Here is a 65,352-nt window from a genome sequence, read left to right on the forward strand (position 1 = left end):
AATTGATCAAGCGGCAAACTGTGAAATGTTAAGTCTAATGGATTGTTTCTTAGGATATCATCAGGTGTGGATTCGGCGAGCAGACAAAGGCAAAACTAGTTTCACTACACCCTTCAGTATATTTTTCTTCATTTGGATGCCCGAGGGGCTTAGGAATGCAGGCCCAACTTTCAACAGAATGATGAAAGTAATCCTCATAACACAATTGCACAGGAATGCTTCGGCATATGTAGATGGCGTTGTAATCATGAGCCTCAAGGACATTGACCATATTACTGACCTTCAAGAGACGTTCTTGAATATGAGAAAGTATGGGTTAAAATTCAACCTAGAAAAATGCATCTTCGGAGTACGAAAGGGAAAACTGTTAAGGTGTATGTTCTCCAAGCGAGGCATTCACGCAAACCCAGAAAAAATCAAAGCAATTCGGTCCAGGAAAGAAGTCCAAAAACTGACAGGCCGGATAGCATCGCTCAACAGATTCATCTCAAAAGTAGTAGAACGAAGCCTACCGTTTATAAGGGTCCTCAAAATAAATAGCTGTTTTACACAGAAATGAAGAAAATGGCCTACATGGTGGTTATGGCTAAGCATAAGCTTTGGCACTATTTTTAGAGTCACAATATAATAGTGCCAACCTCATACCCTCTTCGGGACATGCTTGAGAACAAAGAGTCAACATGAAGAATGGGGAAGTGGGCTGCAGAGCTAGCAGAACATGTCATCAACTTCGTTCCAAGGAGTGCAATAAAATTGCAAGTATTGGCCGACTTCATCACAGATTGTACGCCAGCATCGTCACAGAGCAAAGGCACAATCACCAAACTAGTGTGGGAGGTCTAGTGTGATGGAGCCTACTGTCATGTAGGAACAGCGGTTTTGGCAGTTTTAAAGTCACCATCGGGCATCAAGCTAGGATATGCATTGAGATTGAATTGTGACAATTGCACCGACAATGTAACAGAGTACAAAGGGTTGTTGTTAGCCCTACGGAAGGTGAGGGCAGTAGGCGCATGAAGGGTTGTGATCCTAATAGACTCAGAGTTGATATCGAGTCATGTGGACAATTCTTACAAAGCAAAAAATCCAGATATGGCGCAGTATCTCAAAGCTATTCGAAGCATGGAAAAATATTTCCTCGGATTCACAGTGAAGAGTTTGCCGAGGGCTATAACAAAGAGGCTGACATCATTGCAAAAGCAGCGGCAGCGAAAGACCCGTTACCTCCGGATGTGTTCTATGAGGCTTCGTCACACAAGTCAATAAACACAGACAAACCACCTGTCAAGTTCATGAATGCTATACATAGTGAAGACTGGAGAGCGCCCATCATCACATTCCTAACTAATACTATGAACCGGAGGATGAAAAGAGTGGAAGAAGATTGGCACTTCGGGCATGAAATTATTGCATGAGGGGGGAGAACTTATATAGAAAGGGAGTGTGCGCTCTATTGTTAAAATGTATTGCCATTGATGAAGGTAAAGAGTTGTTACAAAAAATACATAGTGGAATGTGTTCACATCACATTGGCACTAGGGCACTAATAGCAAAGCTTTCAGGCAGGATTTCTATTGGCCTTCGGCAGTAGCAGATGCACATGAAGTAGTTTAAAATTGCAATGACTGCTAGAGGCATGCCCCGTTAGCAAGTTGTAGCAAATGAGATACAGCTGATACCTCTAATCTAGCCCTTGGCATGATGGGGCATCGACATAGAGGGACCATTACCTACCACACAAGGAAATTTATCCTATGGCATTGTACCAGTAGAATACTTCTCCAAGTGGATAGAGGTAAAGCCAGTGCAGAACATCACCTCCGGAACTATTCAAAAATTCTTTTGGTAGAACATCGTCTGCCACTTTGGACTGCCTTATGAAGTAATAGTCGACAATGGGAAACAGTTCGATAGTTTTGATTTCAAAGAATTCTGCTACCGGTTGGGTACGAAGTTCTGTTTCACATTAGTATGTCATCCACAGTCAAATGGAGCAGTGGAAAGAGCAAATGGGATCATTTTTGCAGGCATCAAGAAGAATATAACAAATCTGCCAAAGGGAAAATGGGTAGATGAACTACCGAGGGTCATCTGGTCGCACAATACGAAGGACTCAACAACAACACAGTTCTCACCATTCAAACTACTATACGGAGAGGAAGCAATGACTCCTGAAGAAGTGAAGTTGGGCTGCTGGAGGACAGAACAAGAACAAAAGCATAAAGACTTCGAAGTGTCAGTGGACAACATCACTGACAACATTAAAGAAGTTAGAATGTAGGCATCAGAAAACCTCAAGCATTACCAGGAAGAAACGAAGAGATGGCGAAACAAGAAGATAAAATGCAGGGATATCAGATCAGGAGACATGGTCCTCCAAAGGGTACCAAAAGGGAAAATGAAAGGCAAAATGAGCTGCAAGTGGGAAGGACCGTTCATGGCAACACAAACACAGAGGCCTTCGGCATTCAGATTGAGAAGCCTAAGCGGTAGGGAAGACCCATATACATGGAATGAAGACATGCTCCAGAAGTACTACTTCTGAGAATAGACAAAGAGTAGTAGTTGTATATTAGGAGTTTTACTTCTCTTAATTTCTTTTTCCTTACAATTTATGCTCCTCTCCGTTATGTAATTCCGAAGGGACCATACTCTTTTCCTCACGGGAGAAGCCCTCAAAGATCACATTGATACGAGGGGGTATGAGGTTTTTAATGAGGCCGACACTCATGTAAACCCCTTGTGGGATATAAACAAGGTGCCCCCAAAAACAAGAACGCCACCGAAGCAATCAACCCCTTCGTGAGATGAAGCGGTGTTGTCTTCAGTGCAAAGGTCCACCACGACCAATCTAAGTAAAAAAATGATCCCCCCTATACGCGAGGGGTTGCGATGGGACATCTTTTACTCAGTCGCAAATGTGAAAGAGAACAGAAACGCAAAAGGTCTAGAGAAAGGCATCGATGTACTCGCACAAAGCAAGCCAAGATACCCGATGGGCCTAGAGAAAGGCATTGGAAAACGAACAGAAGCCACAAAGGGCTATAAGAACATTTGTTGCATGTTCACTCCCTGGCGCCAAACACCTAGGGGGGAGTTCCGAAGCATAAAGCGAAGGTATTTGATAAAATATGTTTTGCATAAAACAATGATAAAGAAAACAAATGTAATTACATCACTGACAAAAAGATACATCACTCACAAAAAAGATACATCATATTTATTACATTAATTCAGTCCTCATTTATTAAAAGTTCACAGGCCCCAGCCAACACATAAAGCACAACATCAACAATACTTTCGTCCATAGCTCGTAACACTTCATCGGAAGGCATGCGCCCTGCACCCGAAGGGGAAAAAGGAAGCATCAGAGTTCTATTCAAATGAAGCGTATGTTTAATTCTCCACTTGTATATTATCTACATCATCTCGACACGAAGGCTTTTTATAAATATATTCAAGGAGGCCTATGACCCCCTCATCCAAGGGTTCAGGCTTCAAATCCAGCAGACTGGTATTAACAGCACTATAGGGATCCGAGGTTATCCTCTTTATGCGCTGCATGGCGCATGTCGTAGAACGAAAATGAAGTTTGTTAAAACGCCTAACGAGAGCACTAGAAAATCGAGAGAGAAAAGATTTGGCCTCGTAATTATGTTCCTTGTATTTGCGAATCTTGTAAGACCAGAAGTCATCAAAGGAAGCACCGAGATGTCGAGCGTGGAATTTTTCCCAAATGCTGGAGGACACGAAGTAGTTATCATAATGTAGCATGATGGGAACCACACCTTCAGTAACCTACGCAAGATCCGACGAGGGGACCTGCGCAGAACCAGCTTAAGTTAGTTACATCACTTTACACATAAATTGTTCAGAAGGCACTCTCAGCTCTCAAAAGGCATTGCACCTTCGGATGGGGCTCAATAGTAGCAGAAGCACCACCTGAAGTAGTGGCGGCTGCAGCAGCGGACGAAGGATCAATATCAACAGGCTTTAGAGAGTCCTCAATAGGGGCAATTGGCATTGTGGGGGAGCTGAGGGAGTCACATTAGGATCCACAACATCGGATGATGGGGCTTTAGTGACCTTAGGAACTTCTTGTTCGTCGCGTGATGAAGGCCTAATAGTTACAAGCACATCAGTGGATGGGGGTGCAGGCAACGTGGTCGCATTTTCAGGTTCTCGAAGCTTCTGAATCCAGTTATCTTCAAGTCCCTCGGAGGTCAAGGCACCAGCACGTTCAACACATTTCACTTGAAGGCGGGCAGAAAGATCTGCCTGGAGACGAGGCTGCAGCTACACAAAACATGAAATATAAGAATTTAAGAATACGAAGGACAATAGAGAAATCTAGTTAACAACATGACGAAGCAAACCTAATCAGAAAGATGCTCAATTTCTTCGCAAGTCAACTGGCCACCCCTTCTATTGAAGAAATTCATCATAAGTTCTTGGAGATATTTTTTGGAAGAGCGGGCAAGTGATTGGTAGAAAGCTCCATGTCCGAAGGCCACACATGGGACGCTTTACCAAGAACATGGACATCATTCTTGCTCAGCGACTTTTCTAATGAAGGAGCATCTGTAGGAAACAATGAGCACACAGAATGTGCAAGGGCTCGGACACCGTCGACAGCACCAAGCTCATCGTACATATTCCTATTTTTGCATAGCGGTTCCACACAGACGCTAACCCAATCATAGAATTGAAGAATGGAGCAAAATTAAAGAGGAGGGAGTCAAATTAAAGAATTCAAGGGCTCGAATTATGTCATCGCGCAAGCCCTTGGCACCCTTGACGTGACAAGCGTGGTACTTAGAATTTCTCTAAAGGTCTCCAGTTCTCTCCGCTAAGTCTTTCGCCAGCACCTTAAGGTTCTTCTTCATGACATCACAAGACAAAAAAGCATGGTTAATCTCCTCGCCCAGAGTTTTGATCCCATCTTGAGCCTTGGCAATTTCTTCGTTAACTTTATTAGCTGACAGCTACTCGTTGAGATCTTCTCTGAAGCCAAATGGGTTTCCAATTCAGCAACGTGATGCTCGGTGCACGGCAACCTCAGCAGATGGGATGGAATTTTCCTTTTCTTTGGCAATCTTGCAAGAGATACATCGAGCAGCAATGAAACTCTTTAGGCAAAGGTCCCCACAAGCACCAACCATTGTTTCCAAATCCAAATTACCAAATATGTCTTCCTTATGAGGGAAGCAAAAACTATCTCCGACCTCGACAAGAAACTACCGTTCGTGACCACCAATCCGAAGGGACAAGAAATCAATCATTTTACCACCAATAAGCTCAGCATCCTTGAGCGCGCTAATACAAAGAGCGACCTCTTTCGGGTCTTCCCGGGTGACCAAGAAACCACTGCTATCATTCTCCACTTCATCTTCAAAATCATTGCTGCCTGAGACAACCGCCGAAGGAGTAGCCGAATAATGAGTCCCTGAGGAAGATGACGAGGCAGACGACTCTGAGGTAGTAGAAGAATCTTTCTCTGCGCCACAAGGGCTAAGATCAACAGATTTGGATGGAGCGCGTTCAACTGTAGAGGAATCAATATTCACTTCTTCCTCATCGCTCTCTGGCTGGAGGGGGCTCAACAGAATGAGGAGAGACTCTGTGGGAAAGGATGCCCTAGCATCAGCCGGCGGAGTAGAAGGATGAACTTGATGGGGCTAGGCAAGAATAGCACCATTGCCAGGATGAGGAGGACTTGAATGCCCAACTTCTTCACCACTACTCCGCTCGAGCACATGCTCGTCAGTACAAGCTTTCTTCGGTGCACGAGATGGTTTCGAGCTGGGGTGGCGACCCTTCTTCGTACGCTTAAGGTGCTTTGTAATTCTAGGTTTCTCTTGGACCACGGGTGGGGGGAGGGGGGTTGGGTTTGAAGCCTTGGCACCCTTAGCTGCCTTCTTCTGAGCTTTCTGCTCCAAATGCAAAATATTCTTCTTCGCTACCTCGCGGACAGGAGCATTAATCTTAAAGAAGGAAAAAATACGATTCCCCCAAAATCCACCAAGCTTTTCCTGCACTTCCTTGCATTCCGAAGGGGACTCCGCCCCAAGAATGAAATCACCTCATTCCTCGGCCTTTACGGCATTTACCTATGCAAGAATAATGAATAGATAAGCAACAAAGCATCACAAAAAAAATTGGAACCCAAGTTTAAACAAAGGGAACTCAATGTCTTGGGTGAATCTGAAGAATTTAGTCCAGTCAAGACAATGGTTAGGGCCATCAACTTTGGCCCAATCAGACTCAGGGATCTCCCAACCGCCTTGGACAAGCCACACACCAACAATACGATACTCTTCAACAATGTCACGAGTGTTATACTTGCGAGCAAACAGATGAAGCATAGAGATAAATTGATCCCCTTCAAAGCATGGAAGAAGATCGACTTTGTACTCTTTGTGCAGGGCAGGAATTGTCTTGGTAATAAGATGATGAGGCTTGCCGTTATCTTGTGCTTCCACTTCATGATATAGCAAGTGCTAGTGCTAATCATTAGGCCACTTGAGGCCACTTGTTACGATAGGCGGCTACAGGGGACACTACACCAATGCGATAAACGAAGTTGAGACATCCAAACTGAGCCTCCTTTTCAATAACAACGCCATCTCTGTCCTCTAAAAGATACTTGGTGGTGGACCTTGTAGGCAACAGCAAACCCCTCAGCCAAAGCCTTGATCTTGGTAGTCCTAGATATCTAGATATAAGTCGACGGGCGAACAAGTGCATTCGGTGTCAACTGATGGAGGTAGATATCAAACAAACGAAGTATGTCCACAAAAATGGGATCCAATTCGAAGCGGAGGCCAGCAAAAAGAAGATCCCAAAAAATAACAACCTCATTGTCCTCATGTTTAGGAATAGCCTCAGAACTAGGAGCCCTAGCAGAAATAACCATCCTCTTGTCTTTCAGCATAACAATGCTTTCGGGAGTCAATTGGCTCTAACTGAAGACGATGGTCTTATGTGTTACATTGTCTTCCTCTTCATCACCCGAAGGATGCTTACGCTTTGGAGCCATAAGGAGCACTAAGCGAAGTGGTTTCTAGACGAAGACCTAAAGAAATTACCAAAACAATGTACAAAGGGGATTCGGACCTTCGGCTATGAGAGAGACAGCAGTAAAAGTAAACGACTTGAGCCCGCAGTGTTGTGTTTATAGGCGTGGCGGAAGAGCAACAGTAACAACGGTAAAAAGTTGTAAAAACCGTGGGCAAAATATAATATTAAATGCTTCCGTATAAGAAAAAAATAAGAAGGCAAAGGGAAAGGAAGTAAACCACTACATGGGTCAATTTTGTGGAGTTCCGAAGGCTGGCTGCACCATTACTTTTTAGGGTCGTAAGTTCGGCCCATCAAAGGAGAGGATGGCCCTCGCTGACGAGGGGCTACTGTTGGGGAAACCAACTTCGGAACACCCTTCGAAGGAAGAAGTGCCTTGAGAATTAACCTTAACGGCTTGTTTTCTGCACTTAACAGATTCTAGGTGCAGGAAAGAGGAAGATGATGACGAAGGTCCTTGAGCGTACGAGGTGCCCTTTGGATCACAACGACGAAGAGCCTACCCTCAGGACTCTAGTGAGGGGCGTCGCGCATCTCAATTACGCCTCGGTCTATCCCTGAAATGAAGAACAGGGGTGCCTGACGAAGAGCACCTCGACCTCCAATGGACCGTATGCGCTGAGGACCACGCTGTTTGCCCCATGGAGTGGCGAGGCCGTACGAGGAGCCATTTGGAGGAGTTCATACGAAGGCCGTATTTACCGTTGTACCCTGGAATATTCTTGGAATCTAGCCGTTGGGTGACGGTAAAGTGTAATTGAACTTTGTGGCGGTTGATCTCCCTATAAATAGACGCGTCACTGTAACTGATGGGACGACTGGTCCGAAGTTAATGAGAACTACGTGCATTTACTATTTCACATTTATTATTCTCTCAGCATTCAACTTCGAGTCCAAGGAAGGAGTTAGAATAGATACAAAACCGATTCGGCTTCGTTTGAAGAGGACTACCGAACTACCACCCCTTCGGAGAGAAACATCTTGACTGTTGTTGACATGTTCATTCTGGGGCCATCCTCCACCAACAATAGAGAAAAGAAACGAGAGGACGTAAAAACTTATCAACTTATAGTCTTATAGTAATAGGATGCTAAGAACAACTTCAATAAATTATCCATTTTTAACTCTATTTGACGCTGTAGCCAAGTTAGCAAAAAGATTACTCTCCATATTGAGTTGTCATCACAACAGACCATCCATTTCCCACTCTTCAAATCTTAGTAATTAGATTTCTCACTAAAAATCTATACTCTCCATTTACTCCAACAGCCTCTCTATTTCACACTACAATAGACTATCTACTTTATGCTCTCCATTTTATGTGCGGGACCCACATTTGGTAAGCTAAATTTGCTTGCCAAGTTTGAAGAGTATGGGAAAGTATTCGACAAGTTGGATGGGATAACAAGTCGCATGACAACTCTAACTTTTTTTAGCAGACTTGCTAAATTTTATCTTGGAGAGTGAGATAGCGACTCTATTGGAGATTCTCTGACAAAAATAGTTTAGTCGTTGACCGGCAGAATGATTCCTGTGGTCGACTGTTGTATTATTAGTTCGCGGTTGGTTTTTTGATATTGCTGTTCTTCCCTGATCCTTCTTCCGCCAAACTACTGTTCTTGCATTTCATCGAACACTTCAGACACCCTGGGCTCTCTGCTCCGAAACACACCACTCTCCTTGGCCACCACGGCCACCGCCCGATGGAACGCCGCCATCCGGCGTCGCCTCGATTCCGGCCTCCCCACGGAGGCCGTCTCCGCCTTCGCCGCCATGCTGCGGACCGGCGCCCGCCCCGACCCCTTCACGCTCCCGCTGCTCAACCGTGCTGCGGCGTCGCTCCCCCGCTTCGTCGGCGCCGCCCACTGCTTCGGCATCCGGACCGGCTTCTGCGGAAACATATACTTCTGCAACACGCTGCTGGAGGCCTACACGCGGTACGGGTTGGTGGCGCCCGCACGCCAGGTGTTCGACGAAATGCTCGAGCGGGACGTAGTTTCTTGGACCACGCTGGCGTCCGCATATGCTGGCGCCGGGGAGCCGCGGGAGGTATCCCAGCTGGTGACGGCGATGAGGACCAGCGGTGGCTGCGAGCCCAGTGCAGTCACGCTTTCTGTGGTGCTCCGGGTATGCACGGCCCTAAGGGACACTGCCGGCGGTAGGCAGCTGCACTGCTACGCCGTGAAGAGCGCGTGGGCAGGTGATTTCCTAGTTTTCAACTCAATGTTGACGCACTATAGCCGGACTGCCAGCTTGGAGGACGCAGCTATGCTGTTCGAGCAGTCCCAGAGAAGAGACATGGTTTCGTGGAACATTATAATCTCAGTGTATTCTTCAGAGGGGAATGTTTCTAAAGTCGCTGATATGTATGAAAGGATGAGGGCAGAGGAAGTGTATCCAAGCTGTGAGACATTAACTTCCGTTGTTGCTGCATTCACCAAGCACAGGTTTCTTCTGCAAGGCAAGAAGCTGCATTCCTTTGCAGTTAGAAGTGGGCTCATGGACACAATCTTGGTAGCATCGTTTGTGGACTTCTATGCGAAATGTGGTGAGTTACTGTCATCAGTTCAGTTGTTTGAGGAATTCAGGGGGGCAAGCAGCTGCCTATGGTCAGCCATGCTCTGGGCCTTTATCCACCATGGAATGTTCATAGACGCAATCCGTCTGTTTGAGAGAATGATGGACTATTTCTGCGTTCCCAGTGCTGATATGCTGCGAGGACTCATAATCTGTTGCACTGAAATAGGTGCTTTAAAGTGCGGTAAAGCAACTCATGGATACGTCATAAGAAACAACTATGCTGCAGAATCTAAGAGTAGTTCCTTGGAGACATCCATTGTTATGCTCTATGCTAAATGTGGGTGCATTCTTCTGGCAGAAAGGTGCTTCAGCAGAATCCTTTATAAAGATCTAGTCTCATGGAGTTCAATGATTGAAGCATTCACAATCCATGGTCATAGTAAGGAAGCTCTCACAATGTTTAATCGGATGCTGGAAGAAGGAATAAAGCCAAATGGAGTGACCTTCCTGAGCTTGCTGTCAGCTTGTAGTCATTCAGGTCTTGTAACTGAAGCTCGCGAATTGTTCGATTGCATGACAAAAACCTTCAGACTTGCACCCGATCTAGGACACTATACCTCTATGGTAGATGTTCTTGGCCGCTCAGGTAATCTAGAGGAGGCTCTACAAGTGATCAGTGACATGAAAGTTAATCCGGATGGAAGAATATGGGGTGCTCTCCTTGCATCATGCAGGATGCACTCAAACTCTAAGCTTGCATGTTTTGCTGCTCAGAAACTTGTGGAATTGGAACCGGATAATGTTGGCTATCATGTGGTGTTCAGTAATGTCCATGCTGGAGGTGGTAGATGGGCTGAAGTGGAGGACATTAGAAGCTCCATGATAGGAATGAACATGGAGAAATCCCCTGCTTGGAGCTGTCTTTCTAGCATTGGTGTTCCTTGATACATAATTTTCAGCACTGCATCAATGGTATTTCTCTTGAAAAATCCATGCCGTTTTGGCGAAAGGAGGACCAAACATTTATTCAATTCAGCATTGCATGGATGTTTTGCTCACAGGCTGGACAAGCAACAGGCTGTAACATATTAGCAGTGTGTTGATGTCTTAATTTCTTGGAATGTGAGATACTTCTTATGCATTGCAAGATGATAGATTCATCATCAGAATTCAGAAGGGATTAAGTGTGCATATCTTATCAAGAGATTAAGGTATCTAAGCATTCTTCTGTACACTTGTATAGGACTGGTAAGCTTTCTGTTCATCATTTTGTAATGTCCAGTGCAAAGAAACTTCACTTTGCAACCATAGTATTATAAAGTGATACTTTTGTGTCAATTCACCTGTTTAGAAGGGCAGGATTTGCATGATACTAGTAGAACTTTCGATTGTATGAAAATGAAGTAAACTCTCGACATTGGAATCCAATGTTTTCTGTAACTTCCAAGATTTATTGATGAGCAAATATAAGTTTTCTAATAATGTACATGTTACAGGTAGCATAATTAAGCTTTCTATTTTCTGTATGCAATCTCAATTTACTAATTTTGCCGATTCTTGTCCTTCAATATGCCCATAAATTTATTTTTGTTATGTCAAACTGTACAATTATTTTGCATCATGAATGGAGAAATTTAACTTTTCAGTCGCATTTACTTGCTGCAATTGCATATAGTATAACTACATTGTCAGATATTTACATTTACTTGTTTGAATACATGTTTAAGTGTGGTTCATGAACAAAATGATTGCAATGAATAAGTACCAGATTCAATTTTTCCTGTGCACACACTATTGACTGTGGAAAATACATTATCATTTTAGAGTTATTGTTTTTGTATTTGTTCGATATGACGTTGTGAATGTGAGAGGTACTGTTCAGAGTCCAGTTAGTGTTAAACTGTTAATCTTAGAAGCATTGGAAGTTTTATGAAGGTTATAATATATGCTCCCTCCATTTCTAAATATATGGCATTTAGGAAAAATTAATTAGTTCAAAAAATGAACTAATTAGCTTGTCCGAAGTGGTCATATATTTGAAAATAGAGGCAATATTTCTACAGGCACAGCAGGTGCCACCATTATGAACACTCATTGTGCAATTTTAGTGTAAGAAAGCTATGAATTTATTACAATTTACAGCTGAATGATACTTCTCTTGGGGAAAAGAGTATTGGAAACTCTGCTCTTCAAAGATCAATTTACGAAATTATCTGAGCACTGTTGCGGTACTTTTGGGATATACATTTAAGTATACACAATTGGGATGTCATACATTTTGAAGCAAAGTCTCAAACAATGCTTCACACTTGAGTGCACATCTCACGATTTTATTTATCTTTCTTAGCGACTATAGTGCACTTCCAATGGAATATTTGGTCATGATATGTAGAAAATCACACATTGGATGGATGGATAAGTATTGATGATTTTCAGAGTACAACATCCTTCATTTAGCTATGAGGAAAACATCCTTCTCATTTGGAGATAAGAAAGGTAATATCCTTCATATTTCCCTCTGATACAATCTGGGCTCATGTCCCAAAATAATGTATTGTCTTTTCTGTATAAACTACAGGTTATACTGTTTGTTTTCCAGAGGTCTAAATGCTAAACAGGCAGAAAAACAATCAAGTTCTAAAAGACAAACTCTACAATATTCCAACTCAAGTAGTCGATAATTAGCATACGGAGGTACAGTTGTATGAAGCACCTGTCACCAATGAAACAATCTTCTCAGAGGTATGGCTGTCAGAGTAGTAAATCAGGGTCAGGGTGATGAACCAACCAGCCTTGCTGGTGCTCAATGAGTTAGGCCATGGTACAGGCTTCCATGCAAAATCAAAAGGCAGAGTCTAGTAGGATCAATGGCCATCAGTGTAACCATCCAAAAGCACAGCAACCATGCAAGATCAAATGAGGGATTGACAACCATGGAATGGCATGTTAATATGTTTGTGAGAAAGGCAGTGGAACTGGGAGATGTAATAGTCTGAAAAGATTTGAATCAGTGGAATTTTCAAGTCAATGAAGAGTGGTCAGTTCAAAAATGTCTGTTTACTTGAGAAGTCATTCTCTTGGTTAACATGGGAACTAAAATGTTGGTTATCATTGGATGGCTGTGTTTAGTAACAGGAATTATCGGATGGTTAAAAATATTGATCACGTGGCTCAACCATTCGTCTTCCATTGTCTTCAATAATATAGAGCAGATTGATGTGGTCTTCTGATTTTTTTTTCCAGACAAATTGATCAGAACGACAGAAGAGAAGCCAGAGCAGAGAGGAGATCCCAATTCCAATGCATTTGCATGCTTCGGTGCATTATTTTGTGCACACTGCAGTACGCCCTAGTCTGTGAAAGCAAGTGAACACTTAGGCTTTCAACTCCAAATTTTAGAGGTTGAACTAATACTGTGAATTGTAACTGTCAAATTTGGGAAAATCTACTCAAACTATCATCTTTGTTATTAATGTTACTAATATTAATTGCAAAGAGGTCATACTTTCTTTTGTTTTTAATGAAAAATCTCATGGGAATACCTAAATTGTTATCCATGCAACATGGCCTACGGAGCGGACACGCTGCAGAAAGAATTTCCGGGTGGTGGCTGATGAGTGGCCCTTGGTAAAGCTGCTTTCCTCATTGGTCGTTAGGTCTGGGGCGTGGAAGAGGATTCATAGGGGCTCGACAAGGCTATTAGGAAAATAGGAATGCAACTCAATCTATTCTATGGTACAAGGGTAAGATGTATATATGTATTAGTGTAGAACTCCTCCAACTACAGGGAAAATACATGTAAGTATACACAGCTAAGGCATATATCTAACACTCCCCTTCAAACTCATGGGTGTCCACAACACTGCACTACACTGAGTTTGGAGAGGAAATAGATGTGTTGGGCCCTTGTATGTGTCTTTGTGAAGAAGTTAGGAAGCCAACTGATACTTGGAAGGGACATATATAGTAATGAAGGCTACAATCTGATCATGCACTTGCGATCTCATGTAAGAAGGAAGCATCAACACAGATGTGTTTTGTGAGTTCATGCTTCACGAGATCTTGAGCAATACTGAGCCCACTAATGCTGTTAGAGGAGAGAGGAGTTGGTGTAGAAGGCATCACACCAAAATCCTCAAGTAGCCACTGAAGCCATGTGATCTCAGTTGCGACAGCCGCCATAGCCGTCAACTCAGCCTTAGCACTCAAACGAGAAACTGTTGCCTGCTTCTTGATTTTCCATGCTATCAAGGAGAACCCAAAGAAAATAAGACGAAAGACAGAGATGATTAGAGTGATCAGTAGTCCATCTGACATCAGGGTATGCCTGCAGCTGGAGGGAACTAGAGTGAGGGAAGAATAAGTGACGTAAGATGGTGCCACGAAGGTATCGGAGAACACAAAAAAGGTGAGCATAGTTGAGCTGTGTGGGAGCAGAGACAAACTAACTTAGAATATGAATAGCATGAGAGATGTTAGGATAAGTGGTCCAAAAGGTAAACAAGGCTCCCAACAAGATGATGATAGCTAGTGAGATTATAAAGGGGCTCACCACCAATAGACTGTAGGTGAACACTTAGCTCCATAGGTGTATCCGTAGTGTGCTGAATGGTGAGAGCAGCACGAGAAAGAAGATCCTCAATGTACCTCTCCTTGGAGAGGTAGATGACATCACGTGTGAAAGAGACCTCAAGACCAAGGAAGTAACGAAGAGGACCTGCAGATCAAACATCAAGAACTTATTACTAAGGTGCTTCTTCACAAAGTCAATGAACTAATAATCATCAGCAGTAATGATCATGTCAACATCATAGAGAAGAAGAAGCGTGCAACCACGAGGGGAAGTGTGAACAGAGAGAGTAGGGTTGTGGTTGCTGGTATTAAAACCGGCATAGCGCCAACAGAGGAGAATTGCTCAACCTATGCCCGGAGAGCCTACTTGAGGCTGTAAAGGGAGCGACACAGCCAACAAACCATGCCATCCAAAACAGAGTATCACGTGGCTTCATGTAGACCTCCTCACATAGCTCACCACTAAGAAAGGCATTTTTGACATCGAGTGGTCGAACATAAGCAACAGTGAGAAGAGTATGGGATGTGGTCATGTGAGGAACTTGAGCAAAGATCTCATCATAATCGCGACCTTCCTCCTGCTGAAAGCCATGTGCCATAAGACGAGCCTTGTAGCACTCAAGGGAGCCATCAAATCGAGTCTTGATCTTATAGACCCACTTGCAAGTAAAAGGAGTCATCTGAGGTGGCAAATGGACAGGATCCCATGTACCATCTCAGCCATGGCGTGTTGCTAGTCTAGGTGGACGATGGCCTCTTCGTAAGTGGGTGGCTCAGCAAGAGCAGCAGCTGTTAAGCTATAGTGATTCGAAGGATGGAGAGCACTACGGTCATGAAGAGCATACTGAGACAATGGCTCTGGAGGAGGTCCAAAAAGCGATGGAGGGTACACAAGTGGAGGGGGAGGCTATTGAATTTACTCCTGGATGGGTATGTAACAGCTCCAATCAGCAGTGACTGCATGTATTCATTTGCGTGTCTTCTTAGTGGTGGTGAGTGGTGAGTGCAGGTAGCACTTGCATGCATGAGTGTGTGCATTTCTATTACTTGTAATAATGATCATGGGTCAGTTAGTGACCCTATGAACTCCTCTGTGCGTTCTATATAAAGAGAAGCCAAAACCTGTATGAAAGCAGCACGCATATTTGAGAGTTCAAATAAAGAAGCATGATCTACCTATTCGTTGTCTTGTTCAGATATTTGGGTATGCATTCCCAGGTGTTTTCCAACATTTGGTAATCAGAGCACAGTTTGTGCATTCTCAGGTATCCACGTTTCAACGTCATGTCGCTCGTCACTCAAGGACAGTCGTCGCAGAAGAGCGGCGGTGGGCTGTTCCAGTATCCACAATTGATGCTAACAAATTACACCAGTTGGGTGATTCGTGTCCAGGCCATGATGGAGTGAGAAGTGAAGAGGGGCTGCAGTCGTTGAAGAGTGACTTCTCTGCCTTGTGCATGCAAGAGGGGGAGACCCTGGACCAGTACGCCGGCAAGCTTACCGGCATGTCTGCCAGGTATAGCAACCTTGGTGGAACTCTGAATGATGCTGCCCTCGTGAAGAAATTGTTCGACACTGTGCCTGATCGCTTTCTTAGCATGATTGCTGGCATCGAGCAGTTCTACGACATCAACACCATGCTTTTCGAGGAGGCCGTGGGGCAGCTGAAGGCATACGAAGAGCGCACGTGTCCACGTGCATCTAGCGGTGGACGCATTGCCGATGGGCAAGTGCTCCTCACTCAGGCTGAGTGGGAAGCATGTTCTAAGAAGGATGGCAGGGACTCATCATCTGGCTACAAAAACAAGCCCTCCATGGACTGTCGGGCATACATCCCCAGGCCCACGAGTAGGCCTTGTACGGACCACTCAGGGACGTACTCGGACGTGATCAGGACATGGGAGGCTACACCGCAGGGTAACGTAGCCTGCACAGACTCCTGAATACTAGTTGGAATACACAAGGAAACTACTCTACCAATTAAGAGTAGAACTCTGTAACCATGTTCGACTAGGACTCCACCCTGTAACCCTGCCCCCCCCGACTATATAAGGGCGGGCAGGGACCCCCTCAAAACAAGGGCTAGGGTGGAAATCGTGGCTGGGGTGGCTGCGGACGTAGCAGAGGTTGTGGCCGCAGCGGTCGTGGAAATTCACCACACAAAGATGGGGCAGGCAGCTTTGGCGGCAGCGGTCGTCACAAGAGTCATATTCATTGTTTTAACTGCGATGAGATAGGCCACTATCAATCTCAGTGCAAAGCTCTCAAGAAGCAAGAGGCGGCGCATCTTGTGCATGTTGAGAACACCGACCTGGCACTACTGCTTGCAGCTCTGGAGGAGCCTCTTTCAGTGGCCCTTGCATGGCAGGAGGTTGTGTTACTTAGTGAAAAGAAAGTGATGCCAGAGCTGCGCTTGGCTGAAGAAGGTGCATTTATTGGGGATGTCTGGTATTTAGACAATGGTGCAAGCAACCACATGACTGGAGACAAGGTGAAGTTCTGTGAACTTGATGAAAGTGTCACTGGTAAGGTTAAATTTGGTGAAGTTCTGTGAACTTGATGAAAGTGTCACTGGTAAGGTTAAATTTGGTGATGGCTCCACGGTGCAAATATTGAGAAAAGGTTCAATTTTGTTCTCGTGCAAGAATGGAGATCAATGGATGCTCCAGGAGGTATACTACATCCCTAGACTACACAGTAACTTGGTGAGTCTCGGCCAACTCAGAGACTGGACACAAGGTGGACACAAGGTCATCATGGATGAAGATGAGCTTGAGGTGTTCATAAAAAATCCCTGGCATCTCCTAATGAAAGTTAAGTGCATGCCAAACCATCTATACCACATTGATTTGCAGCTAGCAAGTCCAGTGTGCCTCATGGCAAGACTTGAGGAACCAGCAAGACTGTGGCATGCACGGCTTGGATATGTCAAATTTCAAGCGCTCAAGCTCCTTGTCGACAAGCAGATGGCAGCCGGAGTGTCTCAGATCTGTTGGAAAATTAGACAACTGCACGATTAATTTCCGAACTAGATTTATCATGACAAGAGTAAAACCTAGCATGCAATTCTCTAACATACTAGGCAACAACAAGCACAACTTCATTACCTCAGAAAACATGCTGAAATAATAGATCGGATCACGGCGTACGTACTTAGCGGGTGCAGCCGTGACGACAAGCGGTGTTGATGAAACAACAACGATGTTGCGGACGGAGCACAACAGATGATGTCGAAGACGATGGTACCACGCAACGTCGGACTTGGACGGAAGACGAGCCATGGTGAAGACCTTGAGCAGTCGCGCGGAGTGCTTCCCAAAAACCTTATTCGTCCTCTCCCGATGCAGGATCACAAGAGCAAGAGGTTCCGAAGACCTGCTCTCCCATTCGCCGGTGCACGCCGACGCTCGGGATGGAGTTGACTACGGTGGTGGCGTAGCAGCGAGAAGATGCAAAACCTAACTCTTATAGACCACCTTGGGGATACCCTAACCTAGGGGCCTTCCCGTATAGTAGTCTATGGTGCATCTTTTCCATGAGGAAGGTGGTCCATATATATAGGGAGGAAAACCCCCAACACCCTCGTCTATTAGCAATACGAGACTAATAGATGGTGTACCCCCTCTTACGCTAATGGGCCTTTGAGATTTATTCAGAATTATTTATATGTGCCAAGCTCATATATCTAACAATGCCCCACCAGATCTCAAGTACCCATTTAAGTGTTTGGCATGTTTCTCACTACTGTTTGATATACCAGGGTTTCAGCAAGGACTGTTAAGTTGAACTCTTGCCTAGAGCTTCAAGCTACATTCATCCACAACTTGAACAATGGACTAAGTCTTGAATTGCAAGTTTTGCGCGGACAAGTTTCACTCAAAGTCAGAACTAGTACCTGGCTGCCAGTAGCCTACCCCACGGGTGGAGCATATTCGTCATACTCATTGGTCTCTTCATGAGATTATTAGAGATCACCTAAGTCTCATAGACTGCGACGTTCTAGAGTCGGGCTCATATAGGTGTGTTCTTTCAAGAATGTTCTGTAGGACAGCATCTTTGCTTAATCAAGCCAATAGAAGCATATTAAAGCATATTGCTAACCTTCCTTACAACACTTGAGAGTATTGCATCATCACTTATAGAGGGTTTAATAATCACTCTCCTCAGTCAACTGACAGCTTATTTTTCCCAGATCCTAATTCATGGGATCTCCGATCACATAGGTTGGGTTACTACTGCAATAACTCAAACAGGTCTTGTACCTATCTCTCTCGATGCACATTCTATCACATTCCATGATAGTCCTTTTGTAAAGAGATCTACCAGGTTTTTATCTATTTGAATATAAGTCACACTTATTACTTCAGAGTTTCTCAACTTCCTGACAGACTTCAGTCATCTCTTGATATGTTTTGATGACTTCGCATTATCCTTAGCACTGTTCACTTTGACTATCACCGTTTGATTGTTAGAGTTCATAAGGATTGCCGGTACTGGTTTATCAACCACAGGCAAGTCTATCAAGAGATCACGCAGCCACTATGCCTCAACAGTGACTGTTTCTAAAGCAGTAACTTCTGCTTCCATGGTTGACCTCATCAGAATGGTCTATTTGCAAGACCTCCATGATATTGCACTACCTCCAAGGGTAAACACATACCCACTCGTGGCATATAGGTCATCAGCATCTGAAATCCAGTTCAAATCACTATATCCCTCAAGCACAACAGGATGCCCGGAATAGTGAATCCCATAACTCATAGTACGCACCAAGTAGTGCATAACCCTTTCAAGTGCATGCCAATGATCAATGCCCGGGTTTGACATGAACCTGCTCAATTTGCTCACAGCAAAAGATATGTTGGGTCTCATGGCGCTAGCTAAGTACATGAGTGAACCGATAGTCTGAGAGTATCTCAGTTGGTCTTTCGCAGTTTTCTTGTTCTTTTTGAGTATCACGCTGGGATCATAAGGTGTTGGAGAAGGTTTGTTGTCCATATAACCAAAACGGTTCAGGACCTTCTCCACATAATAGGATTGCGAAAGAGTAATGTCATTCTCATCCTTAATCAGCTTGATGTTCAGAATAACATCAGCTTCTCCCAGATCTTTCATATGAAAGTTCTATGATAGAAAGGACTTGACCTCATTGATCACATCAATGTTTGTGCCAAAGATCAGTATGTCATCCACATACAAGCACAATATAACTCCTTCACCCCCACCATGGTAATAGAACACACATCTATAAGCCTCGTTAATTACAAAGCCCGCAGAAGTTAAAGTTCTATCAAACTTATCATGTCATTGCTTAGGTCCTTGTTTCAAGCCATACAAAGACTTTAACAACTTACACACCTTGCTTTCTTGACCCTTCACCACAAACCCATCAGGCTGATCCATATAGATCTCGTCATCCAACTCTACATTTAGGAAAGCTATCTTTACATCCATCTAGTGGATGATAAGACCATACGAGGTAGCCAGAGAAAGTAGTGCTCGAATATAGGTCAGTCTAGCGGCAGGTGAATAGGTATCAAAGAAGTCTTCACCTTCTTTTTGTGTGTAACTTTTGGCCACAAGCCTAGCCTTATACTTTTTTAATTTACAACCCACTGGTTTGCAACCATAGGGTCGTTCAGTGAGCTCCCATGTCCCATTAAAAAGAATCGAATCCATCTTACTTTGGACAGCTTCTTTCCAATCATCTGCATCTGGAGATGCATATGCCTTAGCGATGGACTTGGAAGTATTGTCCACAAGGTACAAAGTGAAATCATCACCAAAGGATTTTGCAACTCTCTGTCTCTTGCTCCTTCTAGGAGCTTCACTGTCATCCTTCTCTAGGACGTCCTCATGCTCATGTTCATCAGGTTGTTCAGAAGACTCAACAGGTGCAGTAGGTTCAGGAGTTATTTCAATAGAAAATCTAGAGTTGCTATGCATATCTTTAAGAGGAAATATATTCTCAAAAAATGTTGCATCACGAGATTTCATAATAGTATCAACATGCATAATAGGGACCTCAGATTTAACCACTAAAAATCTATAAGCAATGCTCCTCTTAGCCTATCCTAGAAAGACACAATCCACTATCTTAGGTCCTAACTTGCGCTTCTTCGGAATGGGTACATTAACTTTCACCAAACACCCCCAAGTACGCAAATAAGAAAGTGATGATTTTCTCCCGATCCACATCTCATATGGAGTTTGATCTTTATTCTTGTTCGGAACTCTATTCAGGACATGACATGAAGTCAATAGAGCCTGCCCCCACCATGCCTTAGATAAACAAGTAGTATCTAATATGGAATTAACCAAGTCAGTCAGTGTGCGGTTTTTCCTCTCAGCAACCCCGTTAGACTTGGGCGAATAGGGAGGCGTCCTCTCATGAATGATACCATGTTCCTCATAGAATTCATCAAAGATTTTTAGGAAGTACTCACCACCACGATCAGACCTTAGACACTTGATCTTTCTCTCAAGTTGATTCTCAACCTCAGCCTTATAGATTTTAAAGTAGTCTAATGCTTCATCCTTAGTTTGTAAAAAATAAACATAGCAAAATCTAGTCACATCATCAATCAAAGTCATGAAGTATCTCTTTCCACCTTTTGCCAACACACCATTCATCTCGCACAGATCAGAATGTATGAGTTCTAGAGGTGCCAAGTGTCTCTCCTTAGCCACCTTGTGAGGCTTCCGAGGTTGCTTTGATTGCACACAACTATGGCACTTAGAACCTTTGGCAATGGTGATGTTTGGAATTAAACACATGCTGGAAAGCTGAGACATTAAACCAAAATTTATATGATACAAACGTGAATGCCAAATACTCACATCATTACTAATGTTGCCACAAATATGGTTCACGGACTTATTAAAAAAGTCTGCAAGGGAAAAGCGGAACAAGCCTCCGCACTCATAGCCTTTACCAACAAATTGCTCATGTTTCAACATGTCTAATTTATTGGACTCTAACACTACCTTAAACCCGTCCTTGCATAGGACCTAGCCGCTCACAAGATTCTTGTTGATAGTAGGGACATGCTGCATGTTCCTCAGCTGCACAATCTTTCCTGAAGTAAACTTCAGATCTATCATGCCAACACCATGAACAGCAGCATGTGACCCATTCCCCATCAGCACGGACGAATTATGAGCAACTTGGTAAGAAGAGAACATGGATATGTCAGCACACACATGAACATTAGCACCCGTATCAAGCCACCAACTGGTAGATTGAAAAACTGAAAGAATAGTACATAATAAATTACCATAGCCGTCTCGAGTGTTGCCTATGGTTACTGTATTGACATCCTTGGATACAAATCCATGGTTAGCCCTTTTATGCTTGCAATCTGCGCGATCTGGATAACCCTTTGAGAGATGTTCCAACTCGCACAAGACAACTCGGCTTTGTTCATCTTCTTCTTCTTTTTAGTCTTAATGACCTTGTTTTTCCCTTTATTCTTGTTGAGGTCCTTCACAATGAACTGCACCTCATGCGCATGCTCTACCACAGAACGGTTGTTCACCATCTTGTAGTCATGGGAGCTTTCTATGAGATACAGTTTACTATCTGCATCTGTTACACCATACTTTGTAACCAAAGCATCCCACAGTGCCTTCGCATCTGTCATGTTTATGTAGACATCGACCAGATGGTCAGATATAATGCTAATGATATATCCCACGAAAAGATTATTAGCATCCCCAAACTTCTGCTATTGCTCAGCAGTTAGTTTGCCTTCTGGTTTGCCTTTTCCAGTCCCAGATGTGCATCCCATTAAGCTACAGATGGACCTTTGTTTGCCATCCCTTAAAGTTTACACCGGTAAATTTTTCCGGCCTTAGTGACTCAGTAAAACTAGCCATACCAAAATCAACAGATTGCTTATAATAAGGTTTTTGGATTGTTGTAAAATTAGACAACTGCATGATTAATTTTCGAACTAGATTTATCATGATAAGAGTAAAACCTAGCATGCAATTCTCTAACATACTAGGCAATAGCAAGTACAACTTCATTATCTCAGAAAACATGTTAAAATAACAGATCGGATCACAGCGTATGTACTTAGCGGGTGCAGCTGTGATGACAAGCGGTGCTGACAAAATGACAACGGTGTTGCGGACAGAGCACAACAGACGATGTCGAAGACGATGGTACACCGCAACATTGGACTTGGACGGAAGACGAGCCGTAGTGAAGACCTTGAGCAGTCATGCAGAGCGCTTCCCAAAAATCTTATTCGCCCTCTCCCGGTGTAGGATTATAAGAGCGAGAGGTTCCGGAGACCTGCTTTCCCATTCGCCGGTGCACGCCGGCGCTCAGGATGAAGTTGACTACGGTGGTGGAGTAGTAGCGAGAAGAGGCAAAACCTAACTCGTATAGACCACATTGGGGATACCCTAACCTGGGGGGCTTCATGTATAGTAGTCTATGGTGCGTCTTTTCCATGAGGGAGGTGGTCCATATATATAGGGAGGAAAATCCCCAACACCCTTGTCTATTAGCAATACGGGACTAATAGATGGTGTACCCCCTCTTACGCTAATGGACCTTTGAGATTTATTCAAAATTATTTATATGGGCCAAGCCCATATATCTAACAAGATCAAGCATCCCCATCAGCTTTGCCATGCATGCCTCGCAGCAAAGCAGGCAAGGCTGCCATTTCCAGCAGTAACAAGATACTGAGCAGAGAAGCCACTCGAGCCGCTTCACATCAATCTATGTGGGCAATCACTCCATCAACGATTGCCAGTAACAAGTATTTTATGTTAATTGTTGATGATTACTCAAGATGGATGTGGGTGTACATGTTGAAGTTGAATGACCAGGCATGCGCTGAGTTTGTCAAGTTCAAAGCACAGGCTGAAAACACTAGTGGATACTGCATAAAAATGGTGCATTCAGATCATGGCAGTGAATTCCTATCCGCAGTGTTCACCAATGTCTGTGATGAGGCAAGCATCAGAAGGCATTTCACAGCGTCCTACATGCCAGAACAAAATGGTGCTGTGGAACGCAAGAATAGGACAGTCATGATGATGGCGCGGTCCTTGCTCAAGAGCATGAACGTCCTGGCAAAGTTCTGGGGTGAGGCTGTGCAGCACGTGGTATTCTTATTAACCGTCTGCCGACCAAAGCAATGGGGGAGCGCACCCCATTTGAGGCCTGGAATGGGAGGAAGTCAGACCTAGCGCACCTGCGGGTGTTTGGGTGCACAACACATGTAAAGATGGTGGTGCCACACGTGAAGAAGCTTGACGACCGAAGCCAGCAGATGGTGTACTTTGGCACACCAGCGACGTCTGTTGTGGTTTCTCCACTTGGAGCAGTTACCAAGGCGCGAGCGGCTGCACGCACAAGACGAGTGGCAGTCAACACCTCATCATCACCAGCCACTCCCGTACTCACGCCATTGGTGGAAACAATAACGACCTTGTCGAATGAGGAACATGCTGCTCCTGTTTCACCAGGATCCAACAGCTCAGATGAAGGAGCACTGCACTATCACGACTTGGATGATATCTACCAGAACACATTCGAGGTGGTACTGCATTACAACTATGATGAAGCAGTCATGCTTGTAGAGATGGAGGAGCCATCTTGTTTTCATGAAGTTTGACTCTGCTCCTTTCATTTGTAGGTTAAAATATTGAAAACAATCCTTGGGGTTGCAGTACCAAATTCTGATTTTCATGATTTGCAGTCAAGTCCCTTCCTTGATTATGTGGTCATACAGCTAGCCTCAGCTACAAGCTCAAGATCTGAAGTTTCTTTGGGAGGGCTATAAGAAGCTGCAGAGCTAGGACAACAAGTTGTTGGATAGGAGCAAATGTTGAGCAACTTGAAGATAAAGGCACAATGAAAATGCAGTCAGAGGAGATTGAGAGTTTGAAGAAAGCAGTAAGAGAAACTAAGTATCTATTTCATCAACTGCTAAACCTCAGAGGGTAAGGTCAATGTGTTTATTAGGCATATGCTCATGTCCTCTCAGCTGCTTGTGCTGGTTTGTGAGTATTGTGGTTTGTGCTCAATGTGTTTCTAGGCCAGCTTTGTTCTTGGTAAGAGAGATATCATATGTAGTGGTTTGTGATCTCTTATGGACAATCTGCTTGTGCTTGTTCTTTGATCATGAATAATAATGTGTGAAGTGTGACGAGAAATATTTATTGGGCCTAAATCAATATATGACGATAACAATTATTGGGCTCGGTCCAACAAGAACTAGGCTTAATTCAACATATGACGAAATAGTTCATCACAACCATCATGGCACATCAGACTGTGGTCCGACGTGGCATGCTACGCAGGAGGCAATTTATGACAACATGTGGGATGAATTTGCATTCGTCATTATCTTAGTGACGCACCGAAATAAGGAACGTCACTGGTCGCAGTTTATGACGCTCGACAAGTGACGAAGGGTTTTCGTCACTCCAACCTCATAAATCACAATTTATGCAAAAACACGTTTATGACATTTTTTGTTCATCATAGACCGGTAAATTTCTTGTAGTGAGAGAAAGCAGGGGAACTCGACACTTGACTAGCCATAGAGATCGAAGGAAGATGCAGCTAGCCAATGCAAGCTCCCACAGGCGATGAGAGTCAGAAAGCCTAGGCCTTGTACCCACCAGAAGCCCCGTACAGAGATCCTGAACATAGCAAGAGTTAGACTTAAGTTGATCTTTTGCCATGAGACAAGTAGGGGCAGAGCTTAGTTGAGATTTGAGACAAAGGTGGGCAACGGCCCTCCTGGTACAACCTAATCTCCAGTGAATAAACAGTGTAATTTTAATGGGTGTTGGAAGCTTAATTATATGAACTGACTGCTCTGCCTGCCTTCGAGGCCTTAAACTCAGACATGATGCTAATGGGCATGGGCCAATCGAGAAGGGAAGTTTTTTATTTGTTTTCTTTTTTCTTTTCCTTTTGAGAAGGGGAAGATGGAGAGCGATCTGGTTGTGAATTGGCTAGCTGAGCTTAGCTTGTAGTATTGCGGATTGCTTCGGGTGAAAACTGTACTGCGCATTCTACGGATGCAAATAGCTCCAACCCAGGTGCAGCGTAGACTAGTCTGTCCACACATTTTAAATGGTTGTCTTTTCCATCCTTCCATCGTTAGATAGGAACTCTTCATTGAAGGCGTCAATCAAATAGTTAGTCAATTCCTCAAAAAAAAAGAAATAAATGAGAACAGATACACTGAATGCTTCATAAGCCTCATTCTACTGCTCCTCCTCTGCTCACAAAATTAAGCTTGCTATAGATGAGCTGCCTAAGCATGTCATGTTTATGCCTCCTACTACTGCTCCTCCTCTGCTCGAGAATCTCCTGCTCCTTTGCGTCGTCGGCAGCATGCAGCCGTGACGGCACCAACTACAGCTTCCATTATTCCTTCAGCAGCGACTCATCTGACGGGCTGGTGCTTCTCAGGGACGCTGAGATCAGTAATGGCGCTCTCCATCTCACTCCAGGGCCGAGGAATAGCAACAGGTCCGGTGCCGCGCTCCTGGCAGCTCCGGTCACACTCTGGTCCCAAAACTCCGAGGGGTTTATGCAAAATGCTTCCTTTGATACCTCCTTCACCATGAACTTCCCGTACTCATCACCGGCCGGGCAAGAAGCTGCAGGGCCGAACGGAGAGGGCCTTGCCTTCGTTGTCGTGCCCACCCTCAACAGCCCACCGCTTGGCATCCTGGGCCTCAGGAACAACCCTCCCAAGGATACCTCCTCTGCCTCCAGAGGCACCGGCTTCTTCCTCGTCAAGTTCTTCGACATGGACGACAACCGCAGCAGGCTCAACATCAGCATCATCACCTCCGCAGCCTCACTTGTAAATACTATGAGCATCGCAACCAATCAGACAACTACGAAGAACTACAAGATCAGTATCAAGTACACCAGGCAACATGTAGGGGTATACATGGATGACAAACCCGTCCTTGAGGCAGACCTCAACCTTAATGACAACGTCCTGCAGAGAGCCTTCGTTGGTTTCTTGTTCAGCTCCGAGCTCCATTCTATCTTGAGCTGGGAGCTGACGGTTAAACTCCCTGGCAATGACAACAAAGACATCGACTGGAAGGTGACACTGCCTGCAGTTCTTGGGTGCATTTCCGTTACGGCCATCATGAAGATGTTCGTCGCCGCCTTCTACTTCAAATCCAAGTACAACAAGCTCAAGATGGAGCTGGTGCTGTCGGAGACTCTCCGGCGGCTCCCCGGCATGCCGAGGGAGTTCAAGCACGCCACGATGAGGAAGGCCACCGACAACTTCCACGAGGCGAGGAGGCTGGGCAAAGGCGGGTTCGGCGCCGTGTACAAGGGCACGCTGTGGTCGGGGAAGGACGGTATGACATGCGTGGAGGTCGCGGTGAAGAAGTTCACGGGGGACGAGAACCGGCGCTACGACGACTTCCTTGCCGAGATCGATATCATCAACCGACTGCGCCACCGGAACATCGTCCCACTAGTTGGTATGTTCACCATTATTCAACTCTGAGATTTCTAATTTCAAATGGATGTGATGTGCCAGTCAAGTCCTCCATCTGACATGATGGAAAAACGAGTCACCATTGACTACGCCCTTGTTTACTTCACCCCCAACTCCCAACTTTGGCACTATGCAAAAAGAAGATTCCCCATCACATCAAACTTGTAGTACATGCATGGAGTACTAAATGTAGATGAAATTAAAAACTAATTGCACAGTTTTGTTGTACTTTGCGAGACGAATCTTTTGAGCCTAATTAGTCAATGTTTGGACAATAGTTCACAAATACAAACGAAACGCTACAGTGTGCTACAGTGCTATCACAGTAATTTGGTGCCTCCCAATTTGACCAACTAAACAAGGCCTACATGCATTGGAAGAAAAGTCACTTCTCTTTATCCTCAACTATAGACTGCAAAAGAAAAACGAAGTAATTTTTGTATGGAGGAGAATTTGTGCTTTTACTGATTCCTAACGAGCCCACCATCATCGTCAAACTGGTCAAAATATAAATAGAACTAGACAGTTTTCCGACGCAATAGAGAAGAAATAGTCTTTAACTGAGTGCTTGACCAATTTTCCTCATTCATCACATGATGAGAGGGACAGAAATATAAGCCTGCCAAACTTACTTTTAATTTCTTATTTTCTGTATATATGCATAAAATTATCTATCTAAAATTTAAAAATCTATGGCCATGCATCGAGAAATTATAATGAGTCCGTACCTCATTTCTCAGTATAAAATTTATTTATAATAGTATTCCTAAACAAATGTTTTGGAAAAAACATTATCCGATGCTTATGCATGTGTAATAGGTATTGCAACACACCGTACCTTAGAGTGTAATTCAACATTCTTGTTGAAGTCAGGAATCAGGATACCTATACATACTACCTGGAGCTTTGTACATCGTTAAAATACAATTGTGAAATCTCAATTTATTATTATAAGAAACGGATGTGAATTTGGTCTTAACAAAACTTAATATATATCAAACAAACCACCTACAAAATCAGATAAGTTTTACCTATATATAGTACATGGCAGAACGTACTGCCCACTCATCGTCCCCTGCAGCCTACATATTCTCTACTCTGTTAGCAATTAAGAGTTTGCCCTCGTATTCAAACAATCAGCGCACCAAACATATAGAGATTGATCAAAACTTTGCTTGCGAGCGCATTGCCACCGGAGATGTCCGTGTTCTTGATGTTCCGACGAGCTCTCAGTATGCCAACATCCACCAAAAACCTGTCTTCTTCAGTATTCACGGAGTTCATGTTTGAATGTTCAGACTATCGACGATCAGACTGCAGGGGCATATTAGATATGTATGTGCTGTGTGCGTGTATGGGCCTGGTGTGTCTCAGGCCAAGGCCCAGGCCGGCTCCCTGACGTGCCTAGATAAATTAGGATAGACAGGCCAAGGCCAGGCCGGCTCCCTGACGTGCCTAGATAAATTAGGATAGACAGGCCAAGGCCAGGCCGGCTCCCTGACGTGCCTAGATAAATTAGGATAGACATGTTATCCATTGATTGGTTATGATTCTATAAACCTCTCCCAAGGGCTGCCTATATATTTGTACACCTTGTATCCCTAATCAATCTATTATTCCACGCAATCTCAATTGCTCTCATCCACGGACTACGAAATTTATTAGACCTAGAACTAAAGTCTCTTTAGTCTTGGGTCCAATTCGTTCCGAGATTTTTTGATGAGGATCGAATGTCAGTTTTCTGCTAGTGGGCGGTGCATTTAATAGCAATGCATAGCGTAGAAATATATTGGAGATGATAGATTTTAGTATTATCTTAGAGACATTTGAAAAAAAATTATATAAAACAAGTACGAATATTTTTTCTGTAATTTATATCTGAGTTTTAGACAGAGAAATCGACTTATCAGTTTCAAGTTCTCCTATCAAACATAGTTTTTGTGTGTTTAGTAAAATTTTATCTTCACAAAATAAACTTAGCTTGACATCAAAACAACCACCTATGAAGTCATATAAGCTTATCCTATAGTACATATCAAAACTGTCCACCTCGTAAACAAGACAGTTTCCTTGACCAAACTGGCCTCCCTCTAGATATAAAGAACAAGTGAGTTCATTTGACAAATAAAGAAGAAATAGTCTTTTAACTCAGTACTTGACCAATAATCCTGATTCATCACATGATGAGAGGGACAGATATGGTATGTGGTTGTCAATCTTTACTTTTAATTTCTTATTGTCGGTATACATAAAATTATCTAAAATTTAAAAATGTTTATATGTCATGCATGCAAGGAGAAATTGGAATACATCGCTACCTCATTTCCTATATTAAAATTATTCATAATAATGCCGTTAAACAAATGTTTTGAAAAAACAGTTTGTTATGTTAAGCATATGTAATGGGTAGTGCAAGCTACCTTAGGGTGTAATCCAGCACTGTTCTTGAAGTTGGGATACATATACATAGTCCATGGAACTTTGTACATTTTTTAAAATTTCAACCGTGAAATCTAAATTTGTTATTAGAAGAAACAGATGTGAAGTATAACTGATATGTCTGATGTGAATAGAAGAATTCCTGTTTTCCTAGATTCACCATTTGCAAAACTGCCCACTCATCGTCCCTTGCAGCTAGCCTACATATTCTGTACTCATCATGTTAGCAATTAAGAGTTTGCTCACCTATTTAAAGTGTTTTCCAGGTTGGTGCTACGAGAAGGGCGAACTCCTGCTAATCTACGAGTACATGCCCAACGGCAGCCTTGATCAGCACCTGTGTCCCAAGGAACAACCACAACGCATCCTCGGATGGGCTACCCGCTACGACATTGTCGCGGACATAGCCGCGGGGCTCCACTACGTTCACCATGAGCACGAGCACATGGTGCTCCACCGCGACATCAAGGCGAGCAACATCATGCTAGACTCCACCTTCCGCGCCCGCCTCGGCGATTTCGGCCTCGCGCGCATCGTGGGCCTGGACAAGAACTCCTACACCGACCTCGGCGTCGCCGGCACCTGGGGCTTCATTGCGCCGGAGTACTCGGTGAGCCACAAAGCGACGCGGAGGACGGACGTCTACGCGTTTGGGGTGTTGGTCCTCGAGATCGTCACCGGGAGACGAGCGCTCTGCGTGTTCCAGGACACGTTTCAGCTGCTCACCGATTGGGTCTGGAGGCTCCACCAGGAAGGGAGGCTGCTTGAAGCTGTGGACAAGGAGGTTGTTTCTACGGAAGAGTACGATGCAGATGGCGCCACTAGGTTGCTGCTCCTTGGGTTAGCGTGCACCAACCCTAACCCGTTGGATCGTCCGACCATGGCCGAGGTGGTGCAGGTTGTGGCCAAGTCGGTGCCGGCGCCGGACGTGCCACATGTGAAGCCATCGTTTGTGTGGCCACCGGAAGAAGGGATGCCTCAAAGCTTCGATGACATAACTGAGATGAGTGATCTCGATGAGAGTCACTGGGAGGAGACATCAAGCAGCGATGCGCTTGCTGTAAGCGCCATCATCAGACGCAAGGCGCGGGTTTCTTCAATCGGTTGAGCTGTATTATCTGTATAGTTGTGTGAAACTTCTGTTTCCACTTGGTAATTTATTGTTATCTGTTACCTGTTAGCGACATCGTTAAACTTCGGCAGACAATCTTTCGAAACTTTTAGCTCAAATAGGTATAAAATTATATATGGATTAAAATGATTTGTTATTAAACTCTGTTTTCCCATTTATAATCTGAGCAGAGTCATGGGATATGTATAACATGATATCTATAAAAACATGATATCTATACAAACATGATATCTCAGAAAAAATATGCAATGAGAATGGTGAAAATTTAGACCGTGCGATGCTACACGACACCCTGAGTAAGGATTCCATCGCCACGAAGAACCTTTTGTATAACTCATTAGACTCTGATTGAAATGTATTTTTAGAGAATATATTTATTTTGAACATTGTAACGCGTGATGTGAGATTTCAAATATAACAAATTTCATTATTTTGTTTTATCTATGTAAATCTACACAAGTTATGATCTTACTTCTGTGGTCAAGTCATATGATCCTCATAGAAAAATGGTACAACCTAGAATCCTTATCGTGAAAACGTTGGCTTCCGTTTTTGCTTTACTTTTCTCTCAATAAAATTAATGAGTCCGGTTGCGATGAATTTGAAAATCCTATTTTGAAAATAATTAACCGTGGATCATAAGTACGTAATAAATCAATTAATCTCATGAGCAAGGGAGCGGAAATTTTTTCCCCTTGCAACATAGAAATACAGGTATATTTGCTAATCTTTAAAATTTGACAAAAATTTATCAAAGTCCGCGCGCGCGGCCCTGAAGCCAAAGTCCGCGAGCGGCGCCTCAAGGTATCTCTCCTGGAGGCCCCGGAACGTGTTCCAGAGGTAGCTGCTCCTGAGCCCCTCGGAGACGTCGTCGCCTTCCTTGAACGTCCGGTACAGCGCCGACATCTGGCGCCACGGGAACGCAGGAGCGCCCGGTAGGTCGGGGGAGGTCATCGGGCTCTCGTCATTGTCCTCGTCCTCGTGCCTGGGCATCCGGCGGAACAGCGACTGCAGCACGGCGGTGCCGAACACCGCGCACGGCGAGAAGACGAACCTCGGGACGCCGAGCTCGGCCGCGAGCGACTGCGTCCACCCGCAGAAGAAGCAGGAGATTATGGCGACGACGCGGTCCGGGCCATCCGACTGCGCACGGACCCACGAGTAGAGAGGCCCCCGGAGGCCGTCGAAGGCGACGATGAGCGCGGGGAAGAGCGCCGCGGCAGGTGCTTGGCGCTCTCGACGCCGGCGGTCAGGGCGTGGTGGGCGGGAAACGGAAGGGTGAGCGCGAGGACGGCGCTGGCAAGGTGCGCGGCCAGGAGCGGCGCGAGCTGCGGGGCGGTGGCGGGCGTGGCGACTACAGTGAGGCGCAGGCCGCAGGACGCGAGGAGGCCAGTGAGGTCGAGAAGCGCGAGCATGTGGCCCTGCGCCGGGCACGGGACCACGAGGATAGGAGACAGATGTCCCCCCCGATGTCCGTGGCCTTAGCATTTTTGGATAGGAGACGATGTCCCCCCCGACGGCCCGACACAGTCGCCATCTTGTGCGCGGTGGGGCATCGCACCAATTGCTTGCCCATATATCGCTCGATTACATATTTACATTGCCCAGAGCATCAGATCATTCAGCTGAGAAAACAACAAAAACAGTGAAAACATACTATGCTGACAGCTGACTAGCGAAGACGCCATGGCCCCAAGCAGGAAAATCCATCTTTGGATTAAAGCCGGAGCCACAAGATTAGGTTGTCTAAAACATGAGGAGTACTCTAGGCTAATCCATCTTTTCAACTATATGGAATGATGAACAAGTTGGGACTGGCACCATCAACGCAGCTTAATGATGTGGCTGTTATAAAACATGGACCCATTAGACTATAATTTGTGATTTTGGTGATTAAGTAACAACATAGTTATTGGAACTAATGGTTTATCAAGCATGTACCTTGTAGGTTTTATAGATCCTAAGAATGCAAACCAAACCATGGCAAGATCTAAATGATGATATTTATGGTACCCAACTCATGGTATTCAAGTGTTCAAATCATGGTATATATCTAGAATTATTCTATGGTATTTAAATATCCAAATGATGGTGAAAATCCAGAGCTAAGTGACAGTATTTGAGGTGTTCAAATGGCGGTATTCAACTTGGAAAAATTAGTAGCACCAGATGATTAGACTGCCCATAGGAGCAACCATCGAAGCAATTGTTACAACTGAGAAATCAACTTGAGTTGTAGCAAGCACTGGATGATCCAACGAGGTCCTTGTTACAAGCGTCAGAGCAATGCGCACAAAAGACAGAGAAAAATCCACAGCATCGGATGTTCTGATGGCTTGAAGATAAATGCGTGAGACTAAGTATATTTACTCTGAAATCGACCATAAAGTTTTGGGAAAAATAGCCTTCAGCACTGAATGTTCCGATGCCCATCAGATGCATTTTGTGTCTCGGGTGAAAGAGAAGATAGGGTACCGGATGTTCCGACGGTGCATCAAAAGAAGCATCGGATGAAGCGTCGAATGAATTTTGGCAGGGGGTCCAACGACTATATGCATCAACAGGGGTACCGGATGATCCGATGCCTACCCCAAGTGGCCATCGGATCATCCGATGCTCATAGATTTTACTAGCCATTGGAGCAACGACTCTTTGAGGTTTATGGGCTATTTATACCCCCCCTACTCGCCCATTCAGGATTTTTGGAGTGTGCAAGAGTTCATTGGAGTGCAAGACATATCAAGAACACATTCATGCCACCAAAGTGCTAAAGTGGTCATCAAAAGGAAATTAGTACAAGCTTAGAGAGTGATTAGTGCTAGGATAGGCCTATAGTGACTGAGTGTAAACCTTGCGATTGGTTCTAGGAGTGAAACACTATTTGTAATATTGGTGCACTGGCACCTTGGAACCATGGTGGCTTGCCGGTAAGTCTTTGACCCTCCAACTTGGTGTGAAGCAGCAACGACAATTGTGAGACCCCTTCCTTTGTGGAGAAGCTCCGTAGTGGAGACAGTGTCAAGGTGATCGGAAGAGAGGAAGTGTGAGTCTTACTTTTGTCGCAAACTTCTCTTTCGGTGGCGAGCCCAAGGCCTTGACCGAAAGAGACTTGGTAACCGGTAGCATATTCTTGGTGGAGCTTCAATAGGGATTAAGGGTGGTATTTGCCGATCAGATAAATCGTCATGCCGAGTTTACATCCTTCCTAACTCACTCATTTCCGTTTCCGCATGTCTTACTTGCAACTTGCGTGCCTTTACTTTCATAGAGTAGTTCTTGTTAGGATTGGCTCTAGGTTGCAAAACTCTTTGTGGGCGGGAAGTTTCACTAGATCAACCATAGATGCAAATCTAGATAGAATGATCTAGTCTATGTTTTTATGCAATGAGTCATAGGCTAAAGATTTTAAATTTGCTTAATTCACCCCTCCCATTTTAGACTACAGGCACCGATTCTAAATAGAATGATCTAGTCTATATTTTTATGCAAAGATTTCAAGGAATGCTTGATGAGGCGCAGCTTGTTCTAGAGGACATGGTTAGTGAGGGATATTATTGTCTATATAAGCACATCATTTACTATCTGAGAGGGCGATGCAGTCCGTGCTTTGAAATGTTGGAATGATATGGAAAAAATTAGTCTGCAGCCATATTTTATTGCCTTCTCAGCATATGTCAGTGGCCTATACCGATTAGATTACGTAAGGCATGAGTCATATTAGCCATTTGCTGAGATGACAACAAGAGGACTTGTACCGAACATATATTACTTACGACTCCATCATATCTGCATTTTGTCGGCCAGGCAATGTGGCTGAACTTTGAAGTTACAGTAGAAGAAGAGGCAGAGTGTCCTTGTTCCTGATGTTTACACGAGCAACATTCTAATCGACGGTTTGTGCAGAGAAGGAAACTTGAAGATGGTGGACAACCATTTATTGGACATTTGGATTTTTTTTAGATAACGGAAAAGGCATCCGGCTTCACCCTCTTTCATGAAGGAGGAATCAGACCTTAATTATTACAAGTAACTACAGTCTCGGGCGCGCCTCCAGCGCGTCAATTTTCTAACCAAATTTTCATTAAAAGAATTAATATTCATGTATTAGCATTAAGAGCGTGATATGTCTTGGGAAAAAATCAAATTGGTGGTAGTTGCATGCGCTTATATTTAGATCTTTATATTTTGATGTGACAGTAGAAATTATGATTTTAATAATGACGATTAATGTCTGCATGTGATAGTATAAGCATTAACTTTGAAGGAGTTGCATAATTAATTCTACATATTCATCAGTGCATAGGTAAGATATTGGAATGGGAGTCGAGCAGGATAATTGCATAATATTCACATTCACATTGCCTTTGCTCGTATGGAAAAGTAAACCAGTTGTTACTGAAATAAGTGATATAGTAACATAGTACATAATTACATAGTAGTGATAGAAGGCGTGTATTAAAATAATTAAACACATCTAACGGCAGTGCTTGTTGACTAAATGGACAAATTGGTCAGTAAACATCTCAAGAGTAGATTTTGGAGGAGTATTTCCTATGTATGTAAGTTTGACAGCATTCGAAGCAGTAGCATTGCCTGTATTTGGAGGAATTGCAAGAGGAAGTACGTTGCTGCAGTCGGCGGATAGCTCTGCGATGTCAGCATGAAGTTGCGATGTTGATTTTCTATCTTTTTCAAGCGTTTCATGTGAGCAACACATGTGTCCTCAAAAACCCATGCCCAAGACATAGTTGATTCCTTCTCTTTCTAAGTCTTCAATAGGTTCGCATGGTTGTGATCAACCAAAGTTAATTTCCCTTCGCTTGTGATATTGTGAATGGCATCGTCATAGACTGATTCTATTGCTCCGCCTACGGTATCTACGAAATTGCTGAAGTAAGTTGCTTTCTTATTATGTGGAGGAGGTGTACCAGGAAATCTTCATTTTGGCATTTAGGTCCTTAGAGATGGCAGCACTACATTTCTTTAGTTCAAATGGATGGTCCTTTAGTTTGAGAATTAGTTTTTGAGACGTTTGCTTTTGATCAAAACTCTATGTGTGGGTGTGGCAGTGCGCTTACTACATGTAATAATTTTGGACTGATGCTCCTTTCTGAGGAGGCTTAAGCCAAAACTTTATCCATTATCTAAAAAAGTAAAAATCCAGAGATAGTATTTTCTAAAGCATCCAAATGATGGTAATGAAGTCAGGACAAATACACGCGAAGAGTTGAAGCGAATCCTGTAGCAAATATGCATCAACACATTCCACCAATTCATACAGTTCCATTTGCAAGTCACCGAATCAGTCGGTGACAAGAAAGATCAGTAGCAGGGCAAAGATAGGCATGTGCACTATGTGCACCGATTCATTCGGTGCCAACAATGGCCATCAGTGAATCAGTTAATGATCATCAGCTTGGCTCAGCATCGGCTTAGTTTCAGCTCTGGATGTGTTTGAGATACTCACCGATTCATACAATGGTAACAGTAACCGGGGTAGTGAATAAGTTTGTGATGGACGTCACCGAATCAACTGGTGATGTTTGTGGGGCCTAGCCATCATTGGCTCAACGGCTAGGTGGAGTTGGACCACCGATTCATTCGGTTGTGCACAATGAGGGGCACTGAATCAGGCGGTGATCACAGTTTTTGTGATCGTTAAAGCAACGGCCGGTTCTTGGACTTAGGGCTATTTATACCCTATTTCTGGACCATTTGAAGAGGGCTAGAGCTTGGAGAAGCTATAGGCTTGGTTTTCACACATACACAAGTGCTCTATCAACCAAAGTGCTCAAGAGAATATTAAGGCAATTAGTATAAGGCTTAGTCTTGATTATTGATATTTTAGGTCAATTAGCACATTGCTTTAGGGTTTATCCTAAAGTTAGGCAAGGTTTGCACACCTCTTTGTTATTGGTCCTTACATGCACCAAAAGTTGTAAATTTGGAGCTTGTAAGTCTTGTAAGACCCTCCAACCACGTTTGTTGAGTGGTCGCCGGTGCATGTGAAAGGGAGGATAGGACCGTGGTATTTTGCTAAAGCTCTACTAATTGAAGAGCGGCGATGAGCATCCGGGAGAAATAAGACAGAGATCCACTTGTGTGTATGGAAGGCCTGTCGGCTATCCAACGGAGTTACTTGATCGGTGTTGTCCATACAATTACGGACCCACCAGAAGGTTTGGACAGTCCTAAATACAGGGTAGTACACTGAGATGTGTCAGACATGAAGACTACGGTGCAATACGGCATGGTCTACGTGGAGGACAAGAACTAGTCGAGGATTAGAAAACTACTCGTAGTAATTAAACTAGGACTCACTAGTCGAATCTGACTAGTACTCTTGTAAACAACTGACCTGTAACCCTACCCTGACAATATAAGGCGTTTTACTTCCGCATCTGCATGGAGGCGGGCCACTCACATGGCTCGAGTCCCTAGAGAAGAACTCCATCGACACGTGGAAGGACCTCAAGGTGGCTGTGACATCCCGGGTCAACTAAATAAGAATTGAGCCCACTAGAGGCCCATGTGAGTGACATGGCATGTGTGTGGATAATAGTTTCACCTTACTAGTTGAGGGTGGGTTTCACCAACATATAAACCTAAGTGCCAAATGCATTCCAACCCCCAGGTTAACCCTTTTATGCGAAGCGAGGATGAAAGTCTAAGCGGGGTTGATGCGAGTGCCTGTTTTACTCTCCGTGCGCGTAGGACTAAGCCCTATTTGGGACTAGGGCGTTACAGCGGTGTTCACAAACAACTTCGCAGGGGTAATGCAGTATCCTGGCAACAGGATCGACTTGTCCCAAGTCAAGCAGAAACAAGGCGAGACCCTGCATAGCTATCTACACCGTTTCTTCGACAAGAAGGCCACTATCATGGACATCACGGAGCGTGATGCCATAGATTGATTCTAGAATGGTCTCTATGACAGCCGGATGTTCCCAGATTTTGGCAGGAGACGCCATCCTTGGTCACCGTCTCCACCTCTTGGGTAGTTTGCGCAACGACGGGGTTGACCCTAGCAACGAGAGGTTCTTCTTCATCATCAATGTCGATGACCTCCTTGATCACTGGCAGCTGCTGCTGCACGACTTCTATAGTCATTTTCTCCACCTCTATCTCCTCCCCAACTACCTACAATCTACCAATGTCATATTGAGTAGACACGGCGGTAAGGAAATTACTTACGAGTACTTGATCCTCAGGATCTTGTCCTTCTTCAAATGTGATTATCGGAGGAGGGACGTCCTCGACGGTGAGCGGCTTCTTCGCCACACACTTAGCAGCGATGGTGCGCCTCTTCTTCGGCAGCAGCACCAGACTGGCCTCCAAGTCATCTTCAGCTGCACGCTTGGATGTCCCGGAGGAAGACCCAGCCTTGTGCGACGGCTGGGCCTTGATTACATACTCTTCAGCAGCCTTAGAGTCAGAGCTGCTGAAGGACGAGAACCCCTTCAACTCTTCCTCCTCTTCCTCGACTACCTTCTATACATTGGCAGCCGTGTGTACACGTGGAGCGGCATCAGAGCCATTCGATCCAAGTGGAGGAGGAGCAGAGCAGAACAAGTGAACTTCCTGCATGAGAAGATAAGTCAGAATATCAACAAGTACAAAAATTAGTACTCAGTGGCTGAGGCCACGGGTACTTACACTACTTGGCGGGTTGGCGGCACAGTACTCCCGCACGATTGTTGAGATTGCGCTCCTGTGCTTAAATAGATGCCTCAATCGCGCCATAACGTCATCCACGGAGGTGTCATCTGATGTCATCCGGGATAGATCATTGGGGCTGGAGTAGTCGTATCCCCAAGTGCACCACAGTTGTAGTGGTTGGATTCACCTCTTCATAAAACTAAAGGCTACCTCGACTCCAATCAGCCCTTGCTGCTTGAGTACAGCAATCTTCTCCAGCAGCTTGGGTAGCTGCAGGCTATCTCCATGTGTAGGCTCATCCAACCACCGGTTGTTCCAAACTGCGCGGTGGCCTGTCACCTTGGGTAGTCTTGGCTCATGGTTTCCAATATAACACCACCTCTCCTTCTAGCCCGAATGCGAGTCAATCAACTTGTACTCCAAATATAGGCCTTTCGCCTTCTCCTGCATTTGGATCCCAGCCCCACCGACTACTCTATGTGTGAAGATCTTTCGGAACAATTGGAAGTGCGGCTAGATTCCAATAAAAGCTTTGCAAAGATGCACAAAAATCGCTACGTGCAGAATCTAATTGGGGTTGAGGTGGACTAATTCCAACTTATAGTATTCCAAAAGCCCGCGGAAGAAGTTTGATGTGGGCAAAGCCAAACCGCACTCAATAAAGTGCATGAAGATTACCGTTTCATGGATGTAGTTCTCGATTGGCCAGGGGTTGCCGCAGGCCACCCTTCAGTTGATGAATTCTTGGTCTTGAAGAAGATTGGCAGCTACCAATGTGAAAGGATCTAGAGTGTCGACTAGAGGGGGGTTGAATAGTCAAATTTGAAAAATTTGCACTTAAAAACAAGCTGATCAGACAATTCCGGAGATTTCCGGAGATTGTTCCAGAAATTCCCGGATGTCCGGAAATTTCCGGAGAAATCTCCGAATTATTCCAGATTCCTCCGAAAACAACTACAACTCTAAGAAAAAACTATTAGAAATTAGATCGATGAATATAAGTTGTTCAACAAGATGTTCTAAGACTATTCAGCAAGATGGAACAACTCCAAGCAAGCTAGAAAAGTAGATCTAGAACAAACCCTAAAAAGGTGTTCTATGCAAGAATATGAACGAAAGCAAGAACAATATGCGAGAGTGACACAAGGATTTGTTACTGGAGTTTAGCTTCACACGGCAAAGCCTACGTCTCTGTTGAGGACCCACAAAGGGTGGGCTTATATCACCAAGCCACTTTCCTCCCTCTAGCGACCACAAAGATCAAGCTAGAGTTACTTAGGGGTAATACAAACTTCCCGGGGCAGCCACAAGCTTGGATGCTCATCCGGGCGATGCCTAGCCGGCTAGGAGCTTGAAGCTCCAAGAGTAACAAACACGAATCACCGGCTTGATGAAGAACGAAGATTTCCGGAATCCCGAACCTCCGGATTTTTCCGGAAAAACCTCCGGAGTTTTCCAAAAAAACTTTCGAAAAAATCCGGACCTTCGGAGACTCTCCAGAAACTCTCCACTTCCGGAATACTCTGGAAAAACTTCGGGAAATTTCTGGATTTCTCTGGTTAGCACTTCTAATTATCCCCAAGTGATGTGCAAGTGCAAATGGTGTCCCTCAAAAGTTTTGTTAGGTCATTTTGAGCACCTTTTTCATCATCAAGACCAGAGATTACGCATCCCTCTTAATAGTGCGACTTTCCTATACTCAAATTCAAACCGAGAATCAATTTAAACTAGATAGTATGTCGCTTCATATTTCATTTCCTTTGAGGGGTCTGTCACAAGTGCTCCATGACCAATAATCTATTTAAACCTACTCATGCACTTGAAACTTTGTTAGTTACTTAAGCTTTTGTCATCAAATCACCAAAACCCACTTAGGGAGTCAAGATACTCTTCACAATGTCTAGATGTCCGCCTCCTTCAGCACGGATTTCTTCCAGGCTCATGCTTGAGTTGGCGGAGCCAGTTGATCGGTCTTGCCATACTTAGGAGGTGGCAGATGGATCTCCTTCTTCTTTTCTGCCTCCCTCTTCTTGCTCTCCGCCGCCTTACTAGAAGTCACCTTCTTCCCCCATTCGTGCTACCATGAGGGTCTTCTTGCACATACGCTCGGGGACTAAGCGGTAGGGGATGGCAGCGCTCGAGCTCAAGGAATGTGTAGCGGCGGCGCTAGGGCTACAATGTGGAGGATGGAAGAGCAGATGGCTCGGGAGAAACGGGAGGGATGATTTCCTCTGTTATTTATAACCGCAGCACAGGTAACAAAGTGGCGAGATTAACGGGAATATTCCATTTTAAAACACCCAAAGGTTTCGCACCTGGCCGTCAGTTTCCAATTTTCTTGGAAGAGATAAGTTTACTGTTGGCGAACGGTCATGTTGACCAGAGGTTGACCCTTATACCCAAACTAGTCGTGTAACGGCTTGGGGGCTGTGTGCTACATGCCCATCGGCTAAAAGGTTTTTTCTTTGGGTTTTAAGGGGAAAAGAGATGCAAAATTACAAATTGACCCTCAGCTTGATTCTTCGATTCAACCTAGGGCTCGGGGCCTACTCCATATGGAGTGCGACTTTCGTTGCACTTCTATATAAATTCAAGATTGAAGATTCAAGACCAAAGTAAATGAGGCTTGAGCACATTCTAGCCGCATGGCAGTACTTGAGTACGTTTGAATACTCAACTCGATGGAGTTCTCGAAGAGCACCAAAAACTAGTTGGAGAAGCCTACAAAAGTACTCGGGACTGCTACAATTGACTAAAAAGTACTCGAGAGCTTGTCATCCATATATATGTGAGTCCACTAGAAGGTTTGGACGGTCCTAGATACAGGGCAGTACACCGAGACGTGTCAGACATGGAGACTACGGTGCAGGATAGCGTGGTCTATGTGGAGGACAAGAACTAGTCGAGGATTAGGAAACTACTCGTAGCAATTAGAGTATGACTCACTAGTCGAATCCGACTAGTAGTATTATAAACAACCAACCTGTAACCCTGCCCCGCAATATAAGGCGTGGCAGGGACCCCCTCCGAACAAGTTCAATACAATACAATACAACCAATACACAGGACGTAGGGTATTACGCTATTCAGCGGTCCGAACCTGTCTAAGTCATGTGTTCGAGTTCACCTTCGAGTTTCTGATCTCGGCGAGCTCCACGCATAAAACACTACCTTGGGCACCCCCCTCGGTTGGTTGCCAGGTCTAAACACCGACAATCGGGGAGCTTAATTATGCGCTTGCACAAGCATTCCCTTGACATGGACTCCAATTACGAGGACTAGTGGAAAGGTTTGCTTTCCGATACCTTGGTAAAAAACACCATGTCGGGAGTTTGTATTCTCTGCCCTTTACCTTCCGCATTTCTATTGCACTTGCATTCCGCGTTTAGTTTTCCTAGAATTGCCATGTGTAGTTTAGAGGATTGAAACCTATGCAAAACTCTTCGCGGTAGAGATAGCAACACATAAAAAAACTCTGTACACATCTAGACATAAATTGGCATAGGTTTTTATATGTGTTTGGAGTCTTAATTTTTAACACCCAATTAACTACCAAGTCCCTTCAATAACCACATAAGATTCTATCACATCTGCAACTAAAAGAACAACCTGAAGTGCTCTGCCATAGGATCGTTTGGTATTCAAGTTTCCATATATGTTATATTAACAACTCATGACTCCGATCGATAGAAATATGTACTCCCACTAGCAAGTGTAGCACTGGAGGTACTTGCCTCGAAATATTCCACAATCATTAAAGTAGGAAAACTTCATGTTCCTCCTGCATACTTTTGTATTTTGAAAAGGAACAAGAATATTGGAAGTATGGTTGGTGTGAACGTATTTCAAAACAAGCGCGGACGACTAAACTTAAGCGTGGTTTGGGGTCAATCGCCCGATGTGCAGTATCCACGAAGTCGCGGCGTCGATACCCAAAATTCCGATAGGCATATATCCCCCAACCATAACTCCCTCGTCTCCATCGATTTGCATCGTTTACTCCACGCGAGACAACTGCCGCAATCTTTGTGAGCCCCTTTTAAAACAAACCCGGGCACAGCTCTATCTCTATCTCTACTGGCGCCCGTGCAGCCCCGCCCGAGTCAACTCCTCGTTCCGTCTCGTCTCGCTGGCCATCTCGCGCGCCACGGCGCCGCCACGCGTATTGGCCGCTGATAAAACGGCCGGGAAGCCGCCCCGGGGCTAGCGTTCCACGCTCCGTCTAGAAAGCAAAGAAAGATACTACTGGTCTACTGCCATCATGGGGCCGGGAGGCGTGGCGCGGCTGGCCTGCGTGCTCCTCCTCGCCGCCGCCGCCGCGGGGCACGCCGGCGTGCAGCCGCTGTCGCGCATCGCCATCCACCGCGCGCGCGTCGCGCTCGACGCGTCCGCCGCGGTGCGGGCCTCGCCGGCGCTGCTCGGCACGCAGGTATGCCTCTCTGTCCTCCTTGATCCGGATGCTTTCTGCGTGTGCTGTCCCGGCGTGCTTGGACTGTATATGTGTCTTCTTGCATGTTCGGCCCGTCGCCTGCCATCCATGGATTCTTCGCATTTGCATCTAAACAGAAAAGAAAATCGTCCGTTCCGTTTGTTAGAGGAAGAATCGTATGGAAACCATCTGACAAATATACCTAGCTAGCTCCTGGCCCCATCTATATATCCAAGAAGAAAAAAACATTCAGCAACTGTCATATATACTCTCGATCGTTAGCTTCTGGGAGGATCTCGTGAGCGCAAAGCAATGCAAGACCTTCCTTTGAGTACACTTGATCTCAAGCCAGAGCGGCGGCGGCGTTAGTTTCCAGTGACCCGCCGCCGAGGGGCAAGGAGTTGAGAGCGAGAGGCAAGCTTTTTGTCGAGGTCATCTCAAGTCAAATTATGTGGAGTCAAACGCAGGCCGACTAAAAAAAATGCATCTCCAGACTGACAAATTATTCCTGGGCGCATGTCACATCCGCGGTGTGCCGTCAGAAAGTCTCAGCGAATATTCCCGCCGCATGCATCAAGTATCGCCTCTCCATGTGTTCATACTTTAGTTTTTCAAAAATGTGTTCATACTTTTAGTTAATTATTGTTGGAGCGAGAAGAGTTTATATAATTAAATATAAGAAATTAACAGTAGAGATTTTTTGTAGTTTTGCCTCTAGCTTGTTCCTAATTAATTTGGACAACTGCAATTAAAAAAAAAGCCTAGATATTCCTAAATGGTTGCCTGGTTCTACCTTCTAGTGGAGAAATGTAGCATGCAGTAAAGCTTAGGTTTTACCGTACGGTAGTGACATTGTGGATCTGCAGTTAGCGAAAGATTCCACTAGTCAGCAAGACGCTGCTTGAGCCAATAAACTTCCAATCAAGGCCTAAGTTCTGAAAAAAAAAACTCGGTTCAGATAGCTGTTCCTTATGTAAATTCAAACGTGTTCTCACTTTACTGTCTTTTATCGTTTATACATTGCGCGAATTGCAACAAAAACTAACTTCTACTTACAGGAGCCACCCTTACTACCCAACAAATAGCCAATATACATCATTGTTCTAAAATGGCAACGATAATTAGTACAAAATATGAATATTGTCACGTATGGATTGATACCATTAGTAGACATCTTTAATATTGTGAACCCCAAGCCAGCTCAGCAGCTGCCCTTCTCTGACCATCGATTCTGACATGGCTGACCCTCTGTTTTGGGTTGCGCTGCTTCGTTCTCACCCTTTGACGATTGCCACAAGGACAAGGTGTTTCTTGACGGAGGCATCTTTTCTGGGGATGGAACGGAGTAACATCATTTGCTATAGGGTCAGAATTCAGCATTAGATAATCCATGCGTGGCCGAAAAATTCGGTGGTGGACCATGGGTATCCCAATGCAGACGATATCTTGGACCAAATTGAGCTGCAGAATTGCACCTCTCCCTGATTCTAGCTTGTTTGTCCATACTCGTTCATTCAAATGTGGTCACATGGATGTCTGTTCCCACGCATTCTGATAATAATAATAATGGAGTAATATGCCTGGACTCACATATGCAGCATATGCCATTGCTATCATTCTGGTTTCACACTACTTGTCAATGAGAAATTACGTAATGTTTAACGGATGATAATTATAACTATATTTCAAATAGGAACCTTTTTTGCTGTTCCCGTAAAACTGTTTTCTTAAGTTCTCTAATTCAAGAGGAGTGGCCTTTTTCGTTCAATTGATTTAAGGCTTTAAATTTTACATGGGTCGTACATAAATGATGGGAACCACATCTTAGTGTGGAGGCGTTGCATATGCCTTTGTTTACTAGGTTTCAAATTATGGTGTCCACGACATCCACGTGATTGTCTAAGTGTGGTATGTATGCGTGTGTAGTGGTGTATGTGCGCGTGCATCACTATGTAGAAAAATAAACAACGGTGTGTATAGCATTCTTTTCTATTTTAGATAAAATGTATTTTAGTACATTACAACAATAGGAATTTACCACACCAACATTCAAAAATGAATTTGCGGAACATATCAGTAGATCAAAATACTACTATTTATTTCGTTGCTGTGTGAAAAAAGAAGTCTGACAATGTTATCAACACAGGGTGAAGATACAGCTTGGGTAACTGTAGATTTTGTTGCTCCCCATCCCAGCGGTGATGATTGGATCGGCATATTCTCTCCGTCAAACTTCAAGTACACTTGCTTGTTTACATCATCCAAACAATAAATTTAGAATACAGGATATTCATTTTTATGGTGAGTTTTATGCTGATAACCTGCCCTGAAATGCAATGCACTTTCCTGCAGCGCATCCACATGCCCTGGATCTCATGGATCAGGCCCAGGTCCTGTCATATGCTCAGCACCGATAAAGGTCAGATGAAACAATGAGTAACCTTCAGATTTTTCTGATGAACACTAGGCTTAAAATCTTTTATTCTGCTTTCAGTATCAGTTTGCAAATTACTCATCAGATTATGGCACGTCTGGGAAAGGAACCCTGAAGTTTCAGCTGATAAACCAGCGGCAAGACTTTTCATTTGCATTGTTCACTGGTGGACTCTCAAATGTATGGTACTGAATAAGACATTGTGGTGTTATCCTGTCCATATGCTATCATTTATTGGAAAAGCACTGACTGTGTTCACCTATACATTTTACAGCCAAAACTGATCGCCGTATCAAATGCGATCGCTTTTGCAAACCCAAAAGCTCCGGTTTATCCACGCCTAGCACAGGGGAAATCCTGGAATGAGGTTGGTTGTTCTCTCCACTGTCTTATACAAGTAAATCTAGCTTAAAAGTTAAAATTTTATACGCATCATAAATTAGGTTGAAAGTTCCAATCGCAGCCAGACTCAAATTTGTTCTTTGTGTTCCGTTAGATGACTGTCACATGGACAAGTGGCTATGACATAAGTGAGGCGTATCCCTTTGTTGAGTGGGGCATGAAAGGGAGACCTGCTGTACGCACAGCAGCTGGCACAATCACTTTTGATCGTGAAAGCATATGCGGTATGGCTACTGTAAAACATTCTATATAGTGGCACAGATGAAATATTGTCAACAAAGGAAAATGCAAAAATTCTAATTCTTAAAGATAAGCTGGAGTATAATCCTAACTTTGTTAACTTGCTGTAGGATTTAGTTTGAATTTATCCAATTAGTATTGCCAAAATTATTTACCTGATATCCATGCAACAAATATGCAGGATCCAGATAAATTTTCTATTGGGGAACAATGTAAACTTGGATGAAATTTTGTAAACTCAAACTAGTTTCCATTTCTAAGTTGTAGCGTCTCACATTATCACTGTACTTGTGAAGGAGAACCTGCTCGTTCTGTTGGTTGGAGAGATCCTGGTTTCATACACACAGCTTTCCTGACAGACTTATGGCCAAATAAAGAGTAAATTCTTGCCTCGTCAAGTCCTACAGAAAGTTGTTTAAGATTTAAATACTGATATTCTGAGTTATAAATATATCCAACTAGGTACTACTGCAAAATTGGGCATATGCTGCCTGATGGAAATGTCACATGGGGCAAGTTTTCTTCCTTCAGAGCACCTCCTTATCCTGGTCAGAAGTCACTGCAGCGAGTTGTCATTTTTGGAGATATGGGAAAGGCTGAGAGGGATGGTAGCAATGAGTACAGCAACTACCAGCCTGGATCACTTAACACTACCGATACACTGATCAAGGACCTCGACAACATAGACATAATGTTTCACATTGGTGATATTAGCTACGCCAATGGATACATTTCACAATGGGATCAGTTCACACAACAAGTCGAGGCGATTACTTCACGGGTTCCATACATGATTGCAAGGTTTTTAAATCTTGTTCTGCAATCCAGTGCCCTTAGAAACTTACAGAAATAATCTTCAGTGTTTTATATAGTTTTCGTTGCCTGATGCAGTGGAAATCATGAACGAGATTGGCCCAACAGTGGGTCATTCTTCAATGGAACAGACTCTGGAGGGGAGTGTGGTGTGTTAGCTGAGACCATGTACTACACCCCAACAGAAAACAGAGCAAACTACTGGTAAATAGCTGTATCGTTTAGTTTCCTAACCCGTTCATGTGTATTGCCAGATCGTAAACAGTAACCGCTCCGCTCTTGTTCGACAGGTATTCGACAGATTATGGAATGTTCCGGTTCTGCATCGCGGACAGCGAGCACGACTGGCGGGAAGGCACGGAGCAGTACAAGTTCATCGAGAACTGCTTCGCCACAGTCGACAGGAAGAACCAGCCGTGGCTGATATTCATCGCTCATCGCGTTCTTGGTTACTCTTCCGGTTACTTCTACGGCATTGACGGGGCTTTCGCTGAGCCAACATCCCGGCAAAGCCTCCAGAAGCTCTGGCAGAAGTACAGGGTGGACATGGCGTTCTACGGCCATGTCCACAACTACGAGAGAACATGCCCAGTCTATGAGGTAGAACCTATTATTCCTCCTGTGCAAAGTTTAGTTTCGTGCGCAAATACATGTGCTAATGCTAATTTTTGCAGGAACAATGCATGAGCTCGGAGAAGTCGCACTACTCGGGCACCATGAACGGCACCATACACGTTGTTGTCGGAGGCGGCGGTAGCCACCTGAGCAACTTCACCACCGAGGTCCCGGCTTGGAGCATTTACAGGGAGATGGACTACGGCTTCGTCAAGCTCACGGCGTTCAACTACACGTCCCTTCTCTACGAGTACAAGCGGTCCAGTGACGGCAAGGTGTACGATAGCTTCACTGTGCACAGGGAGTACAAGGACGTGCTGGCGTGCGTCAAGGACAGCTGCCCTCCGACGATACCAGCGACATGATATTGATTTGCAGAGGGTCGCTTGTGAGGTGATGGGTTCTGCGTGTAACTGTGACTGACTATTATCTGGAAAACTGCAGGAGAAAGGATTGCACAACATTTGTTCGTTGACAGACCACCATTAACACAGCACCTACAAATACAAATTCAGCATTGAAAAAAAGGGGCACTTCTACAATGAAACGTACTACCAATCAGGAGCACTCTCTCTATTTTAAAATTTGCCTGGTCTAGTTACCTTGGCCAAAAAGTCATATTTAAAAACAGAGGAAGTAGCATAAACATGTGTGCATCAAAATATCATGGATGACAGCTCTACAGCATCAAATAATTTAACAAATCACGGTTGCTCAAAACACAAAGTTAGGTGCCTTTGGCAGGGCTTCTTGAATGGCTTCTCTACCGGCTTCTCTTGAAGCCCCGCCAAACACACGGAGATGAAATGGCTTCACTGGAGAAGCCCCATAATTTCCTCTAAGACGAGCCAAAAGGGGAGAAGAAGCCCAAAAAGTCAGCTCCCCGCGGCTTCATCCCCTCCGCGGGGCCAAAGTCCCCAACTTACCCCTTCGGCGCGGTGCGGCGCGACCCATTGACGCTAGCGGCGCGGGGTTCGCGGAGGACGGCGACGGTGCGGGCGAAGGGGTCCTCGAGGATGGTGGCGGCAAGGGCGTGGGGTTCAGAGGATGGCGGCGGCGCCGGCGTGGGGGATTTAGAGAAGAAGGAGAGGCGGCGGCGTGGGCGCAGGGGCCTGTGGACAGAGGTGCAGGCGCGGGGGTTGGAGGGTGGCCACGGGCGCCGGGAGAGAAAGAGAGTCGGAGAAGAGGAAGGCATCAACGGATAAGAAAAAAATAAAGAAGGAAAAGGAAATAGAGCGAAGAAAAATGGAAAGAAAATAGAAAAGTAAATTAAAACTAAAAAAGGAAAAGGGCATTATAGACATTTCACTTTTTTACCACCAGGAGAAGCCGTTTTACCAAATATTTTTGTAACAAGACCAGTCGGAGAAAAAAAAAAGCTGCTCCATCAGAGGAACACTAGTAAAAAATTGACTATTAGTGCCGGTTGGGAAGGAGCATATCTCTCGAATGCCCAATTGGGATTAATTTGTCGAGACAAAAGGGGGTCCTTTAGTCCTGGGTGGATGACCCGAGACTAAAAGTTCACTTTTATTCCGGTTGGTATTCCCAACCGGGATAAAAAGAGTTTTCAACAAAAATAAAAAAAAGCTCTGTCGGCCGCCCCGCGCCTCCTCTCCTCCCTGCCGGCCCGGCCCCCTCCGCCTCATGCCGCCTCCTCCCCCCTGGAGGCATGGCAGATATGCTTCTCCAAGCGTCGCGCGGGGCTCTTCAAGAAGGCCAGCGAGCTCTCCATCCTCTGCGGTGCCGACATCGCCGCCGTCGTCTTCTCCCCCGCCGACAAGGCGTTCTCGTTTGGCCACCCCTCCGTCGAGTCCATCCTCGACCTCTTCCTCGACACCTCGCCCAGGGCGAGGGGTGGCCTCTCCTCCGCAGGCAACCGTGCAGTCTCCGAGCTGAACCACCAGTACGGTGAGCTCCGCGTGTAGCTGGACGTGGAGAAGGCGCTGCAGGAGCGCGCCCCGTGCCTCCTCTTCCTCGCGGCCCAGCCCCCTCTGCCTCGCGCCACCTCCTCCTGCCGAACGCCTCGCGCCTCCTCCTCCCCGCTCCGCGCCTCCTCCTCTGCCGCCCACCCTCACCCCGCTGCCGCTCCTCACTGCTAGTGAGGGGCGAGCAGAGGGGGAATGGGAGGGGCGGCGGCGGGGAATCGCCTGGAAGCTCCTGCGAGAGGAGGGAGGAGGAGAGAAAGAGGAAGAGGATAAGGAGAGAAAGAGAAGAGGAGGATAGAAGAAGAATGCACGGGAGAGAGGAGGAGGAGAGAAAATTAAGATAAGGAAGAGGGAGGGGGTGGTGGCAGGTGGGGAGGGGCCTTTACAACCGGGACTAAAGGGCTATTTAGTCCTGGTTGGTGAGTCTCCCGCCAATGGCTGAGTTTTAATCCCTATTGGTGAACCTTTAGTCATGGGCCAAATTTAAATCAGGATAAAAGGGATGGATGAAATGTGAGTTTTCTAACAGTGGATCCACAGCTGCAGCCGTTTTAGCCACAGTCGGAACTCTGCCAAACGAGCCGTTAATTTATATCCTGTTGCATATTGGTACGTAGTAACTCAACAGTTATAGCATCTTCTCTATTACGATTTCTACTTTGAATTGCATGGTATCAGTCGATATTGCTGTACTTAGGCAACGGAAACAGTAGTTATGTGTGCTTGATTCTTAATGAGAGACAATAATGAGGCAGAGAAGAGTTACATAGTTTACCTGAATTTGGTAAATTATGGAGAGATGAAGCACTGTACATCAAAGCAAGTGATGCAGACAAGTCTATGGTGGCAACCAAAACTAAGGAACATGCAGATAATGGGCTAAGACGTTCCATGTATATGTATGCATGCATCTGCGAGACATGCTAGTCTGGTGCTGAGGTGCCGAACTATGGTCCAATGGTTGGGGGATGAAAGAACTCTGCTATTTGAGAGGGAGGACGAAAACTATAACCTTCTGGGGATAGTTGAGGAACCCAAAATAGACTAAATTCTAAAGAAGACAAGGTAGTCATAATTGATTATTCAATTTGCTGAGAATAGATACAAGATCCTCTTCTGTTTTGACTCAATCAACTTTTGCTTTCTACGCACGTATAACGAATTGGAAGCATGCCAAGCGTGCTTGTCAGGGAGGGCCTATCGAACTGTATTGACGTTTGAAAAGCAAGCTGCATTTTGTCTGACAGTGTCACTAGTGCAGGTTTTAGTTCTCATAAAAACTGTCCCTTTTAGTTAGTTTGTGTTCACTACTAGCAAATGAATTTGTCTGTTGTGTTAATTTAGCGTCACCTAGTTGGACAGGGAAAAAAAACCATCTGTGGACCAGCTTATTCTGGGGGCAGTCACTTGGAAACTGTCAAATGGTTCTCTGAGTCAGAGGAGGTCAGGTTAGACTGCTCTCGAAACATGAGCAGCACATGTACCGAGTTAAGGGCAGCACATGTACCGAGTTAAGGACTCAAACAAGATGGATATGTTCCACCATAATCTAAATAACTAAGCTATACTTTACAAGTATTACTCGCAGGGACTTCCTTGTTCGAAGTTAAGCAATGAAATGAAAGGGTAGCTTGCCAAGGACCCTGCAACTACGCACAAGTTCGAAGACTAGGCGGCAAGGAACCAAAGTATTGCAGTCCACAACACATTTATGTGGTACAAGACTGTCACAATCTACGAGACTGGCTAGACGACATTTGCCACACAAATGACTGACCTTGTCTCATGAGTTAAATGAAGAAACAGGGACATTTAGAAAGAGGCATGATAGATTCCCAGTCCACTTGATAGTGCTTTAATATTTTAAAAAACTCAAAAAAGTTACATGTTCAACAGAAAATGCATTGTCCGGGAGCTTAGGCTATCTCCGTTTATAGGTGAGTGCTTGAAGAGAGTAAAAGCATTGACATCATATCCTGGGCATTCATGTAAATTACAAGAGTTCGATTTTAGCTCTTAAACTCAATATCACGCATGCGACAAGAAAAAAAAAAGAACCCACCTCCATGGTCCTGATGCTAAGATGGTGAAACTATCTCCATGTCAGCTAAACCATCTGCAAAAAAGAATAAAGCTGCAGTAATACCTGATTTTGAATAGGTGAAAGCCAAAGTTGTCTAGTCACTACTCGAGATCAGTCCCGATTGGTAGGGGTCAAAGATCCTAAAAATCCATCCGAGACTAATTACTCGAGACAAAAGGGAGTCCTTTAGTCCCGAGTCATCCACCCGGGACTAAAAAATTTCAAAAAGAATAAAAAAAATGCACCGACGGCCTCCACCCGCCTCGGCTCCCACGCCGCCCGTCGCCTCTGGCCTCCGCCAGCCGGCCACCCACACCTAACTACCCGGCCGCGCCACCCCCACCCGCGCCGGAGCCTAGAAGAAAAGGAGAGAAGGAGTTAGCGCTGGGAGATAAGGTGGAGAAGGAAGGTGGTGGGGGCGCGCGCGTGAGAAAAGGTTCCGGTTGGAAATTCGAACCGGGACAAAATGCCCCCTTGTCCTGGTTGGAATTTCCAACTGGGACAAAAGGCCCCCTTGTCCCCAGTTGGAATTTTTAATCGGGACTAAATCTTTTTGTTCCGGTTAGAATTACCAATCGGGACAAAAAAGGGGCGTCTTTTATCCCCATTGGAATTACCAACTGAGACAAAAGCTCCCATCGTCATATTCTATTTTTTAGCCGTTACAATCAGGACTAAAGGGGGGTTTTAGTCCTGATTGGTCTTTACAACTAGGACTAAAGCCCCTCTCGTGTGTGGCCTTCGGTGCCTCATTTTTAACTCAGGACTAAAGATAAAATGTCAGTTGGGTATTTCTCTCGTTGTAGCTCAGGGCTCAAAATGGACTTTTTCTTTTTTTATGGTTTTTTCGAGGAATTTTTTTATGACATATAAGCACTTGCATTGAAGTTGTCTAGATGTTACTCCCTCCGTCCCAAATTACTATTCGTTTTGGTATTTCTAGATGCATAGATTTTGATATGCATCTAAATATATACTATATCTAGATACATAGCAAAATTATGTACCTAAAAAAATTAAAACGAATAGTAATTTGGAACGGATGATAGGGTATCAAAATGCGTACATCGACCGGCAACTTTTATTTTTGAAGTATGCATTTAAATCCAATTAAATGATGTTATTACAAAAATACTTATCACATGTGTGTGCGCGCGTGCTTCCTCGATGTAAACGAAGATATCGCCAGCCAAATTCATTTGGTCGACAGCATGCTCACCAAAAATCTGACTACACTTCTGTGGATCTCCTCAGCATAGGACCCACCTGATGGAACGTTCAAAACCTTGTATTCGAGTCACAGGATTCTGAATTCGAGTACTATATTGAGGCATGATGACCATATAGTACGTTGTTGTGACGGTGCAGTAGCCCAGTAGCTTCCATGGCTGTGAAAACCTTGTGCTCATCATGCTCAAGCAGCAGACCTCATCACCAGCTGCTTGTGCTCTTCTTCTGCTTGGCCGTGTCACTGGTACACGTCCCTCGTGCCAGATCTCTCTCCTTCAGCTACAAAGCCTTCAACCCCGATGACTTCCATCCGGAAGCCGACGCGAGAATCAAAGATGGCAGGATGGAGCTCCTCGGCGACGAGTACACGGACCGCGCAAGGGGCCGGGCGTACCACAAGCACCCGGCGCAGCTCTGGGATGGCGCCACCGGCAAGAACGCCAGCTTCGCCGCGAACTTCACCTTCATCATCGAGTCGGTGCCCGCCGGCATGGGCGCCGCCGGCGTCGGGCACGGTATGGCGTTCTTCCTCGCACCCTACACGACAGACCTGCCACAGGAGTCCTACGACGGCTGCCTCGGCCTCTTCGACGAGAACAAGGTGCAAAACTACGCGACGGTCAAGGCGTCCGGCGACGAGAGGTTCGTCGCCGTGGAGTTCGACACCTACCAGGACATCTGGGACCCGAGCAGCCGGCACATTGGCATCGACGTCAACAGCATGGACTCCGGCGGCGACTACACGGTCTTGCCCAACGGCAGCCTCGTCGACGCCGGCGTGATGTCGGCGACGGTCACGTACGACAACGGCACGAGGAGGCTCGACGTCGCCCTGATCGTCGGGAGCGACACTTACACCGCTGCGGCGACCGTGGACTTGCCAAGCTCGCTGCCGGAGCAGGTCGTCGTCGGCTTCTCGGCGGCGACCGGGAACGCGTTCGCCAGCAACCACACCGTGCTCTCCTTCTCCTTCCTCTCGACGTTGCCAACCAAGAACGGCACCTCCTTGTCTGCGTCCTCCAATAAGACAACCATGGAGCTCGGTGCCGGGGTGGCAGCGGCGGCGGTGCTGGTTCTCCTACTCGCCGCCGCCGTCGCGGTGCTACTAGTCCGGCGGAGGGGCAAGCGACCATACGACGACGAGGAGAAGCTGACCACCGACGGCGACGACTCCCTCGACGGCGTCGACGACGGCGACTTCGAGTCCAGCACGGGGCCCCGGCCCATCCCCTACGCGCAGCTCGCGGCGGCGACCAAGGACTTCGCAGCGGAGGGGAAGCTGGGGCAGGGCGGGTCCGGATCGGTGTACCGGGGCCACCTGAAGGAGCCCGGCCGCGACGTCGCCATCAAGGTGTTCTCGAGGGGCGCGTCCATGGAGGGGAGGAAGGAGTACCGGTCCGAGGTCACCGTCATCAGCCGGCTGCGCCACCGGAACCTGGTGCAGCTCATCGGATGGTGCCATGGCCGGAGGCGGCTGCTGCTGGTCTACGAGCTGGTCAGCAATGGCAGCCTCGATGGCCACCTCTACAGCACGGAGGCGACGCTGACATGGCCGACGAGGTATGCGCGTGTTGCTATCTGACGGTCGCATTCTTAGCTTCAATTCTGATGATCATTTTCATTCATCACCATGGGCCACTTGACTTGGGTTTGGACGATGCAGAATGCGTGTACGTAGCGATACGCCGGTCGCACGCTTAGTTTGTCAGGGTCTAAATTTTTCTCTCCGGGGTAGCCCATAATCAAATGCTGATTTGGACTCGCCAAAGAAAATTGGCAGACCAACACTCGCCAAAAGCACAAACATCTGCATCCCAAGTGGAAATGTCAAATCTAATGAGTCATAGTATGCCTTGAGACAGCGAAACCTTGACAGAGTGAGGAATAATGGCTACAACTACAATATTTTCGGTATGGCCGTGTTTATTGTACTATCTTGCCAACTAACTTAATGAAGAGGACTAAAAGGCAATAGCAAGGCCATGGGGAAAGAAAAGCTGCTAAGCAATTCGAGAGAGGATCGGGTCTACGCAATTCAAAATGCGAATGTGCGAGGCCTATCCCGATAGATGTTTGCTTTATCTTGGGCCTTGTTTACTTCCCAAGTTGGGAGTTGCAAAATTGACAATTTGCCATAAATGCGACACTGTAGCCTTTCGTTTGTATTTGTGAATTATTGTCCAAATATTGACTAATTAGGCTCAAAAAATTCGTCTCGCAAAGTACAACAAAACTGTGCAATTAGTTTTTGATTTCATCTACATTTAGTACTCCATGCATATACCGCAAGTTTGATGTGATGGGGAATCTTCTTTTTGCATAGTGTCAAAGTTGGGAGTTTAGAGGGAAGTAAACAAGAGCTTGAATTAAAAGAGCTTAACGAGCTCACTTGCTCTGTTTCCCAAACCTTCAAACTGTGGCAGAGGCGCAGAACAGAGTATGCGGTGCCCTTCAAGGCTTCAAGAGTGTGTTGTGAGACTGAGCTTTGAACAGAGCATATAACTTGTTGGCATTTAACTACGTAAAAGCTAAAGTGCTCAACATTGCTCAGAGTGTTGGTTTCACTCGCGTTCTACCATGTAGATCAATGCTTTCCATTAATCTATCGGGCAGAACTCAATTTGATTTCCACTCTTGAAATAGTTGTTTTTATGAAAATTCGGATGACCACCGACATCCATCGAACCAATTCAAAGCATCAAGATTTACTGAATCTTGACCTCAATTTTGAATTTTCAGATACCAGATAATTCTTGGACTATCTTCGGCCGTGCTGTACCTCCACCAAGAATGGGATCAGTGCGTCGTCCACGGCGACATCAAGCCGAGCAACATCATGCTGGACGAGGCCTTCAACGCCAAGCTCGGCGATTTCGGCCTGGCGCGGCTCATCGACCACGGCATGAGCCTGCAGACCATGACCGCCGTCGCCGGCACGCCGGGCTACCTGGACCCGGAGTGCGTCATCACCGGCAAGGCCTCCGCCGAGTCCGACATGTACAGCTTCGGCATCGTGCTGCTGGAGGTCGCCTGCGGGCGGCGGCCCATGGCGGTGCCCACCGGCGCCGGTGAGGGGAAGGATGGGCAGGCGGTGTTCCGGCTGGTGGAGTGGGCGTGGGGCATGCACGGCCGCGGCGCGGCGCTCGAGGCCGCCGACGAGCGGCTCGGGGGAGCCTTCGACCAGTGGGAGGTGGAGCGGGTGATCGCCGTTGGGCTCTGGTGCGCGCACCCGGACCCCAAGATGCGGCCAGGGATCCGGCAAGCCGCCGAGGCGCTGCGGTCGAGGAAGTTCAGGATGCCGCTGCTGCCGCCCAAGATGCCGGTCGCCGTCTACCTGCAGCCGTTCGGTGCCTCCACCATGCAGTTCAGCGATACCACCGCCTCTGTCGGGTCATCTGTTACCATGCCGTACACTTCGACGACAAGCCATGCGACGGCGACGTCCAACTCCAGCTCGGCGGCGGCGGTCACTGAACACTTGAGCCCAAGAGCATAGACAGAGGGTATATTGATATGTGTGTAGTGTAATTTTTGTACGTATTCGGACATTCGGTAGCCATGTTGGCATAAAACAATTGGAAACTAGGTAAGGCAAGTTTATATTTTGTTTTGGTGTTAGACTGACAAATGAGATTAGTAGTAAAGGGACTTTGTCCTTGCAAATGTTATCTGCAAATATTAAATACACCACATTTAAAATGTTGAAATGGTCTTTAGAAATTATAGAATCAAGCCTTTTAAAATGTTGAAGTATGTCTGGAAAAATATTGATTAAAATGCCGAACTTCCAAATCCAAATCGTTGAAACAGTTTTAACAAATATTGAATCAGTTATTTAAATGTTGAAATGAACAAAGCAGGTACCGAATACTCCGTACATGATATGATACAACATCGGGGCTTGGAAGAAAAAGTGAAAGGGTATTTTATCCTTACCAAGTGGATCTTGTTGGACCCGGTAACAAACATGTATAAACCATTTCTCCAAGTATGTGTCTGGAGAGCCCAAAGTCTCGCTCGATAGTTAGCTCTAGATCTTTTTCTGGGCTCAAATGGGCCTGCTATCACCGAAACGCTCGGGCTGTTTGGACGTCCCGCGGAATATAGTGCTTACTAGCATGCATTTGAGAAAATTATTTAGTGCAACCGCGTCCTAGAACAGAGCGCTCATGGGAACATTACCGTGCCAAAATTAACAAACTTGTACTTAGCCTTCAGTTCTTTGATAAGTGCTTTCTCTATTTTCAAATCATCTACCGTTTTAGTTTTATTCTAAGTCAAAATGTGTTAGTTTTGATCAAATACATCATATATTGACATATAGAATATCAAGTAAATGCATTATTATGATTCATTTCATCGATCTATTAATGGAATTAATTCGATGTTATAAATATTTGTGTATTTTTATATAAGTTTCATCAAACCTAGAAAAAGTTTAATTTAGAATAAAATTTAAAGGACATTTGATCAGGATTGGAGAGAGTATAAATTAAAAGAATTATAGAGCCATTTAAATTTCATATTCTTCGTGCTAGTGGACATCAAATCCATCTTAGAGGCCTGTTTGGTCCCCCACCATCAATCGCACGCCACACTTGTGGCGGCGCTGAAAATCGACGCCATGGATGTGGCGAGAAAATACACTACGAGTTGTATAGAAAAGTTGTGGCCGCCGCTACCTATGAGCCAACCAAGCACCTGCGTCAGTTTTTGTGCCGCCGTCAAAATGTGGCGTGGCGAGCTATGGTCATGAGCCAAGCACGCTCTAAACCTGTGCACATAAGATCCAACGAGAAGAGCGGTGGGAACACAGCGCACAAAGTCACACCCCCGTGGAGCAGCAGGACAAGCCCAACTACCCCACCACCCACCCGAGCACACTCCACTCCAAGTCTCCAACCAAAATCAAGAGGAGAAGATGCACTTTTGAGTTTTGACATATGCTCTTGCAGCTCCACTAGTTATCCTTGCCCCACAACGCCACTTGCAACTGCTGCCATGCAGCAAGGGATCCATCCAAATTGGGCTGCGTTTGGGTCTCAAGTCTCCCAACCCACGCCACTCGCACTAATTGTCACGCCACCACCGCCGCATATCTGTCCCATCCTCCATTTGCAGCCAAGATTGGCAGAGAGAGAAGCGGCAAGATGCTAACTTGCCAGTTGCCACTGGAGTGATCTACTACATGCAACAGCCAATAGGCATGGGCTCTCGAGAAGCTGATGGGCACGAGCATCACATGAGAAGGTTAGGGAAGAGATCCATCCAGGGACTCAGCTAGTCAAACTCGTACCATGCGGATTCATCTTTTTGCACTATCTCTATAGCTAAAAAAATCAAAGAGGGGACTTTTTTACGGTCCGTCCCGTGAAAACCCCCCGGTCGTCCCTCCAGTTGTTTCCAACCCTCAGATTGCTCCATCAGCCTCCACTCTCCTCTCCGCACTCTATTTTTTCCTATCCCCATCCTCCTCCATCATCTATCGGTGTTCAGACCGAAACCTACCGAGAGAGTACCCGAGGTAGTGTTTTATGCATGGTGCTCGCCGAGATCAGGAACTCGAAGGTGAACTCAAACATACGATTTATACAAGTTCGGACCGCTTATATCGCATAATACCCTACGTCCTGTGTGTTGGTTGTGTTGTATTGATTGAACCTGTTTGGAGGGGATCCCTGCCTCGCCTTATATTATTAGGGGCACGGTTGCAGGTTGGTTGTTTACAAAAATACTAGCTAGATTCGACTAGAGAGTCCTACTCTAACTGCTATAAGTACTTTCCTAATCCTCGACTAGTTCTTATCCTCCACGCAGACCACATCGTCCTGCACCGTAGTCTTCATGTCTGACACATCTCGGTGCAGAGTCCCGTGTCTAGGACTGTCCAAACCTTCTGGTGGGCCTATAGATGTATGGCTGACAAGCCCCCGAGTACTTTTTAGTCAAATGTAGCAGTCCCGAGTATTTCTGTAGATGGCTCCGACTAGTTTGTGGTCCTCTTTGATTACTCAATCGAATTGAGTCTTTGAATATACTCGATTACTGCCATGTGGCTACCACTTAAGCCTCAGTTAACTTGGTCTTGAATCTTCAATCTTGAAATTGATATGAAGTGCAATTGAAAATCAGACTCCATATGGAGTATCCCCCGAGCCTTAGGTTGAATCGAAGAATCAGGCTGAGGGTTAATCTTGTAATTTCACATCTCTTTTACCTTAAAACCCAAAAGAAAAAACTTTTTAGCCAATGGGCACTGTTACATGACTAGTTTGGGTATAAGAGTCAACCACTGGTCAACGTGACCGTTCGCCAATAGTAACCTTATCTCTTTCCAAAAAAAATTGGAAACTGTCAAGCGATAACTTCGAGCTTTTAAAAATAGAATATTCCTATTAATCTCGCTCCTGTTTTAACTATGCCATGGTTATAAATAACGGAGGAATTCATGCTTTCCGTTTCACCTGAGCCATTTGCCTTTACATCTTCCACACTGTAGCTCTAGCGTCGGCGCTTGCGCTCATTGAGTTCGAGTGCCACCCTCCCCCACTGCTTAGCCCCCGAGCGCATGTGCAAGAAGACCCTCGTGGCAATACAAATGGGGAAGAAGGAAACCTCAAGCAATGCGGCAGAGAGCAAGAAGAGGAAGGTGGCAAAGAAAGAGAAGGAGATCCAGTTGCTGGCGCCGAAGTATGGGAAGATTAACCAGACGGCATCATCGAATCAAGCATGTGCCTGGAAGTAGTCTATTAAGAAAGAGGCGGACATCAAGGCTCCATCACCTAGAGAACAACATGTGGCAACCCGTGGCCCATGGAGAGCTACACCCATGAGACAGTGATCTTCGCACACTTTATCGAGTGAGGTCTGGCTCTGTCCACATCGGATTTCTTCCACGGGTTGTTGAGTTACTACAAGTTGGAGTTAGTCCTCCTCAACCCCAACTCAATCCTGCACGTAGCCATTTTTGTGCACTTGTCTGAAGCCTTTCTTGGAATTCAGCCACACTTCCAGCTCTTCCAGAAAATCTTCAGAGTGAAATCCCACCCTAGAATGGACCATACAGAAGTAGTGGGGGGCAGGAATTTAGCTGCGGGAGCTAGTTAAAGGCTTGTACCTGGACTATGAGCTGATAGACTCCCACTCTAGTTGGAAGGAGCGATGGTTTTACATTGGAAACCATGAACCTCGACTACCCATGGTCATAGGCCACCGCCCAGTCTGGAACAATCGCTGGTTGGATGAGCCGAGCCATACAGATAGCTTTCAACTACCTGAGCTTCTGGAGCAGATTGTGGTACTCAAGAAGAAAGGCTGACCGGAGTAGGCATAGCCTTCAGCTTCATGAGAAGGTGGATCCAGCCACTGCAGCTGCGCTGCACCTGGGGGTACAACTACTCGGGCCACAACGACCCATCCCAGATGACATCTGAGGACTTATCTGTGGATGAGGTTATGGTGTGATTGAGGCGCATCTTCAAGCCTGCGAGAGAGATCCTGACAGTCGTGCGAGAATACTACGCTGCCAACCTGCCAAACAGTGTAAGTACCCATGGCCTGCAACCCCCGAGTACTAATTTTTGTACTTGTCAATTTGCTGACTTGTCTTCTTTTGTAGGAAGAACTCCACTTGTTTTGCTCCATTCCACCTCTACCTGGATCGGATGGCTCTGATGCCGCTCCGCGTGTATAGACAATCGCGGTTGTACAGAAGGCGATCAAAGAGGAGGAGGAGGAAGAAGAGTTAGAGGGGTTTTCTTCATTCAGCAGCTCTGATTCAGAGACTGTTGAGAAGTATGTCGTCAAGCCCCGGCCAATAGACAAAGCAGGATCTTCTTCCATGATATCCAAGCAAGAAGCTGGAGATGACCTGGAAGCCAGATTAGCGCCACCCCCGAAGAGGAGGCGCATTGTCACCATGAAGCGCGTGGTGAAGAAATCACCCACCACCGATGAAGTCCCTCCTCCGGTAATCATATTTGAAGAAGGACAAGATCCTAAGGATTGAGTACCCGTAAGTTGTTTTCCTTACCACCACGTCTGCTTAGTTATGACATTTGGTGGATTGCAAGTAGTCAGAGAGGAGATAGAGACGGTCAAGATGACTACTGAAGTCGTACAGCAGAAGCTGCCAGTGATCAAGGAGCTCATCGAGCTGGAAGATGACGAGGAGCCTCTTGTCACCAGGCCAACCCCGTCATGGCGCAGACTACTCACGGGATGGAGATGGTGGCCAAGGCTGGCGAGGATACAGCTACGATCCTACAAGCCACACCGAAGAAGCCATCTCCCACTGTCAAGTACACGCGCTTGGCGGGGGAGCCCTTTATAAAGATAAAGAGGTCCACCAAGTAAGGGGGTGTTTGGATACTAGGTGCTAAATTTTAGCAGTGTCACATCGGATGTTCAGATACTAATTAGGAGGACTAAACATGAGCTAATTATAAAACTAATTGCAGAACCCTGTGCTAATTCGCAAGACGAATCTATTAAGCCTAATTAATCCATCATTAGCAAATGGGAACTGTAGCATCACAATATCAAATCATGGACTAATTAGGCTTAATAGATTCATCTCATGAATTAGACTCCATCTGTGCAATTAGTTTTGTAATTAGTTTATATTTAATACTCCTAATTAGTATCCAAACATCCGATGTGACAGGTGCTAAACTTTAGTGGGGTGTATCCAAACATCCCCTAAGTACTAGAATTTTTATCCTAGTACTGATTGTGACCTGTCTTTGTTTTGCGATATATCTTGATACTTGTTGTTTTTAGGAAATCTGCCAGCATGGATATTGGAGGATCAAGCCCAAAAGTCTATCACTAATGGCAGTAGCCACTCAACCCAAGACCCTATCCCAGCGGCTTCAATTCCACCGCCAAAGGAGTAGCCTACAACACATATTTGAGTTGTTCGCCTATGGGAGAGATTAAGAGTACTCCTGCGCCAACGCCCTCGAGCTTCAGTGATCCATCAAAGTACTTGACCCAATGCTCTGGGTGTTCTGGCAGTGTTGATACTTGATTTTCCCGCCACTCTACCTGAAATCGACTAGTGCTTGCGACTTGATGGCAGTCCTTGACTTGAATTCCAAAGACAAGGCTCTGAGTTCTACTGCCCACTTGGAGAATTTTTCTGTTGTATCTCGATTGTGGAGAATTTCTCCTAAGGGGAAGTCTGTGATGACAGAGATATTACGCTCCTGGAAGTAGTGTCGTAGCTTTTGTGATGTGAGTAGTGTTGCGGATAGCAACTTCTGAACCGGCGGGTACCTAGTTTTGGAGTCAGAAAACACCTCACTAACAAAATAGACGGGCCTCTGTACTCTATATACATGGCCTGGTTCTGGTCTTTTTACCACAATCGCCGTGCTGATGACATTAGTAATCACAGCGATATAGAGCAGCAAGTCTTCATCGGGAGTAGACGCCGTGAGGACCGGTGGCTTTGATAGGAAGTCCTTCAACTATTGAGGGCTTGATCTACTTTCTCGGTCAACTAGAATTTATCTTGCCGCTTGAGTAGTTTGAAGAAGGGTAGTCCCCATTCCCCAAGCCTTGAGATGAATACCCCTCAGTGCAACAGATAGCAATTGTGTCATCAAGATGTGGTAGTCATAAGCCTTTAGATTTATGAATTTCTTCTCTTTAAAAGTTATTATTGCCTGTATATTCGAGGAGTATCCTGATGGTACTTTGATACTATTTAAGCATTCAAACATATTTTTCTTCTCTTTCTTACTGAGAGTGTAACTGGCAGGATGCAAGTAATGTCCATCATCTCTCTTTTTTGGATGTAGGCCATCTCATTGTTTCATACGTTTCAGGTCCCGACGTGCTTCAATTGTATCCTTTGTCTTCCATATGTACCCAGGAAGCCAAGCACATTCATGCAAAGATTTTTCATCAGGTGCATCACATCGATTGCATTACAGACCTCAAGGACTTCCCAATAAGATAGCTTCCAAAATATAGACTTCTTCTTACACATAGGTGCATGTCCATCCTCATCGTTCGGAATAGGTTGTCTACCAGAACCCTTGTCAAAGACTACCCTCACTTCCTTTATCACAGAAAATACACGTTTACCATTACGGTGAATGGGTTTAGTTACGTTTTTCTTCCTCCCCTTCAAAATGTTTCCCTTTCTTTCCTAACGGGTGCTTAGTAGGAAGAAATAGACGATGGCCCATATACACGACCTTCCTATAGTGTTTCAACTACATGCTGCAAGTATCATCTAAGTAGTGTATATAGGTTCGATATCCCTTGTTTTACTGTCCGCACAGATTACCAAGCGCCGGCCAATCATTGATGGTTACGAACAACAATTCTCATAGATTAAAAGTCTCATTTTTGTCCTCATCCCACACACATACACCTTCTTCCTTCCATAACACTAGAAGTTCATCAACCAATGATTTTAGGTAAACATCAATGTCGTTGCTAGGTTGTTTTGAACCTTGGATAATTATCAGCATCATAATAAACTTCCGCTTCATGCACACCCAGGGCAGAAGGTTGAACATACATAAGGTCACAGGCCAAGTGCTATGACCACTACTGAACTCACCGAATGGATTGAATCCATCTGTACTTAAATCAAACCGTACGTTCCTTGCATCCTTTTCAAACTCAAGAAATTCTCTATCAATTGTTCTCCACTGGAACCCATCAGTGGGTGTCTGCTCATTTCATTTTACTTATGTTCTTCTTTGTGCCAACGCATCAACTTTGCATGTGCCTTGTTTCTGAACAAGCGCTTCAACCATGGTACTATAGGGAAATACCACATTACCTTCACAGGAACTTTCTTCTTGCTAGCCTACCCCTCAACATCACTGGGGTCATCTCTTCTAATCTTATAATGCAGCGCTTCGCACACTGGACAAGCCTCCAATTTCTCATATTCCTCACCGCGATAGAGGATACAGTCATTAGAACATGCATGTATCTTTTGTACCTCCAAACCCAGAGGGCAAACACATTTTTTGTTTCGTACGTTCAGGATGGCAATTCATTCCCCTCGGGAAACATATTCTTTATGATTTTCATTAACTCATCAAAACCTTTGTCAGAAATTTCATTTTTACATTCCATTGCAGCATTTCCAGTGTGGTACCCAACTTTTTGTGCCCCTGTTTGCAGTCTGGGTAGAATAATTTCTTATGATCATCTAACATACGCTCGAACTTTTTTGACTCCTTCACATTCTCGCAGTCTTCCTTTGCATCTTGCAACACCTGACCTAAATCATCGATAGAATCTTCTGCCGCACCTATCTCTTCTTCAACCTCGCCCATTGGAGCATCTACAAAGGCACCTCCTTGAATCCAGTCAGGAATGTTGTCATCTTCTTCTTCATCATCATCTTCCATCATAACTCCTCTTTCCCCGTGCTTGGTCCAAACAAAATAGTTAGGCATGAATCTAGAACTGCATATGTGGGCGTGAATAGTCTTTCTGGATGAGTAATCCTTCTTTTGCAATTTCTTCATAGACAACAAATGAAACCGAATGGCGGTTTGTTGGATTCTGCTAGATCGAGAAAACCACGCAAGCCATTAATGTATTCCATGGAGCGTTTGTCTGTGTTGTACATCCATTGCCAATTCATCTACAAAGTATTACCAAATCAAATATATTCTGATCATCCATACAATTATAAATGAAACATAACAAACATGATACAAATACCATTAAACTCAAATGTTGCTAAAAGTTTAGATAAAAATACACAAATTTAAATTTCAGACCCAAACAACATGATACAATACGACAAACTCAAATGTTGCTAAAAGTTTAGATAGAAATACACAAATTTAAATTTCAAACACAAACAACATGATACACTATGACAAACCATTCACTGAGTACTATCTAGGAGGACTTTAAGCATCCTTGGGCGGCGAAGATGAAGGTTTCGCTGATCCAGCCTCATCCTATGGTTTATTTGTGCCTCCTTTAACGGTAGTACTAAGTGGACTTGAAACACTCAGGACTGGCGGTGGAGCATAAAGACCACCAAAAAGAGATTCCTAACCCGCCGCAATAGTATCTTCATGACATCTTTGCAAATAACGAAGCATTATTTTCTCCCACGTGCTCATTTTTTTCGACTTATCATGAGGGTCAACTATAGTTTTCCCCTTGCCACGAGAGGAACGATGATTGCGCCCACCATCGCCACTACCTCCAGCAGAAGTCATCTCTATGTACCACAATTTATTTATCTCATATTTGCAAATGACTAAACTATGAACGAATTATATATTTTCCTAATTTACTTAGCTCAAACATAACATAGAAATGAAAAATTTCTCCATTGTAGCCTATTCTAAAAATGACTAATTACATATCTCTATTTCATCTTATTATCTCTATGTACCACAATTTATCTCGCTCACATTCGCTCAAATTTGCCTCTAACCATAATTTATCTCGCTCACACTTGCCTCTATTTCATCTTATTCTAAAAAATTACTAATTATGTACCTCTATGTACTAAACTATGAAATTATTCTTCTAACCTCATAACAATTTCTTTGACTAATACAAAAACATAGCATCCAAAAAATTGTAGCTTACTCTAAAAATCATAAATATTAGCTCTAAATAACACATGCATATAAATAAAAAAATTCTCCATTGTACCTTATTCTAAAAATCACAAATTACTCTAGCTCTAAAGCATAAAACTTAGTATACTAAACATGTATCAAGGGAGGATGAAATTTCTAACCTTTAGAACACTTGAATGAGTGAAAATCCCACAAAATGTTCTTCAATCCGGCAGCACCTCCCCTATAGTGCCATGGATAGGATGAAGTTCGAGCTGTTGTGAATGGCTCGGGCAAGAGGAAGAAGGAGGCGGATTTATAGGAGGAAATTTAGTACCAGTTGGGGGGCCCCAACCGGTACTAATGTGTACCTTTTAGTACCGGTTGGGGCCCCCCAACTGGTACTAAATTTCCTCCTATAAATCCGCCTCCTTCTTCCTCTTGCCCGAGCCATTCACAACAGCTCGAACTTCATCCTATCCATGGCACTATAGGGGAGGTGCTGCCGGATTGAAGAACATTTTGTGGGATTTTCACTCATTCAAGTGTTCTAAAGGTTACACCAATGTTGAAGAATTTCTTGATGAAGAGGGAATCAAGCATGAGTTCTCCGCTCCATACACACCTCAACAAATGGCATTGTGGAGAGGAAGAATCAAACATTGATTAAAGCCGCATGAACCATGCTTGATGAGTAC

The 65,352-nt window shown here is 45.0% G+C and overlaps 5 protein-coding genes across 5 annotated transcripts; all 5 read left to right on the forward strand.

Moving 5' to 3' along the window:
* The first annotated feature begins 8,678 nt into the window (after nucleotides 1-8,678).
* LOC101757893 (pentatricopeptide repeat-containing protein At4g33990-like) lies at nucleotides 8,679-13,121 on the forward strand. The gene is made up of 2 exons (XM_022828066.1): nucleotides 8,679-12,096; nucleotides 12,179-13,121. The coding sequence occupies exon 1, from the start codon at nucleotides 8,854-8,856 to the stop codon at nucleotides 10,543-10,545; it is 1,692 nt and encodes a 563-aa protein (XP_022683801.1). The 5' UTR covers nucleotides 8,679-8,853; the 3' UTR covers nucleotides 10,546-12,096; nucleotides 12,179-13,121.
* Nucleotides 13,122-25,434: 12,313 nt separating this feature from the next.
* LOC101778605 (probable L-type lectin-domain containing receptor kinase S.5) lies at nucleotides 25,435-30,444 on the forward strand. Its single transcript, XM_004977793.3, has 2 exons — nucleotides 25,435-26,667; nucleotides 29,390-30,444. Exons 1-2 carry the CDS (start codon nucleotides 25,458-25,460, stop codon nucleotides 30,229-30,231), a joined length of 2,052 nt encoding a protein of 683 aa, XP_004977850.2. The 5' UTR covers nucleotides 25,435-25,457; the 3' UTR covers nucleotides 30,232-30,444.
* An 11,480-nt stretch (nucleotides 30,445-41,924) lies between these two features.
* LOC101758311 (nucleotide pyrophosphatase/phosphodiesterase) lies at nucleotides 41,925-47,389 on the forward strand. The gene is made up of 11 exons (XM_004975159.3): nucleotides 41,925-42,343; nucleotides 44,490-44,581; nucleotides 44,696-44,762; nucleotides 44,838-44,957; nucleotides 45,052-45,144; nucleotides 45,274-45,403; nucleotides 45,716-45,797; nucleotides 45,882-46,220; nucleotides 46,311-46,436; nucleotides 46,523-46,832; nucleotides 46,907-47,389. Exons 1-11 carry the CDS (start codon nucleotides 42,176-42,178, stop codon nucleotides 47,210-47,212), a joined length of 1,833 nt encoding a protein of 610 aa, XP_004975216.1. The 5' UTR covers nucleotides 41,925-42,175; the 3' UTR covers nucleotides 47,213-47,389.
* Nucleotides 47,390-47,863: 474 nt separating this feature from the next.
* Nucleotides 47,864-48,775, forward strand: LOC101779424 (MADS-box transcription factor 47-like). The gene is made up of 2 exons (XM_004977795.1): nucleotides 47,864-47,971; nucleotides 48,527-48,775. The coding sequence occupies exons 1-2, from the start codon at nucleotides 47,864-47,866 to the stop codon at nucleotides 48,773-48,775; spliced, it is 357 nt and encodes a 118-aa protein (XP_004977852.1).
* A 3,399-nt stretch (nucleotides 48,776-52,174) lies between these two features.
* Nucleotides 52,175-55,795, forward strand: LOC101758719 (L-type lectin-domain containing receptor kinase IX.1). The gene is made up of 2 exons (XM_004975160.2): nucleotides 52,175-53,648; nucleotides 54,828-55,795. Exons 1-2 carry the CDS (start codon nucleotides 52,243-52,245, stop codon nucleotides 55,582-55,584), a joined length of 2,163 nt encoding a protein of 720 aa, XP_004975217.1. The 5' UTR covers nucleotides 52,175-52,242; the 3' UTR covers nucleotides 55,585-55,795.
* Nucleotides 55,796-65,352: the final 9,557 nt, after the last annotated feature.

The sequence above is a fragment of the Setaria italica genome, chromosome VII (assembly GCF_000263155.2).
Source record: "Setaria italica strain Yugu1 chromosome VII, Setaria_italica_v2.0, whole genome shotgun sequence".
In the NCBI taxonomy this organism is placed as follows: domain Eukaryota; kingdom Viridiplantae; phylum Streptophyta; class Magnoliopsida; order Poales; family Poaceae; genus Setaria; species Setaria italica.

Bases quoted from the DNA above. Each gene is read 5' to 3' on its own strand.
- LOC101757893 (XM_022828066.1), top strand. From the start codon at position 8,854: ATGCTGCGGACCGGCGCCCGCCCCGACCCCTTCACGCTCCCGCTGCTC.
- LOC101778605 (XM_004977793.3), top strand. From the start codon at position 25,458: ATGAGCTGCCTAAGCATGTCATGTTTATGCCTCCTACTACTGCTCCTC. The intron at 26,668-29,389 runs GTATGTTCACCA...AGTGTTTTCCAG, and splicing joins GAACATCGTCCCACTAGTTG to GTTGGTGCTACGAGAAGGGC.
- LOC101758311 (XM_004975159.3), top strand. From the start codon at position 42,176: ATGGGGCCGGGAGGCGTGGCGCGGCTGGCCTGCGTGCTCCTCCTCGCC. The intron at 42,344-44,489 runs GTATGCCTCTCT...TTATCAACACAG, and splicing joins CGGCGCTGCTCGGCACGCAG to GGTGAAGATACAGCTTGGGT. The intron at 45,798-45,881 runs GTAAATTCTTGC...ATATCCAACTAG, and splicing joins GACTTATGGCCAAATAAAGA to GTACTACTGCAAAATTGGGC.
- LOC101779424 (XM_004977795.1), top strand. From the start codon at position 47,864: ATGGTGGCGGCAAGGGCGTGGGGTTCAGAGGATGGCGGCGGCGCCGGC. The intron at 47,972-48,526 runs GTGCAGGCGCGG...GAGGCATGGCAG, and splicing joins GCAGGGGCCTGTGGACAGAG to ATATGCTTCTCCAAGCGTCG.
- LOC101758719 (XM_004975160.2), top strand. From the start codon at position 52,243: ATGGCTGTGAAAACCTTGTGCTCATCATGCTCAAGCAGCAGACCTCAT. The intron at 53,649-54,827 runs GTATGCGCGTGT...TTGAATTTTCAG, and splicing joins ACGCTGACATGGCCGACGAG to ATACCAGATAATTCTTGGAC.